General features: G+C 31.3%; 7 protein-coding genes across 11 annotated transcripts in view; all 7 read left to right on the top strand.

Annotated features, from left to right (window-relative positions):
• LOC100789971 (anaphase-promoting complex subunit 8) overlaps positions 1-3,471 on the top strand; it is a 4,074-nt gene extending 603 nt beyond the window's left edge. For both annotated transcript variants that reach the window (XM_003517409.5, XM_014776940.3), the window contains exons 2-4: positions 1-81; positions 1,949-3,199; positions 3,288-3,471. The exon at positions 1-81 is cut by the window's left edge. In XM_003517409.5, coding sequence (XP_003517457.1) covers positions 1-81; positions 1,949-3,199; positions 3,288-3,380 — 1,425 coding nt within the window. In that variant the 3' untranslated portion in view covers positions 3,381-3,471. The remainder of the gene's footprint in view (positions 82-1,948; positions 3,200-3,287) is intronic.
• Positions 3,472-5,439: 1,968 nt separating this feature from the next.
• Positions 5,440-8,251, top strand: LOC100305897 (uncharacterized). The gene is made up of 2 exons (NM_001251470.2): positions 5,440-5,635; positions 7,669-8,251. The coding sequence occupies exons 1-2, from the start codon at positions 5,453-5,455 to the stop codon at positions 7,852-7,854; spliced, it is 369 nt and encodes a 122-aa protein (NP_001238399.1). The 5' UTR covers positions 5,440-5,452; the 3' UTR covers positions 7,855-8,251.
• Positions 8,252-12,567: 4,316 nt separating this feature from the next.
• On the top strand, positions 12,568-13,298 carry LOC100811020 (ethylene-responsive transcription factor ERF027). Its single transcript, XM_006573696.4, has one exon. It carries the CDS (start codon positions 12,615-12,617, stop codon positions 13,164-13,166), a length of 552 nt encoding a protein of 183 aa, XP_006573759.1. The 5' UTR covers positions 12,568-12,614; the 3' UTR covers positions 13,167-13,298.
• Positions 13,299-23,797: 10,499 nt separating this feature from the next.
• Positions 23,798-24,769, top strand: LOC100789097 (dehydration-responsive element-binding protein 1E). The gene has a single exon (XM_003517407.5). The coding sequence runs from the start codon at positions 23,874-23,876 to the stop codon at positions 24,552-24,554; it is 681 nt and encodes a 226-aa protein (XP_003517455.1). The 5' UTR covers positions 23,798-23,873; the 3' UTR covers positions 24,555-24,769.
• A 5,283-nt stretch (positions 24,770-30,052) lies between these two features.
• On the top strand, positions 30,053-32,418 carry LOC102659854 (uncharacterized). Its single transcript, XM_006573695.3, has 3 exons — positions 30,053-30,773; positions 31,387-31,525; positions 31,763-32,418. Exons 1-3 carry the CDS (start codon positions 30,378-30,380, stop codon positions 32,311-32,313), a joined length of 1,086 nt encoding a protein of 361 aa, XP_006573758.1. The 5' UTR covers positions 30,053-30,377; the 3' UTR covers positions 32,314-32,418.
• A 2,091-nt stretch (positions 32,419-34,509) lies between these two features.
• On the top strand, positions 34,510-40,920 carry LOC100788565 (pleckstrin homology-like domain-containing protein). Of its 2 annotated transcripts, none has more exons than XM_006572798.4 (9): positions 34,510-34,773; positions 35,617-35,721; positions 35,973-36,060; positions 36,664-36,898; positions 37,878-37,973; positions 39,183-39,280; positions 39,441-39,566; positions 39,719-39,808; positions 40,562-40,920. In XM_006572798.4, the coding sequence occupies exons 2-9, from the start codon at positions 35,663-35,665 to the stop codon at positions 40,688-40,690; spliced, it is 921 nt and encodes a 306-aa protein (XP_006572861.1). In that variant the 5' UTR covers positions 34,510-34,773; positions 35,617-35,662; the 3' UTR covers positions 40,691-40,920. The 2 variants fall into 2 exon arrangements, with proteins under 2 accessions (XP_006572861.1, NP_001242223.2); NM_001255294.3 differs by having other exon boundaries at positions 34,639-34,773; positions 35,570-35,721.
• Positions 40,921-56,032: 15,112 nt separating this feature from the next.
• Positions 56,033-70,078, top strand: LOC100810483 (DNA-directed RNA polymerase IV subunit 1). 3 transcript variants are annotated; one of them, XM_014776929.3, is made up of 17 exons: positions 56,033-56,288; positions 56,711-56,813; positions 57,801-57,929; positions 58,200-58,320; positions 58,423-58,541; positions 58,907-58,960; positions 59,061-59,249; positions 59,558-59,713; positions 59,830-59,925; positions 60,018-62,302; positions 63,592-63,761; positions 64,202-64,461; positions 64,560-64,733; positions 64,839-64,976; positions 66,430-66,662; positions 68,314-68,425; positions 69,297-70,078. In XM_014776929.3, the coding sequence occupies exons 3-17, from the start codon at positions 57,843-57,845 to the stop codon at positions 69,465-69,467; spliced, it is 4,365 nt and encodes a 1,454-aa protein (XP_014632415.1). In that variant the 5' UTR covers positions 56,033-56,288; positions 56,711-56,813; positions 57,801-57,842; the 3' UTR covers positions 69,468-70,078. The 3 variants fall into 3 exon arrangements, with proteins under 3 accessions (XP_014632415.1, XP_006573755.1, XP_040873086.1); XM_006573692.4 differs by having other exon boundaries at positions 66,421-66,662; XM_041017152.1 differs by lacking the exons at positions 56,033-56,288; positions 56,711-56,813; positions 58,423-58,541 and having other exon boundaries at positions 66,421-66,662.
• Positions 70,079-71,633: the final 1,555 nt, after the last annotated feature.

The raw sequence follows: 71,633 nt of genomic DNA, 5'->3' as shown, positions 1-71,633 counted from the left end.
GAGTATAAGAGAGCTGCTCGTGTTCTTCGTGATCAGAACGGAAGGAAATCGGTGTTCCTGCGCTGCTATGCTCTCTATCTGGTCAGTTTTGTGTTCCCTCTTTTGCTCTTGATTGAATGTGTCTTTTCATCAATGGCATTTTACGTGTTTGTGTGATAGTGAAGCTTGGACTTTTTGAGTTTTGGTGCATTCTGGTGTTGAATCTTCTTTTCCCCATGATTCGTATGTATCATACTATCATTGAAGAGAATTTGATGATTGTTTATTCACGTGTGTATATGCCTTTGGCTAACAAATCTTCTTTGATGATTTTAATTCGGTTATTTCACATTTGTGGAGACAGGATTTAGGTGAAGTTAGTGGAAGTATAGAAACATGACATAAACATGTCTTACAGTTCAGTTTCATGGCAAAATCTATTTCGGTTGGAGATGTGGGTTATCTTCTAAATGGATTGCAATTAATAGGTGGTAATACACTCTATGCTGCTATAGACCATTGATTACTTTGTTCTTAGGAAAAGTTCCTTAACATATTATGTTTTACATTTTTTTTTCTTCTTTTTCTAAGCAAAGAGGATACTATGAAGCCTATACTTGATGCAACACTGGCATGATACGACATAGATACAGAGGTAATAGAAATTCTTAAAATTTCAAAATATGATATGCCATAGATATATCAATATAAATCTTCAAAAAAGTAAATGCACAATATTTATAGAGACATTTATCATTCCTCATTAATACATAATTATATCAGTAGATGGTGATCACGATTTACAAAAATGATACTTGCGATAATAACACAGACCATTATTACATATGTATACATTGCTCATATCAGAATATGTTCTTTTATGATCATGTTTCAAAATTACATGTTTTTCCCTGACCTGTCTCGGAATTTCAGAAAAAGCATAATTGGTCCTACTACTCAAAACAAGTTTTCACTCTATGTAATTGCCTACTATTTACTTTAGCCTCAAGGATATAGTGGAAAACATAGAGCCACATGTAGTTTTAGCTCTATTCAAAATATTGGAGCCTTATCCCAAACATATCAGTGAATAAAATTGGAAAAAAAAATGGAGTATTCTCCTCCTATATATATCTAAAACTACCATACACGTATCAGTATTAGATACAAGTATGTCACCACTTCTTTGCCATTTTTGGAGTATTTGAGCATCATTGGTGGTGGGTTACATCACTTTTCATTCTTGGTGTCTAGTGCTGTCAAGGGATGTTTAGCTTTATTATATGTTCTGTTTTTCTTAATCTGGACCTGTACTCCCCACATGACCATTATGGTAAATGATTGTGCAACTTCATGGTGTACGGTTTGGCTCAAAATAAAGTCTTTAGATCCCATGGTATGTAAAAAGTCTAACTATACTCAATTGACTTCGTTTTGGCCACTCATTTACATTCAGTGAACTATGTTATCGCGACATTTTATGCATGATTCTTTGCAAAAGGGTATGTTTCCTTCTATAAGAATAAGCTTGACAACATTGAATATATTTGCGGAAGCTGCAGTAGGTGTCAGGCCATAAACAGTACAAAACCATTGGGTGAATGGTTAATGTGATAATTGATCCCATGTTGTACATCATCTGGGATTCAACTTTCCATCCAATGATATGTGCAGGATTTTTATAAAATGAACTTTTTTATATATTTTTGTTCCAGAAACAATTTTTTTTTATATTTTTCTATCATTTTGACTCCACTCATGTAACATACACTTTTCTAAGAGAAAATTTCCATCGACTACTTTAGTTAATCCATACCCTTATATCTATCCATAGATAGAGAGAGATTGTTGATCATAGTATGTGCAGCTGCATCATTTGTTTACTTTTCCTTAGTGAAATCAAAATAAAAGCAATACAGTGTACATTGTTCCATGTTAATATTTTCCCATAATTTTTTACTTTTTACAGGCTGGTGAAAAGCGGAAAGAGGAAGAGATGATAGAACTTGAGGGGCCTCTGGGTAAGAGTGATGCTGTCAATCATGAATTGGTTTCTTTGGAGAGAGAGTTGTCAACACTTCGCAAGAATGGCAAAGTTGATGCTTTTGGTTTGTACTTATATGGTCTTGTGCTCAAACAGAAAGGCAGTGAGAATCTTGCACGTACAGTTCTTGTAGAATCTGTGAATAGCTACCCTTGGAACTGGAATGCCTGGACTGAGTTGCAATCCTTATGCAAAACAGTGGATATATTGAATAGTCTTAATCTCAATAGCCATTGGATGAAGGACTTTTTCCTTGCCAGTGTTTACCAAGAACTAAGGATGCACAATGACTCTCTGTCAAAATATGAATACCTACTAGGAACCTTTAGTAATAGTAATTATATACAGGCACAAATTGCAAAAGCCCAGTACAGTTTGAGGGAATTTGACCAAGTTGAAGCAATATTTGAAGAACTGCTGAGTAATGATCCTTACAGGGTGGAAGACATGGACATGTACTCCAATGTGCTTTATGCTAAGGAATGCTTTTCTGCTTTGAGTTATCTTGCCCATAGAGTATTCATGACTGATAAATACAGACCTGAATCTTGTTGTATTGTTGGGAATTACTACAGTTTAAAGGGACAGCATGAGAAGTCAGTTGTGTATTTTAGGAGAGCCCTTAAATTGAACAAAAACTTTTTATTGGCTTGGACGCTTATGGGGCATGAGTTTGTAGAGATGAAAAACACTCCTGCTGCTGTGGATGCCTATCGTCGGGCAGTAGATATAGACCCACGTGATTATCATGCTTGGTATGGACTAGGACAGGCTTATGAGATGATGGGCATGCCTTTCTATGTGCTTAATTACTTCAAAAAATCTGTATTTTTGCAGCCAAATGATTCTCGTTTGTGGATTGCAATGGCTCAGTGTTATGAAACTGATCAACTTCGCATGCTTGATGAAGCAATAAAGTGTTACAGAAGGGCAGCAAACTGTAATGACAGGGAAGCAATTGCTCTGCACAACTTGGCAAAACTTCACTCGGAGCTAGGGTGCCCTGAAGAGGCTGCATTTTACTACAAAAAGGACCTAGAGAGGATGGAATCTGAAGAGAGGGAAGGACCTAAAATGGTTGAGGCTTTACTCTATCTTGCAAAATATTACAGAGCACAGAAAAGCTTTGAAGAAGCTGAAATTTACTGTACACGTCTTCTGGATTATACTGGCCCGGTGAGTCTAAATATCCAACTCAACTTTCAATTTGAAACAGGTTAGTTAGTGTTGTCTAATCATTTAATGGTTTAAATCATTCTTCCAGGAGAGAGAAACAGCAAAGAGTATACTTAGAGGAATGCAGTCAACACAGTCTAATTTTCCTTCCATGGACGTTGAGCATTTTCCTCCCTCTTGATGAAGTACTGATGTTTTATGCTGCATTTATGAGTTTTTGTATAGATGCATCAAAACGGATGGAAAACAAGGAAATTGCACTTTGATCTTAATCCACTTGTTGTATTTTATTTTGACTTGTTTAATTTTTTGGTATACACAGCACTTCCCTCGTATCAGTGAACTGGTGGGTATCGACACAAATGACGAGTATTTGTAATTATTTATCGGTATTTATGAATTTAAAAATCATTCAAAATAATTAACATCATATAATATTATATAGGAATATATTACTTTGTTTGTTTACCAAAGATATCTTTATGAAATAATAAACAATAAGTAGTTGTCACGTCTCAATGATATGTTACAAAATGACATGTATATAATAATAAATATAAATAAAATATTTTCAAATAAGTTACTATTGTTAGGGTGAGTATTATGATGAACACATTTACTCGTTAGTTATTCCATCTCCAGTTTCATCACCGGTAATTTGTGTGTATTTTCGCTCACGCTCATCAAATGAAATGTAAGCCAAGGGACAACAAATAAGAAATAAATAAACTGCAGTATTAGATATTAAACGTTCTGCATTTATAATTCATACCTTAACCAAATAAATCAACTAAAGTGGATCAATTTTTTCTCTTCTAAATTTTATTGAAATAAAAGAATAAGTTTTCGTTATCAGTGTTTTCAGATTTTAACTTGAACTATATGTTAGTTTCACAGTTTCAGTTTCTTGAATAAGTTTTCGTTATCAGTGTAGGGATATAGTAGTTTCACCAATTTTTTGATGTTAGTAACATAAATTTCTTGAGGAGACAACGACGAAGACGATGATGAGGATGATGATCCATTGGTTAGTGGGTCAATAAAAAAATATATCAAGTCGAAAAATTCTTAACAATTGAAGAAAAGAATTAAAACGTAATAAATAAGAATTGGTTATTCAAATAGTAAAATATAAAAAAGGACTTCATTTACATTACAAAAACACTAACAAGATATTTTCTAACATGCTTTTTAAGACACGTATTTTATTATTGCTTAAATTTATTTGAAATTACAAAATTATATGATTTTCACTTCTTTTTAAACAAGTCTTATTTATATCAGCATTCTTGGTTTGTACGATAATTGTTATAAAACTATTTCATAAGAGATTGAGTTCTAATCCAGTACAACGTTCAACATAGAAAATGTCTTATTCAACTTTGTAACTTTTTTAAAAATTAATTAATAATTAATGATGTATTAGGAGTGTAATAGAGAACCTTGATGCTCGGGGTGTATTATTCTTCCAAAACATGTTTAATTTCGTAATTTTTTAACTAGACGTGGAGTGCGTTTGTGAAAAATTATGCCCTAATCTTCTTTTATGCTAGCAAAATAAAAAAAATAGATTACTAATATGGTTGAACTAGTATGTATTAATATAGTTAAGGTAGCGTTTAATTTATATGCACTGTGAAATATTTTGCTATAGGCATTGAGTTAGAATTTCCTATATTACTAAATTATATTAATGAGTAGAATGATATGATAATAAAGTGAATTCTTATTTGATGCTTTTGTAAGAGTAAAGTTTTACCTTAATTATACATATAAATGATATTATGTAAAATAAACAGGAAAATAACAAAACAAAATAAATGTGCTACTTAAACATTAAATACACATATACCAAAAAATATTTTTATAATTATTATAAAATAGTCCCCAAAATATTAGTTAGGATTGGGTCTAATACTGAAAAAAGAGATTAATCCGTCGTAACGTAATAAATCAATATACAAATTCTTGAAAGAAGTATTAATATTTGATGTCAATAATTTTTCATGTATCCTTCGCTACCTATGGTACATGACAATAAATCAATGTTTTGAACAAGACAATTTAGTTTTTCGATGTATTTGACTTAAGATTTGAAGAGATTAAGTTGAGTTAGTAATGATTTTTTGGGAATTAAATTAATAACTTTTTGAAGACTAAAATAGGGAAAATGACTGAAAGAATAAAGTGTTTTTTTTTTGTATGTATATATATAATAAAAAAGTTGGGTTGGGGGAAGTGTGAAGGGCGGAGATGGTGATGGCGTGGAAATGGATCGTGCGAAGGACCCGCGAATCAAAGCCCTTCTTCCTTGCATTCGCCACCATATGCGGCGTCGTTCCGGGCGTCATAGGCTATGGCGTCATGCAACTCACTAACACCCGCAACGAGAAGCTCGAGTCACATCTTCGCACAAATGCCCGTCCCGAATCATTGGTATGCCAATCCTTTCCCCTTTCAATTTTTAACCATACTATTAAGCATAAAGTTTAAAACTATCGGGATTAAGATTACTATGTTTGTTTAAATTTAGTGTATATTTTCGCGGCTGCTGGTTGATACTGTTGTAGCGGTTTTGGCTGGGGTTAAGCCATTTGTGCTGCTATATGTATGTCATTAACCTACATGAGACATGTGGATCACAATTCGTAACTCGTGGAATAGAAGGGACGAGAGTGGGAGCAATGCGAAATTACCTGAGAAATGAATAAGGGATGCAGATTGCATTTACGTAAGGGGGTTATTGCAAAGAAAAGGCAGTTAGTGGGAGAGGGATTCTGTTTTACATTTTCTTTATTTCTTCTTTTTCTAAGCAAAGAGGTTTACTGTAAAGCCTGGATACTTGATACAACATAGATATAGGGATACAAGAAACTCTTAAAAAATGAAGATATGATACAGCATAGATACACTATTATAAATTTTGATAAGTGCACAATATTTATAAACTACAAAGAGACATTGATAGTTTATCTATGCAACACATAATCGTATCATTGAATGGTGATCACTTACAAAAATCATACTGGTGCTCATGACAAAGACCTTTGTTACACATCATTCCATTGCCCATATCAGAATATGTTCTTTTCTCATGTGTAAGCCTTTCATCAACATGTGCCAGAATGTAAAAATAAGCATCATTGGTCCTACTCAATGATTTTTGGCTCTATGTACTTAATTGCCTACTATTTACTATATCAGAATATGTTCTTTTCCTATGAACATGTTTCAAAATTACATGTTTTTCCCCAACCTGTGTCAAAATGTCACAAAAAAACATCATTGGTCCTACTCAAAGCAAGTTTTGGTTCTATGTAATTGTCTACTGTTTACAATAGCCTTAAGGATATAGGGGAAAACATAGAGCCACATGTAGTTTTAGTCCTATATAAAATATTGGGGCCTTATCCCAAACATATCAGTCATTAAAATTGGAGGAGTATTCTCCATGGATACATATCTAAATATCATGTGTATCAATATCAGATACAATTATACAAATACAACACCTGGGTGCTTCATTGGTGGGCTGCCTCAATATCTGTTCCCGGTGTCTAGTGTCTTCAGGTGGTGTTTACCTTCATTCTGTCTTGTTTGTTTCTTAATCTGGACCTGTACCCCTTGTAACCATTGCGATAAACAATTCTGCACCTTCATGGTGTACTCTTTAGCTCAAAATCAAGTCTTCATATTCCGTGGCATGTCAAAGTCCAATAAATTCTCAATTGACTTCATTTTGACTACTCTTCTACTCCATAGTACATAGAATGAGCTATTATAATGGTATTTTTATGCATGATTTCCATGCAAAAGGGAATGCTTCCTTCAACATCAAAAATATTTGTGGAGCCTGCAGCACGTGTGAGGCAATAAAGAATACAGAACCATTGGGTGAATGGTTAATGTAACCCACATTGTACATCATTTGGGATTCAACTTTCCATCCAATTATTTGTGTAGGATTTTCTTAAATTGAGACATTTTTATGTTTTATGTTTTTGAGGGCGAGCCCTGGTGCAGCGGTAAAGTTGTGCCTTGGTGACTTGTTGGTCATGGGTTCGAATCCGGAAACAGCCTCTTTGCATATGCAAGGGTAAGACTGCGTACAACATCCCTCCCCTATACCTTCGCATTGCGAAGAGCCTCTGGGCAATGGGGTACGAGACATTTTTATGTTTTTGTTCCAAAAACAAAATCTTTTGGTTTTCTATGACTGTGACTCCACTCCTCAATGTTTTTATTTTCTTCAGTTTCTGTATTTCATATTGATATTTCAGCATGATCATTGTAAGCCTACATCTATAACAACCAGATTGGTCTTGGATTGGAATCCAAGAGCAGTTTATTTTAGAAGTTAAATAACTTTTTAAGTTGAATTTAACAGTCAAGTTTGCACTTGTTTCTTTGAGATATTTCTTTTCTTTGGTAAAAATTCTAACAGTCTATTTGCTTTAATTATGTATCAGATGATGGGGCAAGTCAATAAAGAGAGGCTGGCAGAGTACCTAGGAGAGCTACAGCGGAAGGAGGATACCAATGATCGCTATGTTGCTGCTCTAAGAGGAGAGACTTTAACCAGAAAACCTTATGTGAGAATCCAACCGATTCCAGAGCACATTGACACCAAGGCAAACAAGGAGCAGAAAAATTGAATAAGTTGCAGATCTCCGGTTATTGTGAATATATGTTTCTCTAAGTCCACTATGAACTTGCTGGATGCGTTTAATCCTGTTTTACTGCTGGATGCGTTTATTTAAGCATTAAACTCTTTTTGGTTAGGAGGAAACTGATGTCCATGATTCTGTCCAGACAAGACTACACTAGTTATACTCTTATTATTTGATTTATCCAAATTCTTCATAGACATCTAGTATTTGTCCTAAACATTTTGTCTATCCTTTTCTCTTTTGGAATATAAACATTTTCCAGACATTGGTATGCTTTTACCCTAAACTATTTGTCGTGTAATATGGAATTATGAGAGTATAACTGTTGCACTTACAACAACCTGAGATAAAACAGTCCATTCACATTTCACCTTTTGCATATAATATAATTTCACCTTTTGCCATTTGTCTATTTGGTAGAGCTTACCATATGTCTACTTCTAAAATCTATGCCATTTTCATTGTTTAGGCAAATTGCACAAATATACTGCATTAGTAACAGATGTAATGTCAGATTCTTTAGTGTCAGTTTGTTTTTTGGCTTTTATTGTGCTGTTTTCCCCCTTAACTTGATCACTACGTAAATTTCAGACACCGTCTGCATATGCAAGGGACAAAATGGTTTCTCAAATTGATATGACCCCCCCTCCCCACACCCAAAAAGAAAATGAATAATTGAAACTTAATAATGGTCGTTCCATGAACATATTTCCCAAGCCCAAAAAGTTTTAAACGTAGACACAATAAAGTGAGGAAGGATTAGTAGTACTCATGAAGCAAACGATAGAAGAGTTTTACCTGAACTGGGAGTGACTAGTTGTTTGAAATTGAGTAGTCTTACAAAAACTAAGTTACTTTTCTCAAATGTAACACTACTATATCTTAAGTGTTTTTTTCTTCTCCATTTTTTCTGTTTGGTCCAAGTACATGTTAGAGGTTTACTTAGGAACTTAGGACAGTAAAATGAGTCATATTACCACTGACTTCAGCTCTAGATATAGCATACCCAAGATCGTTATCGGCATTGTCCTAATCTAGGCTTATCTTTTCAATTTTTTGGTTTAATTATATTTTGGTCCTATTAAGTTAATTGTTTATAATTAATTCTCACAAATTTTCAAATATTCAAATTAAGTCTCATTACAAATGTCTCTCTGCATATTGAGTTTGGTGTTATTATAACAAAATAATATAAGTTCTCGCTTGATTTACAAATCATCTATTAAGTTTGTTCGTAGACAACAAGTCAATTAAGTTGCTCACTTATTAGCGAAAATTTTTAAATTTTATGTTTGTCCACATTTATTTGAGTATCCTCGTGATTGTATTCATGCTAAAATGTTTAAATTTTATGTTAGTCCACATTTATTTGAGTATCCTCGTGATTGTATTCATGATTCTATTATGAATGAAATGTGATAAGGATTTTGCATTAAAAAAAAAAGATGTGGCAAATCTGCAAGAATTTTATTATATTTTGGATCTCGTTATACAAAATGCATTATACAACAAACATTGATTTTTTTCTTACAAATATAAATTAGTGTTAGAATTTACAGGAAAAACAAATATTTTCTACACATTTTCTTTTAACATTAAGAAACTAATCATATTTTTGTAATAGTAATAGTAAAATCTGCAGAAAATTCCAACAGAAAAACCCACGAGAAAAAGACAAAATTTGTATAAGTATAGAATAGAAGCATAGTTAAATTGTAGAATCGAAGAAATATAAAACTAATTATTTATTATTAATGCTATGATTTTCCTTGGCACTAGACAACAGTCGAGTTTGAAAATATACTAAAGTATCACATTCAGTTGTAAATGAAACAAACGACAATTGGACCCAGATTACCAAAAAATTAATGTTAGAATAGTCAATAAAACGCAGCAGACAAGAGTTCCGGTGGCTTGTAAGCTGTAACAGTATGAAGGCAAATATTTGGCAAAGTTCTACAGTAGCTAAAAGTTGCGAAATTGTATTGGAACGAGAAAATTTATATTTATACAAATTTCATTTATAAGCAAAGTTATAAAAAAAAGATAAACAAAATATGCGACAAAATAATTAATAAAAAATATTATTCATGTAGTAAAAAAAATAAAGATATTATTTATTTAGTCTTGGATCGGAGATAACAAGATTTTTCAACCCACTGAATCATAGATTAATAAATAGACTAAAAAAGTTTACATACGGTAGAATTAAACACAAGTAATATAAAAAAATATTATGTAAATAATATAACTCTTACTCTTAAAACTTTTTCCCTACGCTTAATTTTATTTAAATATATAACAAAATTATTATAGTTAGTAATTATATATATATATATATATAAATATATATTAAGTTTCACTTCTCAAAGTGTTAAATTAAAAAAAACATTGAATAAATTAATTTTTTTAAAATTTAAAATATTTAATATTTTATTAAATAAATTTATTTTAATGTATATTATAATTTTTAAAATATAAATAATATTAAATACAATATATTATATAATTGTAAATATTTGGTTTATCTAAAAAATTGATATATAGAAAGTCATTTATACACATACTCTATTTAAGCATACCAGTACTGGTCCGTCCCTCTCTTTACTGCATTTCTGAACAAAAAGAGAAAAGTTGTTCACCTAAAATCCGCTATTTGTTATAGGCTATTGTCCCCTATAGCTATATACTATAAATGTGGGGAAGAATGGTGTACAGAAATCCATATATTGCAAACATTCGCTTTGACTTATATATATATATATATATATATATTCCCATATTATATCACTTTTCATATTAGGGGATTCTACAAGCATTATTTTTAAATATAATGTATACCTTATTATGGGTTTATATAAGTAGAGTAAAAAGAAAAGGATAGAAGCAATTTATTAGGAGGCGTGTGCTTTGAAGTATGTAAAAGATTCCCAAAACTGTGAACTTAAGAATATCATATTCTTGTGTTTGATACAAGTTTTTTAGAAGAAAAATATATTCAATACTTGATTATCATGAATACAAAATCTTCATATTTACTTTCTAGATTAACGGCTTCTTCCACTACATTATTTCACATTCTTTTTCCATGTTCATTTTTTAATTAAATAAAACTTATTTACTTTTTTTGCAATTACTAATGTCAACCAAACATATCTTGGGAATGCCATTTCTGAAAATGCAATGATATATCTTGAAATAAACGATTCCTTACTTTACTAGTCATGGTTTAATAGAAGGGAAATTATTACGTGATCTATAATTACTGTAATTATAACTAATTTTTATATGTTATATAATTAATTATTTTTCACAAATTGGAAAATTTAAATACGGTCACATATATAGATATTGATTGGAACCATTAATTATTTTGGTTTGGGATTACTTAATAAATTTTAATACACATTTGAGAATAATGGGCAAATACATCTCGTCATTTTAATAAAATTACAAGTATTTATTTTAAAATTTTATATTTTAAACTTCTTAATTTTATATGTTTGAATCCATTAACCTATTCTCATGTAATAATATAACAAGTATTTATCTTATAAAATTATATTTTAAACTTTCTATATTTATTTGTTACAGTTATATACCAAAAAAAGAACATGAGTGCCTGAATTTGTTACACTTCCTAAAATTATATTTTTGCTCACTCCATGGTGCAAGTGCTTTGGTCTCCTCCCCATCTGTTGGGCACCATCAAGTGCAATATTGATGGTTCGACAAGAGGGTCTCCAAGGGATTTTTAGGGACTACACTGATAAGGTCTTGGGCTGTTTTGCTTGCTCCATTGGCGTCCAAACAATGTTGTTCGCGGAGCTTTTTGCTGTTATTCGGGCATTGGAAATTGTAAAAGAAAAAGGTTGGCATAAAGTCTGGTTGGAACGTGATTCTGAGTTGGTTATCAAGACCTTCAAAGACCATTTTGTTGTTCCCTGGTGTCTGCGGATGAATTGCCTATTTTTATTTTTATTTTGTTAAGATATATCTTTGTTTTCATTCCTCACATCTACAGGGAAGGAAACATTTGTGCCGATAGACTTACTAACTTTAGAGCTTCTTCTACAACTACGTTTTTTTGGTGGGACTCTATTCCTTATTTTGCTAGAGCCAAGTACCTTATTGGGAATAGGATTACTCTCCCCTAGCTCTTCTGTTGGGAGTTTTTTGCATATATCTTTTGTAATTCCTCATTTTTATTAATGAAATCTTTGGTGTCTTGGTGCTGTCTAGTTCTTTGCTGGGATGCACCACACCGATCGTTTATAAAAAAAAATTTTTAAAAAAAAGAGCATGAGTGAAAAAGAGAGATACGAAGAAAATAAGGTAAAAAATGGAATGGAGAGAAAAATAAATGTAAAAGTATAACTATATGTTTTCAATCTCTTCAAAATCAAGAGGAAAAATGACTTTTATAGTTAGAAAGTTAAATTATTTTAATCTTTACATATTTCACTTTTTAATAAGAATTATTCAAATCATTTTACACATATATTAATTAATTTATATTTGACTTTTTTTCCTACTATTTTCTTTCTTTCATTACATGTAGTAAAACATACTTATAAATTAACACTTTTTAAAATGTGAATGGATGATTTTCCAAACCTTATATATAGATAGTCCCACAAATCTCAAAGTTGCAAGAAGTCCCATTCCATATTCCTTTTCTGAGGTGCATCCATTGGAGCAAGTCCTCATTTGGCACGTGCGAGCCTCACTTAAATAGCATTAGCATGGCCCCCTCATCATCACCATCTTCCAAGAGGCACCCACTGTTCCACGGAATCCGTTGCCGCGGAAGGAAATGGGTCTCCGAAATCCGCGAGCCACGCAAGGCCTCTCGCATATGGCTTGGCACCTTCCCCACGCCGGAGATGGCCGCCGCTGCCTACGACGTGGCCGCGTTGGCCTTAAAAGGCGACGGCGCTGTTCTCAACCTCCCTCACTCGGTTTCAAAGTATCAAATGCCTTTAACCAACTCTCCTGCGGATATTCGCAGTGCTGCCTCCGCTGCAGCCGCAATGATAAAGGCCGAAACTGAAACTGAAGCTACCCACAACCACAACATGAATATTGCATCAATAACTGATAATGAAGCTACCTACACTGCTTCAACTTCGTGGTTTGAAACTGATTTCATCGACGAGGAAGTCATATTTGGTATGCCAAGTTTGCTGGTGGACATGGCCGGGGGAATGCTTCTGTCGCCGCCCAGAATGAGCCCGCCACCGTCCGATAACTCGCTGGAGAAGCAAAATGGTGAAACTTTGTGGAGCTATTTTTGACATTGGCGTGTCTCACATCATATCCCACACCCTTAATTAAGGACTTTAATAAGCTTAATTATGTAAATTGAGAACAACTGAACAAGAGCATTGGATGGTGTTACTTTTTTCTGAGTTCTGATATCATATCATAATATCCTCTGTTCAACTGTTCTATGTAGTACGTACTATACTTGTATCCGTATTTGATATTTCTACGTGTGATATATCTATGTGTTACTCATTGTCAATCTCTCCCGAAAATCTAATTAATTATTCTTGGTGGAGTTGTCAGTTGTCACTCGTGACCGCATATTTATGACTTTATCTATACATAACACTCTAATGTTAGTGAATTTTTAAGTGTTCTTTATTTTAATTTATTTTATATTTTTTTAGAAATAATAATATTTTTTAAACAAGATATAATTTAAGTGGCTTTTTTATATTTTTTTTCTTTCTATAAATTATTAATATTATATACCATTTAAAAAGTTATATATATATAATTGCATTAAGTAAGTTGTAAGTAAATGCTTTTATTAGATTTCTTTTTGCCTTAATTTGATTTGCAAATAGACCAAGCTATAAATACTAGTATATAACTCTTCTAAAAAATACTAGTATATAATTATTACAACTGACTAAAATTTAATTTTCTTTTTTATATTTTGTTTGTTAGCCCTTTTGATCTTTGTTGTATTTTTGAACTCAAGTGTATAAGTCCAGACAAGCCCACGCGTGTAAGTCTTCCCAAATATTGGTAACCAAAATTCACGAGGATGGCAAATGGCAAAATTGCCAGCCTCCTACTTTATAACACGATGCTTCTTCGTAGAGTTTTCCTGCTAGAATGTTCGTATTAGAATTGTTCTCTCTCTTTTTCAGCTGTTCAAAATGCTTTGAGGAACTAATTAATTAGTTACCAAAAACAAAAGAAATGAGGGGCACACAGAAGGGAAAGAGGACAATTCAGCAAGCGCAATGCAACAGCAAACACCGACTTTGGAACTTAGTTAATCACCAGTTTAGAAAAGAGGGAATATTCACATGGAATTTTTTCTGGTCTACACGAGCCTAATTAATTTCTATAGTATATTTACAAATACTCAAACGTTCAAATCAGTGTCTAGGAAAAAATTTAACAGAAACCCCAAATTCCTATGCACAGCATCTAGAAAAATAATACAAAATATAAATATGATAAAATTTATAATGGATACAAAGAGAAACATAAAAAAAAAATTAATAAAATATCTAAAATAAAGAAGTGTTTATATATATATATATATATATATATATATATATATATATATATATATATATAATAGGCAAGGTGGTGAATTACACCTCTGAGGGTGAATCTCGTGATTTCATAATACCTGTTTTTTCATGTTTAAAGGATTTTTTAGTTTTAGCTCTAGCGCTAGTACTTCGCGACTGCATATAGGATCACAATTCAGAACTTTTTTCATGTTAGGTCTAAGGACAAACTTTTGAACTTATTTGTATTGGACTAGCATTTATAGTATTAACTTCATTATTAACTATGAGCCTGAATTTTCCGAAGAGGGTCCATAACAGAACTTTTAAGATTATAATTAGAACAAAATCCTCGATGGACCCAAAGGTTATCAAGAGAAAGGGATAATATATATTTGAATTTTTTTATTGTATCGTTCTTGTGCTATTTTTTATAATAATAAGAATAAAATATATATTTCCGCATTTGTTATATCTTTTTCCCCAAAATTTGTTTTTAAAAAGTGTAATAGTTATTAATTGTAAGGTGAAAATATAAAAATAGTTTAAGAAAATTGGGTGATAAACGGTAAATAAAAATAATTTATTCAACAGACAACACGTTTAATTATGAATTTGTTTAACAGTTTCATATAATTTATAAAATAATTGATTCTGTAAGTTTTTTTTATAAAGCTAATTAAGATATCGCATTCCCAAGTCTTATACAATTAGCCAGAACTTACATGTTTCACTTAGGAGAGTTTGTTCTAAGCTAGGGGTTGAACAAATTTTCAGAAATCTGAAGTTGGGAATATGAGCTTGATTCAAGTTTTCTAAAAATTTTCGGAAGTGGTACGGTTAATTCTTCGAAATGTAAAACACCCATAATTATCTTAGTTACTTCTTATTTCCATTGAGAAGGGGAAATATTAGATTTTCATGGGAATATAAATTATTTTTTACAAATAACTACAAATTCCTTTATTCTTCCAAATTTCCTTTTTTTACTTTTATTTTAAAATTAAATAAATTTTTTAAGTCATGGAAATATAAAATGTATTAAATATTTTTTATATAATGAAAACAGGAGTTATAAAAAAAATATAGCACAAGAGGATGTAAGACATTATTTTTTACGTCACACTATAGCTAAAGGTGATAAACAAAATTATTAAAAAAAGTTAAATAAAAGCAACGATGTCGGAAGTTAACAAAATCTATATTAGGATTAATTAAAACATTTAAAATATTATCAATTAATTTATAAATTGTGTACATCTTGAAGAGAATATTTTTAATAGCAATTAGTTGATGTCACAAAAATACGTAGATAAGCCTATATATACGTCATGAGAAAGAACTTCTTCTTTAACTCCTCTCTTTTACCTACTAACCCTTGGACTCTTGGATGGAGCAATAGGCTGCCAGATATAACTGAAATCAAGTGAAGATCCTACTCTTTCTTAGATAGGCAAGTAACTTAATATTCAATTACTATAATGGATATTGGGTTTATTGGACCCTACTCTCCGTCAGTATACTTGTTTAGTGGATCTGACTCAATAAACATATAAAACACAAGGTGATTCTTAAAGTAAAAAATGGATCACTTAAATAAAAATTGGACAGGAAAAACTCTATTAAGTGATACATTTAACTCATATTTTAATAAAAACAAAAATACACTAATAATGAAAAAAAAAATCTAACAACTGACACTTACATGATCTTGAGTGTTCCTTTAACATCTAGGTGACTAGGTTAAGTGTATTTGATTGTTGGTCTTAGACTGAACAGTGATCAAATATTGGAGGACCAAAAATCGAAAGATTCATGCGGTCTGTGAGTCGGCCACATGAAGTAAAAAAAGATCGTGTACGAGAGATTTAATGTGGAAATGTTGTGTGCTGTTTAGTTATCACAAATCAGAGACAAATTATCAGCCATATACGTTGGTGGGGTTTTATCATTCATGTGTTAGTGTAGGCAATAAGGCAAATCTTAACGACATAATGAGAAAATGAATCTGAACAAATGACTGACATCTACCTCGATCCACGTCACCCACAATCGTCGAACATCACTTCGATGAGCTCTTTCAATTCTCACTTTATTTCTTATGTACAATTTGTTTTTGCTTATGTTTGTATCATCCTAGATATATTTCGGCGAAGCTAGTCACGTACTGTTTTATTTGTAAAAGGTGTGAAATTCTAGTTCGTTCATCATTGGCCAACACAAGCAATTATGTAAAATAGAAAACTTAAGAAAAGTTTATGTCGAAACACGAGCACAACCAATATCCCATAGCCGACTACCCAGATTTGATTTGTGTCTTCACTATCTCATGAGTTGCCCCGCACTTTACCCCCTTCGTTATCTTCTCAGAAGTTTTTTATGAAGCTGTAAGTTACGTTAATGACAAAGAAAAAACTTTGTTCAGGTATTTATCGTTATTGCATTAAAAATAATATATTTATATTTATATATTGTAAAAAAAATACTTAAATTTCTATGGGAAAATGAATAAATATTATATACATAATATAAAGACTTTTTACCTTATCATTCAAATACAAATTATTATATATGATAAATTTATTAGTTTTTAAATATCTAATTTTAAAACTATATAATTTTTTTAATTAATTAATAATGTAAAATAAAATTTCTAACATTGAGTAAATTACATTTCAGGAGCAAGGGTCGCGCCAATTATTTCTAATAGCAACAACCAACGGTCAAAAAAAAAAAAAGGTATGTTTTAAGAAAAATACAAGAACTAAAATTAAAGAGTAAGTAAATTGTTAGAACAAAAATTATATTAAACATCAACATAAGGTTGATCGTAAAGATATTTGAGCTTTAAGACATGTTCATCTTGCCGAGCCTCCGAAAGCAACTAATCTAAACTTTTCTTTGTAAACAAAATATGTATTAAATTGTTTAATGGAAGTGCAAGAGTAACTTAGGACAAACCTAAAAGCTAGGCATCTTTATCCTTAGAGTTGTTTATGGTTTGAGTATTTAGATAACTATAACTAATAAATAAGTCGATATTATAACTATAGTTTTATAAAAGTAGTTATAATTTGATATAATCAATTATTGTTTTTAAACATGCATATATAACCAATTATATTTAAAACTAATTACAAAGCCAATTATGAATAAATAAACACAAATATTTAAAATAATTATTTCTATAAAAACTAATTATAGTTTTATAACTAATTATTTTTAAATAAAAATAAATTATTTAAAATAACCATAACAATAAAACTGATTATAATTTATAACTACTTTTATATAACTAGTTACAGTTATTTTTTAAAACTAATGTTTTTAGTAGTCCTACTTGTCCTTTTGACACATGCCCTACTTGGAGCACACCTTTCTCAAATGTCCTTGGATACCAATTTCAATTTGATTTGAATTTTCATAATTCTTGTGTCTATATTTATGGAGGTTGGAAATGAAGAAATGATTTTGTTTAAGAATTGTCTACCTCCCACTCCCAATATGTCCAGAGATGTCAAAAGAAATGAGCTATTTACAAGCACTGGGTGAGCTTGAGTTATTGGTGGGTCCTTCCTTCTGGTAGGGGATCCCTTGCAAATAGTGGCCGTATTTTACAAAAAGCTACTTCCTGTCTCATCTTTTCTCTCCAACATCTTCCTTGGATTTGAATTTTTCTTTTCATGTATAATAATTACAGTAAAATTAGATCATATCTAATGTATATTACTAATTTCCACCACTAGACCAAACGGATCCTAGTGCTTCGTTCCTTGGATTTGAATTTGATCCTAGCCACTTGCACTAGAGAATTACTATTCTCATCCCCTATATTGTTATTCTCACCTCAACTTTTTAAAATAATATATATAGGGACAAAATTACCCCTCCTCCCTTTCCTTTTTTCCTTGTTTTCCACATTTGACTTTCAAATGCAACAGAATCATGATATCATTATGTTGATAATTATGTTTTATATTTGGCACGAACAAAAATGGAATCCCATTTCTGTCACAGCGTAAGAGTTATGGAAAGGATTAAAACCAATTTCGGTTGAAACCGCATTACGTGAAATGAAACTTTTTATTGGGCCTTTTCTCCTCTGGGCCATGTGCTTTTCTGCCTCGGCTCTCTGTTCTGTACCAAAGTCCCAAATAGAAGGGACTAACTAGTAACTACGCATGTTATAACTATTCGAATTGACTTGTAATCTACATTTCCTCTATTTCCTCTATATTTATGTTTTAATAGTTTTAAAAATTTCATTCAATCGAAGAATATGGAAAAATAATAAATGAATTTGTATTGAAAAATTAAAATTACTTACTACATAAAATAAGTTCATGTTTGCTCAGGATAGAATTTAGATAAACTTATAATAACTATAAAAAAAAAATATAATGCGTAGTTACTAGTTAGGCTACTCATGTAATTCGCGGATTGTGTATATTTAATAATAAGAAAAATTATTTGATAAGTACGTATTTAAAATATATTTCAATCAATGATGTTAAAAATGTTTATAATCAAAATAATTATAAAAAATATTTGATAAAAATTAGTGGAAAAAATACAATTCACTAATTCTACAAAATATAACAAAAAAGACATTTTTAAAATTTTTAATGACATTTTATGGGTTTGTGAGTGATCTTTCAAAGAGGATTAAGATAAAGTCTTTGCCTTTTTTTCTTTTCATTTGTGTTAAATCAACTCATTCATTTTCTCTTCATTTTATAGGAGGCAAAGATATAGATGAGCAATGAAGTAAACAAAAAATATAGGAAAAAGAGAAATAGATAAATCAAAATTAGTGAACATGAAGAGAATTTAGAGTTATTTGGTTTGAAAAAACAAACAAAAAGGAAATAAACATGAGATAATGTCGAATAGCATATATCGGCATAATTAATAAGGTTGGTGGATTTGTATATTTTAAGAAAAAATAAAGATAAAGTCAAAATAAAAGACACATGTATTATGGGTTCATCTAATGATAAAAATGAAGGTAGAACTAACAAAATAGATTGAGTCAGTCGTACCGGACTGAACTAGATTAAAAAAATGTTGATCCAAATAGAACTAAACCTATTTAAGTGAGTCTTCATCGGTCTAAACTAAACTCAAAGAATATACAATTGAATGAATTTAAACCTATTTCGGCTCGATATTTTTTTTTTTTTGAATTTGTAGAATTTGTATGAATTTGATGAGCCACTAGGCTTGACTAGGCTTCAACAAATGAAGCCCATCTAGAATATGACTTGACTCAGTCCATTTTTAATGTTTCACCTGACAGATATTTGAATCCTACACCTCTCTTTTTGTAACCTATACCTCTCATTATATTTCAAAATTACAATGGGAGGTGATAGATTCAACAGTGAGAATGCTGGAAACAAATGCCGACCTGATGGACCTGACTAACATGTCCATTTTGTCAACTCTAGATGCAGGTGAGTGTTAGCTGGTAACACAGAGTTGTTCAAAATTGCTTAAGGCATCATGCAAAATTGATTATAGGTAGAATTGTTATGCATTTCTTGGCTATTTCTTGCCATTTTTGCACATATAATTTTTTCACTCCTTTCTCTCCATTTCTTTGTCATCTCTTTCCCACTAAACACGTTTAGAAACAAAACTACAAACGCATGTTTAGAAACCAGTTCTCCCCAATCTAAATTGACGTTTCAGTTAATGAAGAGATACTCTTGTGTTTTTTTCCCTCAAAAAGTGTGAACATCCATTTTTCAAGCTCCAAATTAACGCAATCCAAACACATAGTCAACTTGGTTGCTCAAGCAAATTGACTTCCTTAGCAGGTATCAAGCATTTACCGAACGTATATTATTAGAACGGGACGAAATAAAACACGAGTTTTCTCACTCGAATTTCATGTTTCCAAAATACAATTCTAGAACTATTTCTACCTCCACTAACTCGCGAGTTTAAATCAATTTTGAGAAGCTCCAAACAAGAAAAATGATCATACCTGCAATTTTCCCAAACAACTTTGACCTTTAAGCATAACACCAATATTTATAAAACAAACTATCCTACTGAGAAAGAAAAGTGGAAAATCAGAACCCAGGATCTACATGAACTAATAATCAGTAGATGAAAAAGATAAGCACACTTGATGGTCTACAATCTAATTTATTGTCTTAGAATTTTACTAGGCTTCTTAAAAGAGAACTAAAATTCACAAGATTTGAATTAAACCCTCTAATTTCTTCACAATATAGATACGCCATTGAACACTTTCATGCATGACAGAAACCAAGGAAAACACAGAGTATAGCTTCAAAAGTGAATCGAAATGCAATAGACTTGTCTGCATTGTGCAGAAAAATTATTCTACTTCGATAGCACAGTGGTATTTTCATACAATTAACAGAATTCTGCATTTTTAATAGGTTCAAGACTTGCAAATTAGCTTTCAGTAGAAACAGATGACATTGGATTTCTAGTTGTATGGTTCAAGTTGATAATTGTTGTCACGAGGGGCATTATGCAGAAAACAGGTTTGGATTTGGGATAAAACTAGTACTGATTTACTAGGAAACTGAATCTGAAACTTATACCATCTGAAAGCTTTGTGTGTTAGCTTTTAGACAAACAACGCTCAAATCCGATCTGTGCAACTAGAGTTATGCATCAAACTGTGACTATTCCTAGGACAAGGCCAACATGTGATGAGACTTTAGTTCAAGAAAAAGGAATTTTCTTCACTTCACATAATCAAACCATAAACAAAAGTGTAAAACGACCATTTTTGTTATAAGGACAACGAAAGAGTGAAATTTAAAAGGAAATCCTTTACAACAAAGAGAACACTCAGCTTATATCAACTTAAAGCAAAGAAGGAAGATGACGCCACCAAACTATAAGTGATAACAGTGACATGTTCTGCATCATTGATAATTAAGTGAAGGATATTCACGTAGGAAATCTCAAGAAAATGAATTTCTTACATCTTATCAATCAAACCACGTTCAAGGTTCCACACCAGAGGCACGGGATTCAAGAATCAAATCACAAAATTAAGCATTATTTAAAGGGGTTGTAGCCTAGGCATTTTATCAGACACCTTATACGCAACCAGGGGTTCATTAAAATTGTTAGAATTATCTATGTTTTGCTATGCCAATTGGAAATGAGGAATGCTATCTGTTTACTTCTTTCACGTGAAAGTTTTAGAATTTGTCGCCTTATTGTCATCTTTTCATTTTCTCGTTAGTTACCTCTTTTTTTTTTAAAAAAAAATCATGTGTTTGTTTTTGTCCATCTAAGATTTATGGGCTTAAAATGTTAAACCCTATTTTTATGGGCCTCAGTATTTCATTGACTCTCATTTTTCTATTTATCTTTATTTAGTTTCTTTTTTAATTTCTCATAATGAATAAACTATCCGAATAAATTAGGTATTTTAACTTACCTCTCTTTACTTGTTCTTATTGAGGATGTGGATAATGACGAATTCTCATATTATCACGTTAAGAAAACAAAATGCGAATATTTTTTCTTATCGAAAATCCATAAAAACTAAATAATGCAATGTATTATTCGTAAAAATAAAATAAAATAATGCAATGTGTTTAATGCATGCCAAAAGTCTGATGCCATACAACGCGTCAAAATTTTGTTCGAACAAAAAAAAGTCCTTCTAAATTAAACGAATTAAAGAAAAAATATTAATTTAATTTGATATAAAATTGAAAATACTCTCTACATCGGTTCCTAATTTAATTGATCCAATAAAGTATTTCCTAAATCGGTTATAAATCCATTGTGGAGATCATTTATTTTAATATTACAAAATATCATTACTTCACACATTACGTCGATTTTCTAAGAAGAAATAAAAATTTCAGATGTTAAAAGCGTTTTTTTTATTTGTAAACAACTAAGAGAGGTGTACAACATTTAACACTAAATTGCCACAAAAAAAAACATTTAACACTAAATCGTGTCTTAACAAAATGACGTCTTATAGAAAATATTTATAAAAAATGAAAACATTAGTTAAAGAAATAATTCAAAACACAAAAACAGTTAGAGAAAATTTATATTGTGTTAAAAATAAAAATAAGTAGTGTTGAATAAAACACATTAAATACTCTGAATTAATACTTTTAAGAGATTCATTAAACAAAACCTTTTCAAAATAAGGAGAATGTTAGTAATTAGTAAATGTCATTGAGATACAAATTTAAAAATACAAAAAAAATAATGTATTTATCATATTTAAAATGTCAAATTATTTAACATTTTAAAAATAAATTATAAATATTAAATTTAGTATATTAACAAAATACTAAAAAATAAAGTAATTAGACTCAATATTAAACGCATGTCCTTCAAATACTTGTTAAAAATAAATCCTTTTAAAAATAATGGTTTTTTATATATTTAAAAATAGAATTATTCAATGCTATTTTTAAAAATATATATATATAATATAATATATTAAACGTTATGTACTAAATATTCTTAAAATACTTGTCCGAGAAACTCTTTGAATGTTTAAATATATTTAATAGTAAAATTGATTGAACACTCACTGTTAACAAGATAGTTAGAATCTTTGGATTAACTAAAATAACTGTAAACTCAACGTGGCTAAATAATTCCAGTCAGGAATACTAGAAAAATCTTCTAGAGTAGAGCAGTCCGTCAAACGGTGATAGTGACCTCAATATTCAATACTAAATCAATATTCAATACTAACTAAATATGGATAAAATCATACAAAAACACGTGTTAAATCTTTTGTCATTATCTTCAAAAAAATTAAATAAAATACCTTTTGTCATTACCATTATTTAATAGCTGGAGACTGGAGCCGTAGTGGGAGACACCCAGGGTCAAGTGTCAACAGCAGGCAACAGCCTGTTTCAACTTTTGCCATATCATCATTATCCATGAAAATCTAAACTGATAGATTAATCAATTAAAAAAACTTACATAAATAATTTTTTAAAGAGAACTGAATTGAAAAAAAAAAATCTTTTTTGATTGAATCTATTTTTTTATTTACTCTTTAAAATAAAATCCAATTAAATTACAGAGATATTAAATGAATATATAAAATATTAGTTAAAATTTAATTTAACACCATTCCCAAACTAATCCAAATAAAATTAAAATATAAAAAAGTTTTTTTTTTTATGAATTGAATGGAATAACAATTTTTACCTCAAAATCAATCTATTTCATTGGTCATTACCTAGTAGTTCAGTTGTAGATGTACTTTACAGTAGTGAAAAGCGTGGGCTTGGAGTTACAGTGGCCCACCCGAGTCGTGTGGTGTCCGAGACCGTGTCCGCATAGTAGCCTCGTACGTGGTCCAACCATCCTCAAAAAGCTATATATATGCCCCCCACACTCCTTCCTCAGCTAAAACCAGAAACTCCAAATACCTCACTCCACAGTTGAACAACAACACCAACACCAACTTCTGGAATGAACATTTTCAAATCCCCACTGGACCATGATTTGAACTGTGGTGGAATATTCCACGACTCAGCAGAAGCATCTTATTCGTCTGAAACAAGGAGCACCCCCTCAGACGAAGAAGTGATTCTAGCGTCAGCGCGGCCAAAGAAGCGAGCGGGAAGAAGAGTCTTCAAGGAGACAAGGCACCCCGTCTACCGAGGAGTGCGTCGCAGGAACAAGAACAAGTGGGTCTGCGAGATGCGAGTCCCCAACAACAACTCACGGATTTGGCTCGGGACATACCCAACGCCCGAAATGGCCGCACGTGCGCACGACGTTGCGGCGCTCGCGCTCAGGGGAAAGTCCGCGTGCCTCAACTTCGCGGACTCCAGGTGGCGGCTGACGGTGCCGGCGACCACCAACGCGGAGGAGATACGGCGAGCGGCGGGGGAGGCTGCTGAGGCATTTGCAGTTGCAGATGGGGACGACGTTAATATTGACCAACAGCAGAGTGTGATGGCCACGAATGATGATGAAGTTCAAGAGCCTCTCCAGCAGGAGGAGGTTCAAGACTTGCATGATTTGCTTTTGAGTATTGCGAATGAGCCTTTGATGTCTCCTCCACCCTGTGCAAGAGATGGTAGGGACTGGAATGACGTGGACATATTTGATGATGATGAAATCTCACTGTGGAACTTCTCAATTTGACGCGTACGTCATTAAGAGTATGACTGTATGCATGTTTGATGATAAGCGAAAACACCTTTTTGTGTGTATGCGATTTTCTATATTTTTAGGGACCTGTTGTGTGTAGATAAATTAAGTAGCACTCGATTGATTAAGTTGAGTGGAGTTAAACATATTGTAGTTGTATGTATGATTTGTTTCGTGATTAAATTTTAATGACAAGTACAGTTGGCAAATTCAACGGTTCCCATCCCATTAGTACCAAGAGGGCAGCACTACTACGCACTTGGATCCTCTGCTGCTATACTGCCTCTACAATTAAAAAAAAAAAAAAAAAACTTACAATTTGACCGGAAAGTTTCGTGATCCGTATAAGAAATATAATTAATTAGGAAAATGTTAAAAATTATACGTCTAATAAATAATGTGATGAAAACAAAAATTAGTAATCAATTATAACATATCTTGTGTGTATACTTTCTCCTCTTTAACCTCACACTCAATGTTTTCTATTTTTAAGTTTTATTTTTATTTTTATCGTGTTAATTGTTAATTTTATTGTAGTGGAAGATATTTAAATTTAGAATTTTTTTTTCTTATTTTTATCCTTTTGCTACAAGATTTGTTGTTGATTTTTTATGGTTTGATTTTTGGGTTAGGCTACAATAACAACGGCGGTCCTGAAGGTGACGGTGTTTTGCCCATACAAAAGTTGCAACAATAGGATTCACGGGACGGTTGTCAGAGAAGTTAAAAGGAAGGTAGAGGTTCTTCTATTTTGATTTAATTAAAACGGTTTTTTTTTGTCTGATTTTTTGTGGTTTGATTTTTGGGACAAGCTACAGTCACAACAATGATGCTGAAGGTGACGTTGCTTTGTCCATGTAAAGGTTGCAACAATAGGATTCACAGTGCGGTGTTGAAGAATAAAAATGTCATTTTTATCTATTTATTGATTTGACATTTATTTTTTATTTGTGTCTTTTTATTGTCGTGTGTTGAAATGGTGTGGCGTAGGAGTTAATGACGTTCGTCGCTGATCTTTCTCAGCCTCGATCGCCACATTTACCTGGCAAGATCAGGTTTTCATTTTTTATTCCAATATTACTTCTGGTTATTGTTATTGTTATTATTATTATTACTCAAGTCAAGTGACCATGACTATGCTAGGTTGTTGCCTACGATATTCTCGTGATTCAAATTTGTCTTTTGAATCAAGTTTTGTGATTTTAATTTTGCTGGTTAATTTAGAATACCTTGGTAGAGTTGTGTTTAACACAAATGGCGGGAACTGATTTAGACACAACTATCATTGATGGTCTGGGTGTTGCTAGATGGAGAGTTGGTGGAATAGAAGCAGAAGCTGCAATGCTTGGCCAGGTACAAAATCTGGATTTCATTTTTTATTCCAATATTACTTCAGGTTATTATTATTATTATTATTATTATTATTATTATTATTATTATTATTATTATTATTACTCAAGTCAAGTGATCATGACTATGTTAAGGTGTTGCCTACGATATTCTCGTGATTCAAATTTGTCTTCTAAATCAAGTCTTGTGATTTTAATTTTGCAAGTTAATTTAGAATACCTTGGTAGAGTTGTGTTCAACACAAATGGTGGGAACTGATTCAGACACAAGTATCATTGATGGCCTGGGTGTTGGTGGATGGGGAGTTGCTGGAATAGAAGCAAAAGTTACAATGCTTGGCCAAGTACAAAATCAGGTTTTCATTTTTTATTCCAATATTACTTTAGGTTATTATTATTATTATTACTTAAGTCAAGTGACCATGACTATGCTAAGGTGTTGCCTGCGATATTCCCGTGATTCAAATTTGTCTTTTGAATCAAATTTTGTGATTTTAATTTTGCAGGTTAATTTAGAATACCTTGGTAGAGTTGTGTTCAACACAAATGGCGGGAACTGATTCAGACACAACTATCATTGATGGCCTAGGTGTTGCTGGTTATAGGAGTTGATTATTAGCAGTGGGGCAAACTGACTATATGTGTTTTTCTTTTCTTTTTTTCTCCTGAATTTTGGATATGTTGTACATGGTCTAATACATATTTTGTTTTGGTCCTTGCTGATTAATTGGCTATAATATGTTCATGGTATTGGCAAGATGACCACATACTTCATGACTTTAACTACTGTAAATCTTGCAGAGCATACATTACATTGAGTGTGTGTGGGTAACTATAATGAGGTTTTCCCTTGGTAACATGACAGGGAATATTGACTTAACAAATTAATCTATGATGCATTGCAGATTCTTTCAGATTCTCAAAAGAGAACCCATTATGACATGTACCTGTTGTATCGAAAAAAACTACTTATGCAAATGCATTCTGGACAGGGTTCAAAATTGCAAATTTACAAATCACAGGCTATTGTGTTCAAGGAGATGGAAGTTGTTGAATGGTTAAAATGGTGCAGATTAACTATAAATAATATTTTGGCAGAAAATAAGATGGTAGTTGGAACCGGCTATTTTGATGTATTTGAGAGAGATTTTTATTCAGCTATTCATGCAACATACTATGGTCCTAAAATTCAGTCCATGGAGCTTCTTCCTGATGTAGTTTGAACAATCACTTTATTATAAATATTAAGTTTAACAATACATTGCAGTTAAAATATGCTTACTAGCACGTTTATCAAACAACTCGTGCATGTGCACGAGTTACAAACTAGTTTAGTTTAAAAGGGTGAAATAACACTAGAAGTAATTTTAGCTGAAAGGCAATGAAAGAGAATGTCCGACCGGTTGTGTTTGTTACCCATAAAATGTTACTGGAAGTTCTGAAAACCGTGGGATCCATTGAATTATACTTTCATCTCACTTATAACTTATTTTCTTTTCACTCTACCATATCAAACCGTCTTAAAATTCTTTTCCACTTTCAATACTCCTAAGTTTTTGTGAAGTTGGATAGAAGAATTTTTTTCCTCTGTGATACCTCACTCTTCCAATTATTCAAGGGCAGGGCACGGATAGGGAGGATGCATCACAACAGACAAGCAATTTCCTCATCGTTTTCTTAAGGGTATTGATGTGATCCTTACTAGGAGCGGATCGCTTGATACAGGTTATAGAGTTTTGGATGACACCACTTTCATAGAGGAAAAGTAAGTCAGGGTAGACGCCATAAAAATTACCTTGATACATCTGAGATTGGTTCAACAAGGAACTTAGAGAGAAACTCTCATCAAATTTTATCAAATGTCAAAAGCTCCTATATTGAAAACGAAATCCATACATATAGAGTATTTGAACGATAAGATAGATATAAATATGGACCTTTAAAATAGTTTGGGCCAAAATTACAATGAAAACAAATTATAAATAAAAAAATAGAATATATTTTACATGAGCCTTCAAATTAGTTTGTGCCTTCAGTAACAATTAATATTCTTAGTAATGTCTCCGTCTCTGGGCTTCCATCCTTCTTCACTTGAGCTTTGAGTAAGTATGACTACTACCATTTATTAGAGGGTATTCACTGATTGTTTGGTCCTACTATTAGTCATAGATTCCTAAATTTAGACAGTTTTAGAATTTTCATGAAGTACTAATTAAAAAAATAATCAATCCAACATATTAATCCACTCCAAGACCTCCAGGACACCTGGGAAGAAGCCAAATAATTTTTTTGGCTTGAACGTTCGAGCAAGAATCAAATTACTCAAGAGAGAATTTCAATGAACTAGGAAAGACGACATAAAGATGGAAGGATACGTTTCTAAAATGAAAGACATCACTGACAATTTTAAATTAGCAAGAAGTCCACTCTCCAATCTTGATCTAACTTCTCAAGTCTTTTAGACTTGATAATGAATATAATCGATCCTATAGTGGTTAATTATCTGATAGAGAATCTAACCTGGGTAGAAATGCAAGCTACCTTGTTGACATTTGAAAACAAGTTGGGACAGCACAACAAGATCAACAATCTCAGTCTCTAACAACCCTCTACAAATATAATATAGAAAGTTAGCAAAGGTGTCAACTTTGAAGAAAATCATAGTGCCTGGAGGGATTAAAAATGGATGAGGACAAACTAGTTGACGTGCACAATTAAAAAAAAAACTAGGTGTGATTATCTCATTAAATTCTTTGACAAAGTAACAATTATTAGGATACCAATATTATTGTTACGTTAGTCATTAACATTGTTATTTAACCATAAGAATTAAAAAGTGGTAACAAAAAAAATCAATGACTTTAACCAGTCAAAATCCATATAAGAACTAAAAACATAAATTTGGAAAATTTTAGGAACCAAAAAATAATAAATCCTTAAAATAAATTAATCTCAACTTATGCACCCGATTGCTACATATATTATCCATGTTTGTACCATTTATTGTCACATAGACAAATAACATGTTGCGTACGTTCTATTATTATTAACTTAATTTTATGTAAGTTTTTTAGGTGTAAAACTAAAGTGAAAAACAAATTATAATTTTAATGTCCCTTTTTAAATTATAATATTTTTAGGGACCTAGTGAAAGTAAATTACACTTTCAAGATCAAAATCACTATTTACTCCCATAATCCCACACCATGGTCACTCGCAGCAAAAAGTGAAATTCACATCCTTAAATATCTTTTTACAAGTTTTTAGTCTTTATTTTATGTAAGTTTTATGTCTTTTTAAACTGCTTAGCATTGTCAAAATTAAAACAATTATATATTTTTTATTTATTTACAAAATAGACTAAATGCAGACAAAACAAAAATAGTCCAATCCAATCCATTTAAAATATAGATGAATGCATATTGCAGACCATATATAAACATTATGAGCTGCCCAAGAACTGACTCTGTATACAAGCATGTACAAAAATATTTAAACTTAAATATAAATAATGCAAATAGAATCAACGTAAATAAAAGTTGTCTACTATTAATTCGAATTTATATACGAAATCTTGATATTCGTACCGCCATTGACCAGTTATCACCTTGGAAAGAAAAACAATTAATAAGTCGCAGGTGCATGTCAACCAGAGAAAATAGACAAGAACATGTGCCAAGATCGTGGTGGGGGTGTAGCATTCATCAGTCTGATTCCAAAGGTTCAACTATATACTGGTCTCGTAGTCGATCTTAACCCCCAATCAATTTTTTAATTTTTTGGTTGCAACCCCATGAATTTTTTTTACTGAATAACCCCATCAATTTTAGGTCCACGATAATTATCATACACAAGACACATGTGTGGATTAATTATAATAAAATTAGTTTCAAAATATAATAAATTATCAATATGATAAAGCGACAACAAGAAATAACATGATTAGTTTTGTAATTCTGAATGATACTAGTCTTTCTTCTTTAAGTTTTCTTATCATGAGAGAAAGAGATTTTATTTTTTATGGATTAATCATTCATTACATTTCCTGGTCTGTATACACAGCAAATTGTCACTTTCCGTTCCCTGTATGTTTGAATAAACATCACGATGTGTTGTTAATTATGACACTCTCTCACCTCTCCGGCATCATGCATGTGTGTGGCTCTATTTGCAACCGATGCAAAAGGTACTACTACTGTTACGTACAGCAATGAAGCTACCTCGCAACTGGTAAACTTTATTCAGAAGAAGAAAAGGGGCATCCGGATCTGATATTTCAGAACACGAATTTATGGCTCCCTCTGTTTCTTCCTACCTTTTTAACCCACACACACATTTTGGCATTTATTAATTGCTTTTTACTCTGATATATCATTCAATTTCAAACCAATAAATAAGGCCTATATGATTCCTCCTCCCTCGTATTTGTGTTTTCAAAACGAAGCAAACTTATCGCGAAGAAGCAAGAATGGCTTCTGGTTCCGGTAAACCCCGCACTTATCAAATGGTGGTAGCCAAAGCCAATCATCGTAAAACTCGCACTCTTTTATTGCTCAAGGATTATCTGAGGGACGACCTAAGTTCGTGTTCATCCAGCGGTTTCAGATCACTCCCACGTCGACAATGCTGCCTGCAACAACTGCAACCTCGCGCTTCTGCTAAATCGGTTCTGCAGAAAGCTTTAGAGGCACTGTTCAACGCCATCAAATCCCGAAACAAAGGCGGTGTTGGTGTTCTTTCTAGAAGCTTCTTCTGGAAAAAAGCATCCAAGAGAGAGTCCATTTCCACTTGTTCGTTAACCGACGTTGAGATGGAAGGATCAGTAACGACAACCAACACCTGCTCCGTCACGAATTCCGCCAGGGTAAGTGCCTGCATGCATTTCAATTATCACTGCTTTAGTTCTTTTTTTTTTATTTGAAAATTTTAAATTTGGAATTCCTTGTCAAATATGAATTAGTGGAAGAGACAAACCAAACTAACATCAAACAAGCATGAACAGAGGAAAAAGAAATGCTAGCTAATTAGGAAGATGAGGTGTTGGTTGGTTGGGGAATTTGGAATTGTTAGAGAGATAGCTAGCTGGCATAAATTATGCTTATTAACTACACTGGTGTCTAATGTTAAACAAAAAAAAAACAAACAAACGGTTCTGTCAATGTTCATAAAATCATGCCATATTGTGATTTGGCTATGTTACGTTTTTGTGTCGTCACAAGATGACTTTTTTCAAGGACACAAGTCCTTTGGTTATGTTACGTTTTCCGTGAAATTTATTGTAAATTCAAAAATTAATTGGTCAATTTTTATCACTCATTTGACTTATTTAGCTTTCCAAACGTGTCACTATAAAAGAATCGAGTTATTGATACTCGAACAGAGGATGAAAATTAAGCGAAAATACCAATAACTGCATATTTGCATTTAGCCCTTTCATTCATTTAGTAGTATTTTTTAAGGAACCTTATGGATTACAGGTTGACTCTCGTGGAAAAAAGGATTGGACGAAGGTGAAGGAACAATTTAGTCCTGTATCGGTGTTAGACTGTCCATTATTTGATGATGATGAAGAGTCTACATCTCCTTTCAGTTCCCCATCGCGTTCCACCCTGGAAGGTCATTTCCCACTTCTTTTCTCCAATCTTTCGTTGATGCAAATATATTTTAAGAAACGTTGTTGGTAACATATTATTTGTTATTAATTAAAATTAAATTTTGTAGGAATATAAATGAGACTCGATATATAGAAAATGAGGCTAATTTTTTTATAAAGTATTAAAAAGAATGTGGCAAAAAAATGTATTCGTGGCCTCTTTTATTTTGTCTGACAGAAGCAAGCATGACTAATTACAGGAGCCAAACATATCCAGCAGCGTCGACATTTTAATCGCGTTGACTTAGAGAAAAAGATGTCATGGTCAGAACTACAGGAAGATGAATCAATATACAACTATCCCACAAAACCTTGTCCAGTGTTAGTATCAATTACGAGTACACAAAACGAAAATAATAATCTGTTACATGACAGCGTAGAAAAGAATGCGCTCGACCTTCTCACTCGTGTTAAAAATTCAATTTCATCTGTCTGTTTGAGAATTGAGATGGAGAAGTTGTTGTTTGATTTCTTCAAGCAGAGTATTTGGGAGAATACTGATATTAAAAATTCCATGAAGTGCCATCTTTGCAACGTGGCAGAGGATTGGATACGCGGGCAATCTCATGTACAAGATTTGAGTTTGCAAACACGAAAGGGAAGGGAGATATACGTTAAGGAGATGGACAAGTGTGGGAGTTGGAGAACTTTTGAAGAAGAAATACAAGGCTTGGCTATGGAACTCGAAGTTGAGTTCTCCACTAGGTTGGTCAACGAGCTCGTGGTTGACCTAACCATGTGCTTTTTTTAAATTGTGTACGTTGCAAGTAATATGTTTTCCCTGAATTTGCATATATTCGTTGAACTTGAACACGTTTACTAGTTTCTTAGCACTAGGAGAAGCTAAATTGCCTAATTTATGTTTGCTCTCTACAGCTAGAAATTATTAGGTAATGAATCATGTCCATGGTCCCGATTAATGTTCATATAATATGCAATTAGGTATTATTTTTTATGAATTTAAAAAATTTGAATGCATACTAGCTACATAGAAATTGAGACAGAAATTATTTTAAATTAATTTGTGATTTTGAGTTTAAATCTTGCATTTAATATTTAATAAATTACTTAAATCAAATATATTTAATATATTCTATTTTTCTAATCACAGCTTCATTAAACAATTGACAATTAATGTATATAATTAATTTCAATAAAAAAAAGACATATAGTATTTTTTTTTTACTGCAACAAGCCTATATCATCTCATTTAATAAGCATAACATCAATAGAAAATCAAAACATTGTGGATTAACATAGAATCTAGATGTCATTGCAAGGTGTGAGAGCTAGCTCACTTGTCTACGAATAAAACTTACACTGGACTACCAAGTGAACGAAGGTTATTATTACATATAGTATCTTAAAAAAACTATTTGCAATAAATTGTTTGAATAATTGTGTGATGTGTCTAGAGAGAGAATTATACCGGTATAATTTTGATAATTATTACACTATTTTTATAATTTGATATGAAATATAATTTTTATTGATTTAATCATTAAATTATATCTACATATTAGCAAGATTGTATGTGTCAAATTTTATCAAAATTAAACAACAATAAGAAAGTAATCAAATGATTCATATTTTAGTATATTTTAAAATATTTATATTACGTCGATTTTAATCTATATGAATGAGATAACAAATGATTTTGAGTTAATATGAAATTTTTCATATTTAATTTATGTGAAATGAACTTTCAATACAACGGTAAATTTTAAGAAAATAATATTCAATTAAAAGTTATAGAATGATGTAAAATATTTAAAGTTACACTGCTGAAATTATATATATATTCTCGTCTTTACCATTTATTTTATTGACATTTAATGGTTGTAATGAATTATTAATCTCAACTAATGGTGAAAAAACCACCTAAATTATGATATTACTAAATAAAAAAGCATGTTTAAAGTCTCACATAATATGTAGTCGTAAACAAAAGAAAACATATTGAATTAAAGATATATAATGTCGAGATAAATTGTATAAGTAAGAATAATTCTCTTCTCAATAAGCTAGTGTTGTAGGATTAAATTAGGTCCAAATTCATTTTTTGACATGATATCAAAGTCTACCCCCATCAAAGATCTTCTATATTTGTCACACTAAACAATAGTCTTGAGCCCAATAGAGAATGTTAAAAAAACATGATTAACCTTAGATAAAGAAGCCTGTTAAAAGTCCCACATTAATAACAAATAATATCAATATAGAATATATAAATAAAAAATAATTCTTACTGTTGGATTTATATATTTAAGTTAACGTATAACTCACTTTCTAACCCGTTACATATGTTACTGTATTAGTTTAATTTAATGTAACATAGCTTAATATTTTTTTTTACCAATATATATTCAAGAAGAATTAATTATGAATGAAAGATTTTAGGACAGACTAAGCTGCTAAAATGACACAACAACGAAAAATTATTGTAAATCAAATGTGAAAAAGTTATCATAAATCATGAAATAATTATTATAATTATTTTTATTTTAGATAAACGGTATTGATTGTATATATTACAATATTTAATACATAATAATAGTTATATTTAGCATCTTATTTATATTTTTATTTATGTTGATAATAATTAACATGATTAACATATATCAAATTTAAACTAAATGTATTTTTAAAATTTTAATTTTCTTAGCATAAAAATTAAGTTCCTTAGAGTAAAATAATTCTTAAATTTTTTTAAAAAAATTTCAAACTAAAAACTGCATCGATTTAAACTCATGTTGTAACAATTGGTTGAAACAATTTGAGTTTAAATTGACGGAAGTTTTAGTTTGAGGCAAAGGACAGTTCATTTCATATTGGGCTTAAACAAGGCCTAGCATGTGGCCGTCACTCGTGTCAGGACAGCACGTGCTCCATGTGAAGTTTCCGGTGTAAATGAAAAACCCTAATCAAGTCCATCAAACGGTCCCAATTGAAATCTTCCCCATTCGATCCAACGGCAACATTTAATTTTGAGAAAATAGTTGGATTTTTGTATTTATTTTATTAGTTTCTGAAAGTGCCCTTTTCAGAAAAAGGAGGCTTTCCATCGGATTCCAGTGTCGATTTTCTGCTTCTGCATCTGCATAACCCGTTAATAATTGCTGCAAAACCCTAATTCCCCAAATCGTTGATGAAAGGTTCGAAGCGTTTGGCCGCGTCGGAACCCAACCAGATCGATACCAACGAAACGGGGGTACGTGTGACTGTAAACCAATTGCTTTTGTCGTTTTGGACCTTCCACTTTAATTCTTTTTTTATCTATGTACTCTACCTTCAACTTTTTTTCCCCAATTTTGAATAGAATAAAATTCGTGAGCTCGTTCTGAACTATGAGAATCATATATATATATATATATATATATATATATATATATATATATATATATATATATATATTATTTTTTTTTTCATTTTTGTGCTGTAAATTTATCTGGCGTTGAATTTCCGCAAAATGGGTTCCGAAGAGATGCTTGTGATTAGCATTCCAAGAGTGTCTGCTTATTGTGTAATTCAGTAATCGTTGGCAATTGATTGAAGAGTAATAAAGCTTGGAAGTGGAGAATAGTAGATGGCCGCTTAGAAAACTCGTTATTTCAAATGTGCTTGCGATTACTAACCATCTTTGACAATCAGCCTCTGAAGTTTTTAGTTTCAGTATTATGAGAGAGTGGTGGGAATTAAGACTGGGTCGTTTCTGTTTAATATTTTGCACTTTTGTTGCTGGTTTTATACTCTTATTTAAGTTTTATGCCTGTCTTACTTCAATGTGAATTTTGGTCTGCAAGTGTTCTACTTTTTTCTGAGTGATGCATGTTACTGTAACGTAAACACCCCCACCCTAAAGAAAAAGCAATTTCTGAAGGTTGAGTTTGGAGGCCAAACAGAAATTTGCAACGTCAGACGATGAGATTTGACAATTCTTTTAAGTATTTTGTATGAGAAAAAATGTCTGTCCTTATTGTTCCTCCCTTGTCATCATGATGATGCAGTTCCGGAATAAAAGAATAATGGAAGGATCCCTCTTTGATGTCCATAGGGCCGAACCATCCCAACAACCAATTGTGGCAGCACCACCATTGGATATGAAACGGGCGGAGTCATCACAGCAGCATGTGAGAGCTTTAAATACCCAGTTTGCAAGGTTCATCTTTTATTCTATGTCAACAGTTTTTCTTTTACTTGATTTCCACCTTTCAATTTTTCTGTCAATGAGATTTGATCTCTTGTTCTGGACTTTTGGTTTGGCTTATTTGTTAGTCGTCATTAATCGTTATACAGCACCTTGTCTTGATATAATAAAATCTAGGTTTATGGATTTTGCATTTCTATTGTTATAAATGACATGTTGGCTCTTGCATAACCTCTCCTTGTTATGCTGTGTGTTTCTCCCAGTTGGGTTCAAACACAACTAAAGAATCATCCTGATGAGCTTTGGGAAGATGGTGTCAGAGATTACTTAGATCATGCTTCAAGCATTATGGTAATTCCTTACATGGTTTAATTCACTAAAATCATATATCACTTGTATTTGTAATTTACTATCTGTAGTTCTGAAGCCAATTAATGTGTTATTGAAGGTACCATTTTATAGGTAGCTGATCCCATATCTAGTAGTACTATTACTTCTGTGGCTGTGCATGCTGCAGTGAAATAGATGCATGCACACTCACAGTCACAGACATGCCTACATATATGAAAACACTGAAGTTTTACTTGAGAAGTAACTGTCCATGATGATAATAATAACATTTCTGTTTGTTCTACCAAGAGTTGGAGTCTGTGTTGTGAGTAAGGACAAGTATAAATGCTTTCTTGTTTTGGACTTCCTATCTATAATATAAACCCTTTAACCTGTTACCTGCTTTTCTTTTTATTGTTGGGATAGTGGCTAAGGCTGTACTGGAGCATCTTTGCCTGTTAATTCCCTTGGCTTTTTCCTCCTCTAATACTTTGAGCTAGTTTTAGCATGAATGCTCATTTTTTCTTAGGAATTATACTGCTGCTTAAGCACTCCAAGTAATGGTGCAAATCATGCATTTATTAAGTTGGAAAAAATTGACCTTGTAAAGTTGTATTATTTCAGGAAAAGTTTAGTGATGTTGTCAACTGGCTCAAAGCAAATGCCACTAAGGCAGAAAATTCGGCTGCTGATGCTAGTGCTGCTTTTTCTGGGAAAAAGCTCTTGCCTGAAGTAATAATCAATGAAAATAAATCTTCTGGAGAAAAAACTGGGTCTACTCCTGTTAGTACTGCTACAAATTTTACTAGTTCTTGGAGCCCTGGATTATTTTCAAACAGTCAAGGCATTTTTGGAATTGGTAGGTCTCTTCTCATTTTTTAAAAAATATACCCAATAAATTTTCTTCTCATAATTCAAAGTAACTCTAGAATGAGGTCACATTGGTCGTAAATTGGACTGATTGCATTTGGTGCTTCATTGTGTGCCACTCGAGGGGAATCTATGGCAATATTTGGTAACAGTTTTCCCTGCCAAAAAATAATTGTTTTTTTGTTCAAAAGCTATCTCAGGAATCAAGTAAAAAGAAAGTGACTATTTCTCAAAAATAAGCTGAACTAAAAACTCACCAAGTCTGTGAATATTACTCTTATTTACTCATAAAATAAAGCAGAATATTTTGATCATATATATATATATATATATATATATATATATATATATATATATATATATATCAAATTGAGAACTCTTGTTATTGTCATGAATAAAAATGATAAATATAGACCAATTGATCATATTTGAATAGTCAAGATTAAAACATAAAGGCACATGTTCTTTTTACATGGTCATGTGACCATTAACTAACTTTTAATCTTGGCTATATATGTTGTGTGATTGTATGCCTGAAATTTATAGTTTTCACATTCTTAAAATAGAATTGTTCTCACCAAATATATCCATATCCATACATATACATATATGTGTGTGTATAAAATATTTTTTGGTCTCTCAAAATATCTTGAAATTCAGTTTTAGTCCCTATAAAAATTTGATAGATTCTTAGTCCTGCCATTTCTTAAGCAAAGCCAATTCTCTATGCCCTCTACAGGTGCTCACATAATTTCTTCGACTTCATATTGCATTTGCTTATGAATTTGTAAAATAAAAAACCTTTGACAATTAAAAATGAAGGTTAGCAAAGTTAATGTTACATATTAATATTTAATTATTTTACTTGCTATTTATTTTATCCATTTCAATGCTATACCTTGAACTTAGGCAGTAAATTAATATCACTTTTGGGATTGGCTGCTAATTTTCCATCTTTCCATTTTTAGGAAATCAAAGTTCGGCTATCTCTAATCAGAGTTTGTCTCCCTCTAATCAAAGTTTGGCTCCCTTTAACAACAATGCTTCAGATGATGTAGATGGTGGTGAGGATTCAATGCTACACCCTTCATCTTTGCCTTTATTTCTTTTAGCAATTATACATTGTATCGTGATTATTGTGACCTTTTCTAATGACATCTTTTATTGTCCGAGTTATTCTTGTTTATTTATATGTTTATAAATGAAGGTTGTTTCCTTTTCTTGGTGGTAGACGATGTTGATAACTGAATGACTGGCTATAGATAAATGCTATTGTATGGATGTATGTTAACCTTTTTTTCCTCAATATGCAATGCTTTTGATGAAAGATACCCTATGCTGAAAGAACATAACTAAATATAAAGCTTTTGTGAGACAAAAATATAATTTTTTCCCCATTGAATAGTGAAAGAAACTCTTATTAAACAGGAAAAGGAGTGATACAACAATTGAGTTATTTATCCCTATAAACTGGACTGAGTACTTCAGATACTGGTCTTTTCATTGTTACCTGTTGTCTTACCAAATTTGAATAATCTTATTTCTTTCATTCCTTTTTTTATTAAAATAAAAATCTCTTTAAAATACTGCTGGAACAGCAATAAAGGGTGTCTGTTCTTCTCCTTTGACTACTTTATTTCTTACTTCACTCGGGGTAAAAGAGACATTTTTTTCCAAATATTCTTTATTGGAGAAAATGGTAACGTTAACTGGTGGGAGGGGGCGGGGTGCTCCCTGCTTTTGGGAATAACATGAATAAATGACATCTCTTCAAATTTTCAAACTACTTTCAGTAGCTAATGTTTTTGGTTGCTCATGCCAAGTTGATTGGTGAGTCTTAGATATTACTCATTATTACTTTTGACCTTGTATTGTGGCTCAGCATCATGGAAGCAATAAATAATCTTCCTTGTCATGTTTGTAAAGTACCTGTTTTTTTGAGTTTTCTAAAAGAAAAAGTGTTTCTAATTTAAAGGCATGTTCCAAAAAATTATATCAATTCATGAAGTTCTTCCAAAGAATGAAAAGAAATAACTTTTAAAAAAGATGTTGTATTGCTTTTTTCATAAGCTAATAAAATAGGTTATACAAAAGCTATATCACTAAATCACTTTTTGTAAGCTTAAACGAACTAGCCCAAAATAGCCAATTTTTTTGCCCATATTTGCACCACCTTAGTCATGTTTAATTATATTCATGACATTTATAAAATATAACTTCTCTCAGAAAGAAGTTAGGGGATGATGAATAAAATATTCTTGATTTGGTTTCAGAAAATGAGTTGGAGCAGCCTAGCAGCCCATCAGTTAAGAAGTCAGAAGAGAAAGGTGTAGTAGTTGTACATGAAGTAAAGTGCAAGCTTTATGTGAAGGTATTTTTTTTAATGGGGCAATTTTATATTGATATATGCCACTATAGAGTATAGATATGGGGCTGCATTTTTTTTATTTTTCTTCTCTTGTTTCAATTCAGCTTGATCTTGTTAAATTCATCTCAATGATTTTGTTTTCTGTTATCTTTGGTATGTCTAGTCAAGTGATCCAGGAGATAAAGATGCATGGAAAGATAAAGGAATGGGCCAACTGTCTATTAAATGCAAAGAGGGTGTCAGCAAGGCTACCAAAGAGTCCAAACCTACAATTGTTGTTCGAAATGAGGTTTGTTCATTTTACCTTTTTTCTTAGTGCTTAACTGCTTATATACTAATATCTATTTAGGGAATTGATATAAATGTAATCTATAGTCATAGTTATTTATTTGAGAACTTCACTTATTGTTTCAGTTTCTGTTTCTGTTACCTCCACTGCAGGTAGGAAAAGTTCTTCTCAACGCCCTGTTGTATCCAGGAATCAAAACAAATCTGCAGAAGAACTCTCTTGTTGCAATATTCCATACTTCGGTAAGGCACTGAAATATTGCAATTTAGCTAAATACCTTCGGATAGCTTGCATGCAGATAGTAAAAACAAGTTTAATATCACTATAATAGAAAAACCACTGTATAGGATAGCAATGCCTTGAATGTTTTGAGAATAGAAAGGAAAGTTGAAAAAATGTTTGACTAGCATGCTGTTTTTCTAGGATAATTACCAAAGTCAGGTTATGTGACAGCTGGACTACTAACTTCCACACTCTAAACTAACTTAACCAAGTACAATACTCACAAGGGGTGTTCTAGGCTTCTAGCCCATTGGCTAATCTGTTCCTAGGTTCAATATGCCTCCTAGTCAGTGAAATGGTTTTAATTCCGCCAGTAGCTGTATAGTCTGTATTTTCAATGTGGTTTGTACCGTGATGGAGCAATTAGTTTTGCTCTTGGTGCTTCTATAGCTTCTATTGTAATTATTTATCAATTTTATGGGGAGGAAAAATCAAGAGAGTATCTCTTCCTTAAATGTTAAAAAGTTCAGTTTCAGTAAAATTAAAAAAAAAAAAAAAACTGAAAGCAGTCCTTTTTTAATAAGCTAATATTAGCTTCTCGAAGTGTTTATTTTATTTGTCGAAAAGTTTGTACGCTTGTGCATAATTGTCTTAAGATGGTTGTTATTTGAATAGCTTCCCTTGATTAAGATTCTTGGGTCTTCACCTTCTCATTTATTTATTTATTTGAAAAAGCGTATGGAAATCGTTTGTGAAACTTGAGAATTTTGTAGGGTAATGCTGACGGAAGTGGTGGAGATAACGATAGTGTTGTTGCACGTACATTCTTGATCCGGATGAAAACAGAAGATGATCGAAATAAACTGGCTTCAACCATCAAAGAATATGCTCCAATGTCTTGAGAGTACAAGAGTCATGATTATTGTGCCACCTTGAGCCATTTAAAGTAATCGAATACGGGATCCACCTTCAATTTTTCCTTTCACCATTTTATTTTTTTATGATGTCATTTGTTAGATTCTGTGTTTCCAAACCTTGTGTTTGGAGGCTGTTGCTTATGTACCATATGAGAAGGTTGCATTTGGTCGGATAAAATGCCTTAGATTAATGCAATTGTAGTTTAAAGTTAAAAGTGATGCATTCATCACCTTGGACCTGCCGTACTATTTTTTAAAGCCAGCCAAACGGCAGAGAAACCGCATGTTTACAGAATTTGAAGACAAGGTGGAGGACTAGAACATGGTTGTTTCATATTTAGATAAAGTTGACATTTTCTTATATAAAATTTATAATTAAAATTAATTTAATTATACATCTTAATTACGTTGAGTAGAATACTTTCCCCCGTTTTCTCAACCCCTGTTAGCATTGAAGCAATAGTGAAACATACAATATACAGTAGAGGAATTTTGACCATTGTGGATCCCAAACGAAAATTAAACCTTATGTAATTCATTGTCAAGATTACAAAGTTATGTTACTTTTTAAGCTACGAGTGACATTGTGGCATTGTTAGAAGTTTGAGAATAAAAATCTAGAGCTAACGGAATGAACTTTGCTTTTCTCAAAGAATGATATACATGCCATACAAGTGCAAAAAAACGAAAAATAAAATTTTATTTGGTGGATCAAAATTTTAAAAGTTTAATTTTCATTTATTGTCAGTGTAAATTAATTAAAAATAATACTTTAGATATAATTTTTAAAGTCATCCCACAATTTATAATTAGATCATTATGTAAAAAAATCTTTACAATACAATTAAAACCAAACATTAATACAATTTTTTTAACCAATTTTTTTCATTACTTGTGGACCAAAACCTTAATACAATATCATAGGTATCATTGGACATTGATATTATTTTTTAATCAAAATTTGTATTATATCTTAATAGTTGTTGTCTTGGTGTTAATTTTAATTGAATAACAATACTGATAATATTTACAATATTATATCTAAATTTCATTCTATAAAAAGTAATGTATGAAAAATCAACGACATTTAATGAATGAGTTGTAATATGTCAGGAAAAATATATTTGTAATTTGTAATGATAAATAAATGGAGGAATTCATTAGGATCAGTTTAGTTGCCAAAGATTTAGGTAATTTATACAAGATGTTAGGTTTTAACTTGTGATTTTTGTGAAAAAAAAGATTTAAATATATTTTTGTTTACTAAAATTTGATTTTCCTAGTGTTCAAATTCGTCAAATATTTTTTTAGTCATGGATTAACTGATTTTTTATGGTTGAACTTTTATTGCACAAAGAACTAAAAAAATATTTTATAAATTTAAAAGATTAAAAAATATAAAATTAAATTTAAGAGACTAAAAAGGATAAACAATCAAATGAGAGTCTAAAAATAGGAACCGGATCCTCTTCTATTACAAGACCTGTCAAGTACTGGACAGAAAATGAACACCTTAAAACATGAAAAGAAAAGAGAATCACGTACTTTCGCCATCTGTACGTCACTGTGCCTGTTTGAATAGTCTATTACTCGCGTTGTATTGCGCAAATTGGATTTTGCACAGTACTTGCATGTATTTGGATACAAAATTCCATTGAATAAAATCAATTTTGTGGTAGGTAGAATTGATTTTAGACAAACTGATTTTTTTAACAAAAATGTTTTCAGTAGATTTGATTTTAGAAAAAATAGTTTTTTTTTAAAAAATTGGTTATTAAGTAAAATTATTTTGGATATAGGAATTATAAAGTATAGTACCTTATTTATATTCTAAAAACACATTTATTTTACTAGCTAAAAAATAATTATTTCCATAAAATTTTAAAATATTATACTTAAATATAAAAAATTTAAATCAATTGTATAAAAAGATTATACAAATAATTTATTGAAATAGAAATTAATTAATTTCATTGCATCTTTGGATTCACATTAGATTATCCAAAATCACACTCAATCAAATATTAGTTGCTTCTGCATCAATCTTATTCATTTGACATGAATTTTGGCAAACATGCTAATCTATTTTTTTTTTCTTTTTTGAAAAACCAAGAAGCAAGTTTTATTAATAATAAAGAAGAAAGACTCAAGCACAAGATGTGCCTTCAGTACATAGTACCATTTGCACAAAACATGTTCATGTAGACACTGAGTCAAACACAAGGTAAGTCATTTTTTGTGTTGTATAAAAAAAATGTACTAAATTTTACAATCAATTTATTTTTAAAATAAAAATAACTAAACATAAATTACTTTATTTTAAAATTAATTTTAACTAAAATTATCTTCATTTAAAATTAGTTTTGCAAACCACATGCCAAAACATACATTTAGGCATCTGTATCTAATTAGGTGTGGTAGCTAGTGTGAGGCTATGTCACGGGGGGACTATGGTATTTTGCGATAACATTCATTCAATGAAAGATTTTATTTTTTTATAATTAATATTGAGATAAAATAATAAAAGAAATAAGGGTATAAAACACCTGCAGAGAGATACACTTCCATGTGGATGTGCGGTTCAAAACAAGAGCTTTACGACAAAAAATTCAGTGCCATGCAGCCAAAGTGTACATAATGCCCGTCATTTCGTTCTCACCACAACTGTCGGAAGTCAGGGTCTGTTGAGTACTGTGTTGTCTTTTTTGGTACATTGAGTTAGTAATGTATATTGTATTGTATGGTTTACACAATCATCTAAAATAATATTCATACTTAAATTAGTTTTATATATAGTAGATTTGAAATTTTGAATAAACTTAGTCTGCTTAATTTACATATTAATGCTTGTTCGAATTGATTTATTTCAGAAAATAATCACAATTTAAAATATATCTTTTAAAAAGTATTAGTATTAAAAATGAATAAATATACATGATTTGATAGGAACAAAAAAAAATAAAAGTGGCAATTAAACATTTGAAATTTGTGAGTGTCTAAGAACTCTTAAAAAAATAGTTTTATTTTAATACAATAAAAAAACTTACACATCAATTGATAAAAATTATGTTGGGTATGTTTCTTAAAGCAATTGTTGTAAAAATCAACTAATTTGTTAAAATAATTTATGACTGGATAATATTTTTTTAAAAATTGTACAATGTATAGCTAATTGAAGATTTTTTGCTTAATGGTAAAGGAAGGAAAGGTGCAGAGGCTTGAATTATTGTAACTAATAAAAGATAAGTCTGAATTATCGAAATAACTTGTTTGATTGCAATGTTTAAGCAGTTTGCTTAATTTTACTATCTCTCCTAGTCTCTTTGGCTCCTCCTTGCAGTATCAAAACTTCATTTCAGCCATTGAATGTGTGAGGATCCCAACATCGACAAAAGAAGTCTAAAAGGATGAAAACTAGGTTGGAGCTAAAAATGAGAAATTAAATGCAGTGAAAAAAAAATGGAATTTGGGTGATTGTTGGGAGACGAGGGGACAAAAGACCAATGAAATGCAGATGAATGAATTTATACCGTCAAGTACATACTGTATTAGACAATATTCTTGGTCGTTACAAAGTGAGACTAGTGACAGGGATACAATGAAACATATAGCATTGATTATTGCTTGTTGAGAGACATTTGATTTAATAACAAAAATGAATACAATGCAGATAATACTTGTTATCCACTTTCGGTGGAAATGACACTAATAATTTGATGTCAAAAATTCCCTTCTTGCATGGAGATTTAGAAGACGATCTTGTATTACATGGAGATTTATTTCCCTGGGAGTTGGTATTATTAGTGTAATAAAGGTGTGTAAATTAAAGAAGACCTTGTATGCATGGGTTAAAACAGTCACCTCATGTTTATTTTGTCGAAAGATTTACTAAAATAATGGTGTCCTTGGGTTATAAGTTAAGTCGAGAAGATTGTACACTCTTTTTCAAACATTCACAATAAAGGTACTTATAGGTTAATTAATGTGTGTCGATGATATTATTATAATAATAGAGTATTCAATTGATAGGGATGAAAGGGACTTGGGAAAGAAAAATATTTTGTGGGGATTGAGGTAGTTCACTTAAAACAGGGCATTTTCACCTTTCAAGGAGAATATGCTATTGATCCTTTTAAAAAGGCAGGTCAAACTTGGGCGTAACCTTCCTCCAATTGTTCCATTTGAGCAACACCATAAAATGGGTTATGAAGTGGTAAGTTATAAGGTTGATTACTAGACCGAATGTTAATACTAGAGATTAGTGGTTGATTGACTTGGCACAAACCAAATCAAATTTAGCACATGTAGTGAATGTGCTAAGTCAATTCATGCATGATTCAAGAAAAAGATAGTGGCAAATCTTGGATCAAATTCTGGAGTATCACAAAGACACACCTGGAAAAGGATTTTTATTTAAAAGAGGTGGAAGTTTATCTACGAAATAGGCATATACTAATAGAGATTATATGGGTTCAGATAGAAGATTTAATCTAAGTTTGTTGTGTTTCTTGGTGAAAACCTTGTTATATAATTAAAGAAGTAGTAAAAAAATAAAGGATTAAATACAACTCTATTTTGCTAAATCTTCAATTGAAAAAATATAGTTGTTCGATCAGTGATAAGGTAGAATTTAAGGTTATGCCAAAAGGGATTAGAGTTGCCATTGATGAAAATTGTGCTATATTATTTGAAAAATGAATATGAAGTTTTGTGAAATTGTTTTGTGACAACAAATTGGTCATTAGTATCGTTCATACTCCAGTTTAACACGAGAACAAAACACGTTCAAATAAAACTGATATTTCATGTAAGAGATATTTATAATTTTCAGAAGTAATTCGTGAAATTATGCATATTTTATTAGTTATAACTAAAAAGTATAATTTGATTGGATTTGTTAGGAAGAAGATGCAGCAAGACATTTCTCTCACGTAAAGCTGCATGCATGGATAAGTTGAGTCATGCCTTGTATGGACCATGAGTTAGTTGGTTAGGTTGTTGGGTTGCAGTTACCAAATCGTTGCTAGAGTTTGTTAAACTCATTGTATAAAAGCTTGTCCCGGAACTGGAATAAAGAAAAAGAAATACATTTCGAAAATTATAGTTTAGTCAGGAGGTTCCTTTGCCTCGAATCAAGGAAAACGCGTCTCTCTCTGTTATTTTCACCTTCTTTCTCCTTCCTTCCCTAACCAGCGCATAACAGCATCCAATCTATTCTTTGAGATATTGAATTAATAACGATTGTATGATTGTCTACATACAAATGGTTTAACTGTAAGAGCTAATTAATTATGTAGTAGTGATAAATTTAGTAGCTTATTTACGAGTTGAGAATGACTAACATTTATTCATCAATTTATGGAGAAGTTTGTAAATATGTAAATAGATTTAGTTTAAGAAAATAATTTCTCTTTCTATACTTATTTCGGCAATATCTGTAAATATTAAAATATATTTTTATATGTTTTATTTTATTTATTAAAATTAGCCTATAACATTAAGGATTATATTTTTTGAATCATTGAATAATATTCAGAAAACTTTTTTATCATATCGCAAGTAACTTTTCCTCGTATTCCAATAAGCTTTTTTATTATTAGTTTATATTAAAAATATGTAATAATCATTTCATATTATTTTCAAATTTTGTTGTATTGTTTTATAATTATATGCTTATATATTATTCACAAGACTATATAATAGATATGAATTTACTTATTATTAATTAACTATAATTTAATCACGACTGGATCAAATAATTATAAATTACTGTTTTTTCCACTGTAATAATTGATCTAATTAATTTGAAAACACGAGTTGTTACTGTGGTAATTGATTCCAACGTAGAGTGGGAAATGCTGTAACAGTAAAAGTAAAAGTAAAACGTGTATGAATTGTTTGCAGCTATGCTGCCTCCTCTGTAGCAGTGATTTTAGTCTTAAGATTTAACTTAATGGTTATTAAAAATAGAAATATATTTATATTTAATTATGAAAGGTTAGCTGCTGTAGGGACAATAAGGGAGTGTAGAAGCGTAGAGAAAACCCTCTAGGTCTCAGAAATCGCAGGCGTTCTCAAGCTATTAATTGATCCAGCGGATAACTACCAGTATCACTGGTTTACTTCAAAGTACTCTATATATATTCGTATATATGCATGTCTGGAGCATCATTGTAGATTTGTAGTGTAATAGTTGCAGGCTATGCAGCTTTAAAATAGTCTACAACTATAATCATCAATCAACGAGACATGCAATATCATAAATTAGATTACAATAATGAAACGCCTGCCTTCTTAATTTGGCTTTTTGATAAAAATAGGTTAAAACAAAAAAATAAAAACTATATCCCAAAATAGAGTTTAAAAAAAAACATTTACGTGAAAGAAGTTATTTTTACCACGTAAGATCGGAAGGTGTTATCAAATATCCTGCTTTTGGTTTTTCTTTTAGCATGATGTGTGCTACCACTTTTGGAACATATTAATCTTTTCTGAACAGGTGGTGTCACTCTGATGGTACCTGCATGTTGCTTCCTGTGAAAATAGTGTTGCGCACTTGCGCTTGACAAGTTGCAGATGTGAAAAGTGTCAATCGCCGTCACCTATTACAAGACAAACGAACCCTATTGATCTTACATTGCAAAAATAACTCCTACCATGTAAATAGTTCTCTTCCTATAGACTTTGGTATACTTTTTTTTTTTAAACCCATTTTTGTAAAACAAATTCTCTTAATTTTAGATGTTGAATCGTCGGGTGTCGGTTGGAGTGTCATCCTTCTTCTTACTATTATTATAGGAAAAACAAAGAGACACTTTGTGCCTCTAGTGATTTTTTTAATATAACATAAAACAAAAGAGAGAGAGAAGGAAGTTAAATAAAAACGGTAGAAGTGTATAATTAAGAGGTAAAACTTTAGTTATGACACAAGGACATGCAATTAAAGGATAAAGACGTCTAAAAAAAGTGGATGCCCAAAAATTTTATTGTTGTTATTATGATTATTATGATGATGGAATGTTTTGAAGTCTTAGTTTGACCTAAGGTTCATCGTGGGTTGAGTACAAAATGTAGATTAAATATTTAACTCTTGAGTCGTCTTAGATTCTTTAATGTCCCTCGATCCTACTTCCTCCATTTGTTTTTTATAGCTAGTTTTTCCTCTGGCTTTTAGTTTAGGGCAATACCCCCCTCATTAAAAAAAAAAACCATAATACTTGTTTAATGCGCAAGTTACTTGTTAATATTTAACAAACTAAACTAATTACACGCTATGTATAAGATGATTAAATAATTAATACATCTCAATATTAAATTGTTGTGATAAAAATTCATTTAAAAAAATTGTTCAACATAAATATATTTTATCGAAGAGCAAATAAATTATTTACATTGAAATCATTTCAAACTAATTTTATCACTAAAAGAATAACACTTGCATAAAATATTATTTTAATACTTAAAAGTTGAATGTGTATCACAATAATATGATGATCTACCTAAATGATTCATCCGTTTCGAAATATTCTTACATCACAAAAAAATATTTTAGTTTAAAGATGACAATATTTATTTAGCATCGCCGTATTATACCCTTAAGTATAAATTAAAGGTGAACGATTCTCTGTATTCAATAAGTCAACAATCTTTGTATTCAGAAGTCATATCCTCCCTGCATTCCTCTGCAGCGGGTTTTTTTTCTCCGGTATACAAATTTTAATCATTAATAATATTTTATCTCTTTTTAAACTATCCTAACAGAATGATGGCCGGAGAGAAACTTAAGTGAAGAGGATCTAAGTTGGATTTTAAGTTATCCATTGCGCATTGGCATGATATTCAATAAATATCAATTATTAAACTATATTTTAAGTTGTCCATATAATATAGAGATAATGACAAAAATATATAAAGAGATGGAGACAGCTAGCGTAATTAAGAACTTATACAACAAATACAAATTATTAAATTATATTTAATAATTAAAATTAAGAAATAAATAGTCACTGACCATAAAATAATTTTTAATTTTGATCATTAATATACATTTATATCCATTATGTGATCCAATAAGTTTTCACTAAATACACTCTCCATAAAATTATTTGGCTTGGTAATTATTTGCATTTATTAACTTTTAATATTTTAATTGTCTAATAATTTGATATCATTTCAATCATGCATATTAAATTTTAGATAAATTAGTATGTAATATTATAGTCAATATCCACTTATATTTCTTTTAAAAAATCCAAGTGTTCTTCATAAAGTAATTAATATGTTTTCTTAATAAATTCTAATTATATTTTTACATTTTGGAGGGTAAGTAATTAAATTTCATTAATAATATCATTGCACGTGACATTGCTTTTTTTAATGGAAATATGCTCATAATATTTCTTTCATAACCAAATATTGGATACATGTAGGACTCAAATCAAAGACATGTAAACTAACATACAATCAAAATATTCTAGAGTAGTTTTGACTATGGTTAAACTAAGTAGAGTAGTTTTGAATTAATCTCCGTTTCTCTTGACATTGTTTAAGAAGCTCACCAAACTTATTATTTTGGAATTTTCCTTCTGCCTTATTATCCACCATATGCTTGCAATCGGATTTTATAACAATATCATGAATGTTTTTGGCTCCTAATCTAGTTAAGAGCAGTACGTGAGTATAAGGCTACTGCTTCTCACGTGACACTGTTTAAGGAACATAACAAAATTACATCTTTCATTATAGTAGTGCCAGTCATTTTCCTGTCGCAATTTGACACAGACAGCTTCATGGAAACTTGAACTGTACTCAGTTATTCGAGGGTGCCCCCTAATCAAAACTTGTCCATCTATGCGTTGCGTCCTTCAATCGAAGTGAAGGCCACTCTATTGCTGCACTCAAGTGTGTTTTTTTTCCCTTTAAAAAGACAAATAAAGTGGAAGGACATGCACGTTTTTATATAGACAAAGAGGCGCATAATGCAACACGCATAATATTATTTTATTAGGGTATTGAGCTCGAATGTTTTATGTTTGAAAAATGTTGGATGCACTACTCTCTATGTAATTTATAAGAATAAAAAACATTTTAACAAAAAGAGTGACAATACGTAGGTACTACTATCAGTGAGAACTGAGAATCAGTCTAACAAGATTGGATTTACTTTGCACCTGTGAACTCGGGAGTTGTGTAATTTGCCATGATAAGCGGATCTTGAAATTTTGGTCAAAGAGTAATAATATATTTTCTTTACGGGATTCCTTACGGGTAGTTTTCAACTTGTCATATAAAACATTAAATAAGAATATAAATATGATTGTATTTTTAAAAGAATTAAAAGTTTCCAATTAATTAGCTGAAGGAGGGACTGCTTCCCCTTTTCTGATCCGAAATATACATTTTTTTCACGTGATCGACACTTTGCGGTAGCTGTAATTGATTGTATAATTTGTATTGCCATATTTCATATCATGTCATGTGATTCCCTGTAACTCAATTAGTAATATAACTATTTTTGGTTACGTAATATAAATAAGGTTAAAATACTTTTTTTCCCTATAATTTTAAGATTAGTATTTTTAGTTCTTATATTTTAAAATTATAAAATTAAAAAAATTACTTTAAAATTATAAGAATTAAAAGATATAAATGATGAAATTATAAGAATCAAATGAGTAATTAAAATCATAAATAATAAGGTATGATTTTCAGATTTTATGTATGAAATCAAAGTTCACTATCATTAGAATATAATTTAAGTGGATAAAGTAATGCAGATATATTGAAACAAAAAGGAAAAGATAAAAACGATGATGCTAATAATATATAACCTTCCATCACTATTATGAATTCTTGAGGCTCCTTGTAAAAAAAATAAAAATAAATAATGAATGCTTGAGGCTATATTTATTGCCATTGCTATTTACATTTCAGCTTAAGATCGGAAAATATCTCAGACTCAACATTATTACTATTTTTTTTTTTTTGTTGAATAACATTATTACTGGTAAGAAAAATCATGTTCTCTAGCTGTCTTACGAAAAGAAAAAAAAAATATGTACACTGAAATCGACAGCGAGGCATCGGATATATATATATATATATATACTGTTTTTAAAAATAAAAAATAAATAATAATAATAATAATGTATATTTAATATTGATTTTTTTCTTACTTACCTAACCCCTTGAATCCAAATATTTAATATTAATTTCGTCTAAGTCTAACACTCTTACTTTTGACCCTTTTTCATCTTTTTTTTTCTTTTTTTTTTACTGCAAACTTTTCATTTTTTTCCTCAGATTTTCTCTTTCTTTTTTTCACTCTACCAAACACAAGCTAATATTTTTTAAAAAATTTGAGAGACTAAAAATAAACTTGGCTCGAATTTGAGAGATACAAAAATATAAACAAATATATATATCCCTAATAAAAAATAAATATACAAAAATAAGGGTAAAGTAATATAAAAAATTTCATAAAATTGTGTTCTGCTTGGAGCCAAGTTTCTCGCAAAACATGTTATTGGAGAGAGACCTGAGCTTTAATTTTTGACTAAGCTCTTGATTAAAGATTAATATATATCAATTACGAATTAAATATATGTTAGTCAAGGAGTCTATGTGACTTAGTTAATTGAGTAAGACGTATGAATTGTGATCAATTTTTTATATTGTCTTAGATTTCTTGTATATATATATATATATATCTAAAAATATTTGTTATCTCATTTATATAAATATTTTAAAATATATAAAAATATATATTATTTAATTACCTTTTTGTTGTTGTTCAATTTTGACATAAATAATTTTGATAATATGTAAATATAATTAAATAATTGAATTAATAAAAATAATATTTTATATCAAGTTATAAAAATAATGTAATAGTTGTGAAAATTATACTAGTATAATTTGATTTATTATATATATATATATATATATATATATATATATATTAAATATTAATTAGTATATACATGAGTCGTTTTAAACACATGCATGAATATCAGTGTCACCATGCAATGCACGAATGTCTTTTGAAGAAGAGAAGAAAATGGAAAGATGAAATGGGAGATAGAAAAGATAAATTAAAGACCACTTTCCTTCTCTGAATTGATAACTATTACTATGTAAGGAAAGATTATAATTTATGTGGAACTCGTGCTTTTTTTTTTTATTGCTTCTACTTTGATAAGAAAAAGGAGAGAAAAAAGGTGTATTGAAAAGATCAGAATAATTTTATTTATATATATTTTTTTATTAGGAATATAATGTCTTTTTATCTGTATACTTTTTTTTCACTTTTTACATAACCAACTAAGAAACAAGAAGACTAAATTATTTTGGTCCTTTATTTATTTAATTTGTTCATTTAGATTTTTTTATCATTAAAAAATTCATTTTGATGTCATAATTTTTAAAATCAATTGAATGTAGCGATTTCTGTCTAGTTGAAAGAAACGATGTTAGGTTTGAAAATTTTGGCAACTTTGAACTGCCATTAAAAATCAACCACTAGTTAGCGATGGTTTATATCCATTACTATTTATTATAATTTTACTAAACTTTAATGAAAAAGTGTAGTTTAATAAAAAGTATTTTTGACATTGTATCGGTCAAGATTATATATATAATTTCTTATTAAAAATACTTGTAATCTTGTAAGTATTTATTATAGAAATATTTTATTTGCGTCCAGAAATGTGAAAAATGTTTTCTTTCCATTTATTGACGAATTAAATTTTTCATAAATATTTCATAAATACTTTTATTCTCTTTCACTAAACATAGAAAATGTTTACTCTCGTGTCACTTTTTTTTATATAAATATTCAAATATTAAGAATAATGGTTAATGAATTGAAAGTAAAAAAATATATATTATTATAAATTTAATATCATTAATAAAATCTTGCCATTTTCTTTATAAAAATTCTATTTATTATTTTATTGACCATTACTTTGATAAAAGTGTAAAAAAATTACAATAATCGTTGCCCTAATAGTTAGAAACTAAAAATAAATATTTCCATCGTAATTATAATATTTATCAACATCAATATAATTTTTTGGGTAAATTTTAGTGTATATATATATATATATATATATATATATATATATATATATATATATATATTAAAAGGCCTTATAAGATTTCATGTTTATAAAATGGTTAATACACTTTTTTCCTTGTTTAGCACTGTCTTGGCCTTTTCCGTCAAGGGGATCACCAACTCGCGTCGTCATATTAAACTCTAGCTAGACAAACTAAGCATGAATAAAATGCATATTGCAATTACCCAGTATGATAGTATCCCTTTAGAATTTTGGAACTAAGAGGTTTCCTCCATAAATAAAAGATCTTCGTACTAATGAAAGGGCTATCTTTAAATACAAATGAGACATACAAAATCAACAATCTTAAGCATTTGCTAAACACCTTGTAATCTCAACTCAAGCTCTTTCTTCCTAGCAAAAATAGATAAATAAATGAATGGACACCTCCTTGTTGAAAATGGTAAAATCAAGCATTACATTTTGAATCTAAAAGGCTTTGCTTCTCTCGACACCATATAATTACTACAACGTAAAATAAACATCTTATGATTTAAGTGCTGACACACTAAGTGCACCACATTGGCTTATGAAAACATTAGCCTCTATTGCGAACTATTAACACCTTTGTCCAAGCATCATGATATCAAGTGATTTCCAACACAAGGTATTTTCCAGGTGATTCTGTTGCCCCAAAAGCCTATATCAACAAGATCACAAGCATTAAGGGCCGCGAGTTCGTCATTATCCTTTTGAGATGCTCTAAATGGTCCCATAACATGCACCTCTTGGTGTAATCACTTCCATGTTCATGGTTATTTTTATTCAAAAGCAACTTACTACCTGCACTTGCATGCCCGTGTTGTTTTCTCCCCAATGTGCAACCCTGCAACACTTGGGTTGTCAATTTCTTGCCCTTTAATTTGTGTTATTTGACACAATGGATATCACTCTTTTAGCTGAATGAGTATACATAGGGATATTAATATTTTTTTCACCCAATGTGGCTCCATAATAGTCCATTTCCCTATTTCTCATTTTGGCTCACTCTTTCATTTTTATGTGGGAATCAAATTTGGCCGTATTAACTACTTAGGGGATCCATCTTACTTCCTCCCTCTTTAATAACATTAAAAATTGGAATGTTTTCCCTGCATAGATTTTTTTTAATAACATGCCCCCTATGTTTATTGCCATGAATTTATCCTTTTTCCTTTAATTTTCTCGGTTTAAGAAGTTTCCTATTTTTAGTAACCACCTACCAGTCACCATAATTTTTTTCAATCCCATGGTTATTGCTTTGACTATCCCAAAAGCTTGAGAATTAAGGTTAGGTGATATGCGTTCCTCTTGCTTTCCCCGCTAGTGTTTCCGTGAACCTGCAACATCTCTGTTATTGTCGCATTTTGTTCACTTTGGCTCGATGGACAATATTGCACCACATGTCCATACATAACAAATGCAAGCCCCCGCATTATATGTTTTTCCAATAATTTCAAAACCATAAATATTTTCAATCCCACGATTATTGTCTTGACTATCCTAAAAATCTTAAGAATTAGGGTCAGATGATCCACGTTCCTCTTATCCTCCCCCACTGGTGTCACCATCAACTCGTGCCATCTTCATTGTCGATACATTTTGTTCGCCTTTTCTTAACAGACAATCTCTCACCACATGTGCATACATCTCACTTCTTTTACATATCAAGTACGAGCCTTCATATTTTACGTGGAACAAGTAATTTCAAAACCATAAATATTTTCAATCCCTCCTTTCTTATCTTTAAAATCTTGAGAAATAAGATTAGGCAATACACGTTCCTCTTGTTCCCATTATAGTCTGGTTCAAATTAATTTTAACACTTACCTCGACAAAATTTCCATAGGAGGCCTCGATAGTCCATATATATACTTTAATTGGTCTGCCCACCTTTGTTTTGAGTGCCAATAGGACATTCTCTTCATACAACTTCATTCTCAAATTAGGAAAAACGAATCTATATATACCATTGTGTTGTCAATACTAACTTAGGAGGAGACGAAATTTAGCACCCATGGTTGGATTGCAAGATAATGATCAAAGATCACATAGCCCCCCTTGCGATAACCTTTTCTTTATCCTCACATAAATCAAACTTTACCATATAAAATCCATGCCCGACATCCACTACATTCATTCCTCCAATAGGTTTTCACGTTGTTTTTAATCGATCATGCATTGTTCAAAGCTAAGATGCTTCCTCAACAATTTGATAATGATAACATCTTTGTAAGGCCGCCAAAGTTATTGAAGAATACCCTAATGTCAAACATTTTTTACTCCAAGTTGTCTCTATTCTCAAAAACCTATTTAAGATCTATAAAAAGCTAGGAAGGCAACCAAAGAAAAAAACATAAATATGATGGGTGATATAATCTATAAAAACTAAAAAGCTAGGAAGGCAACCAAAGAAAAAAACATAAATATGATGGGTGATATAATGTGATAAGAAGAAAAAAAAAATGAGTATTATTGAGATGTTTAAAAAAGTGAGATGTAAAAAAATCATTATTCTTTGCCTTAAAATAAGTGTAGGGATTGAAGAAGATTTAGAGTAATGATTTTAGAATTTACTCTCGGCTTCAATTGTCCAATCTTTTTAAGTTTTTATTTTTGTTGATTGGCTAAATAAAAGATAGTAATCAATCTTTAAATTTATGCAAAAAGAATGCTTCTCCTAATTTTAATAAATTATCTTTGAGAGGATAGATTTTTTCTCAAGACTTATTTTATTTATCATTAAAAAATTAACGAATTACAATGATATGATATTATGATATCTTAAATGACCATGACAGTTTACTTTTTTTTATACCTTAACGTTTGCTGCTAGAAATTACTAAGTCCAAAAGCACACTGACTAACCTAGAATGATTAAGATACTTTTTTTTACACCTAATAATAATAATAGATTTAAATATATTTTTCATATAACATATTTCTTTTTAGCTTATTACCTAAAGAATATTCATTTTTATTTTATTATATGATATTTTCAAAAAATTTCTTTTGTTATTTGAGTTAGTCTTGATTTATTAGTGATGGTGTGATAAAATTATCACTTAACATACTTAAACTAACTAAAAGTTTAAAAATATTAAGTAGTAAAATAAATAAAAAATTATATCCGAACAACATAGTTAAACCATTGGAGAGGAGGGCAAAGGCGTAAAAGCAAAGGGAAGGGTTATATATAACCTAGAGACAAGAGCCCAAAAGCACAGTGACTAACCTTTTATCGCGTCCTCGGTCTACACAAAGTGCCCCTTCTCAACTCGGCGTTTGTCTCGTGGTCGCGTGGAAAGTGATCAGCGGTGTTCCATTTCGCTATTCATTCGTCTTTACTTTACTGCGCTCTCTCTCTCTCCAATTCTCTCTTCGGTTTCGATTTTGGTCTTCGCAGAGCATTGCCGCGTAGCTCACACGCACCACCACCATTGTCTGCGTGCTGGTTTAGTCGATCATTCGTTCCTTTCACTCAAGTGAGTAATAACATCTCTCTCTCTCTCTCTCGTCGTCGCTTTTCAACGCTGAATATTTTCCCTGTTTCCTGATACTCGTTTAATCGCTCCATTCGCGAGTACGGTGTGCTTCGCGGCCAAGTGTGCATGATCTTTTTTTTGCTGCATGTTACATGATCGTGCTTTTAGAGGGTTCCCGAATGGATTTTTGGACAATGTGCCTACACTTTTCACTCGATACTATTAATTTCTCTGGTTTTGTTTTTTTGCTAATAAATCTCCTACACTTAATAATCATTGTTAGTCCTAATCAGTTGTGCGTTTGGTTGATGACTTCATCATACGATTCGATTACTATATCAGGTTTAATGTTTTAGGCTGAATGGCGTGTTCAATCTTCTTTCCATAGTATTGATATATTTTATTCTTCTTTTTTTTTTCAGGTTACCTTGAAATTCTGAGTGCGCGAATTTCTTCGCACACGTGTGGTGCTATTGGCGGCACAAACCGGGGAGCGCAGCTTATCACTGTGCCCAACCCTTTTTGGTATTGGTTTATATACTTTCGCTACGGTCTTTTTTGCACTGTATTTGTTTCCTTCGAACAATTATCGCCTCCCAAAGTTACTGCTTAAAATTCAATCAATTTGTTTTTTTTTTTCCTGTCTTTAACTCTGCTTATGGATATCTTAATACACTCCAGAGATTTCCTCTATTAAGGAAATTTGGTGTGTCCGACGGCGCAGATTTCTTAACATTGTGTTGTTAAATGGCGGCCATGCCATGGCCACAATGGCGGAAAGGCTTGCCTACTGCCATAGGCAACTTATGAAGGGAGGCCTGCAATGGCAGCAACATAGGCCGCAATGGCACGTTTATATTGTGGAATTTCTGCCTCCCGCCATCAACCAATGATAACACTCTATTTCTTAACATGAATATTTGTTTTTTGAAACCTTTCTATCAATAAGTTTGTTCATCTTTGATTTCTTGATATGTATCTGGTAGGCATTGGGTGCACAAGATATGTGTTTTTTCCTCACCTCCAAATTCACTACTGAAGAAATTTAGATACTTCTCGGTTTAGCATCCCAATGAGCTTATATTCCCCAAGTACAAGCCAACCCCAAAAATGAAGTTAACATGTTTAGTTTTCTACTAACCAAAGCAAATTATTACTTCACCCTTTCCAATTTTTTTCCTCTTTTTATGTATTTTTTGCTTACTTGACTTAATTTAAGGTATTTTGTTGAAAACTGAGAGTAGGAATGCTATGAAAAATGTTTTTATCTTTTTTCTTTTATAGAACATATCTTCCTGTACCTGTGTCTTTTGTCTTTAGATTTTTTTTTATTGTATTAATAGTATCAATACCAGTACTCAGCCATATTTTCATGCAACCTAGAATAAGCTAGCAAATATACAAGTTCATGTTTAGATAGTATGGCTATGCATAATTTTACTCACACAGCCAGTTGTTTGTTTTTTTAATCTCATTTTGTTTACACTCTACCAATGCTCTGTAAATGAACAGATTACTTGAAATTTTCTGCCGAGTGCAAGGTTACCAAGTTTCATGGATGATGACCTTTTACAGAGGAACAAAACACCATCTGTTGTCATAAAAGCGATAAAGTTCGATGTCTTAACTGAAGAAGATATAGTTAAGTATATTCTTGATCTTATATCTATTTCAGCTTTTTAATTATTCTGTGTGTATTAGTTCTCTGTTACTTTAGTTGTGGGATTGGATCAAATGGAATGCACTTACTGTGTAACACATTAACACAGAGTGGAGGGTGGTTCATCAATTTTGTTTACCTTTTGAAAGATAAATCTATTTTGTAGAATGGATTGTCTCTCATAATTCTCTTCTGATTGCCTTGTAATTTATTAGCCACATATTAAATGTCTATTATTTTTACATCTACAGGAGAATATCTCTGTTTTGGAGATAAATGCAGCCGGGCAGGTCACTGGGTCAAATTTGGGATTGCCAAATGCATCTGATGAGTGTGCCACATGTGGCACTAAAGACAAAAAGTTCTGTGAAGGTGTGAATTGACATATTATATGAATAATGTGTTTAGGGGTTTTGTTACATTAATTGTAAATTTATTGGAAAAGGTGCTGAAAACATCAATATTTAATTTCAGGTCATTTTGGAGTAATCAAATTTCCTACTCCCATACTCCATCCATATTTTATGTTAGAAATTGCGCACATCTTGAACAAGATTTGCCCTGTTTGTAAATCTATTCGTCACAAATCCAAGGTCATATATCTGTTACTTCTACCAAATACTGGAATACTTAGTGTAATTTTTGTTATAATAATGCGCATTTGGTTTTTTAGTCCATTGCTACTGTATTTTAAAATAAGTTAAACCAAATACATATTTAAATCATGTGGCAAATTTTTAGGTGTTTTAAAATCTTTCCCAAATATTCCCCACCTTTTTTAAGTTACATAGATTCTACAGTACAATCAGACATTATTTGAGAGGTTCCATGTGCTGTAGTACAATATCATTTATTTTCTTTGCCAGTTTCATTGTTGTAGTTTTATGAGTTGGCTTCTATGGATTTTATTATTACTTGTTATCTGCTTCTTATTTATAGTCCCATTGTCTTCTTACAGGGTGCTCGATTAATCTATGGAACCAAGCGGTCTAATGATTGCAATTATTGTTCTGTAAGTTTGTGTGGCTTCACCTTCATTGATTTGCTTCAAAGTAAATTTCCTTTTTTTATTACTGTTTTGCTTTGTATGACAACTTGTGCATCATATGTAGGTGTATCCATCAATGCAATTTAGAGTTTCCTCCAACGATCTCTTTAGAAGAACTGCAATTATTGTTGAAGTAAAGGCTTCAAAGAAAACTTTGGGAACAGAAATACCTGCTGATTTTTGGAATTTTATTCCTTGTGATGCTCAACAAGAAGAAAATTATGTAAATAGAAGGGTTTTATCACCTGTGCAGGTAGCACTACCCACATTTACATGCTTTTGCAGTCTGTATAATTTTCCTTCAGATACAATAAAGTTGCACTGTATCAAAATTAAAATATAGTCTGCTAGAAGGTTACTAGTAATAGACTAATAGTATGCCTCATGATCTTGTTATATCATGTTATATATGATTAAGACGAAAACATGTTCTGTTTTTCACTTTTCAGTTGACTGCTTTTTATGCTGTGGTATTCTAACTTTTGAGTCATTTCTATTATGTGGCCATGCTTTTTTGCTGGTGCTATAATGGTGTAAATTTTATATCTTTTTGATTTTCAGGTTAATTATTTGTTGAATGATGTTGATCCAGACTTTATTGAAAAATATATTCCAAGAAAGAATTTGCTGTGTCTTAATTGCTTCCCGGTGACTCCAAATTGTCATCGTGTGACAGAAGTCCCTTATGCAATTTCTAGTGGAAGCCGGTTGAGTTTTGTTAGTATATTTCTTTTCTGCCTTGTAGTTTTAAATACAATAATATTTATAAACTGTCACATGATGTCAATATACATTTTTTTAATATGGTACTTTATCTGGTTAAATATTTATAGGATGACAGGACTCGATCTTGTAAGAAATTGGTTGATTTCAGGGGTACAGCTAATGAATTAAGTTCTCGTGTTTTGGATTGCCTGAGGATCTCTAAGGCAAGATTCTCAGCTGTTGTTTTCCTGTTAGTTTTGTCACTTTGTCAAGGTTCTTGCCTTTTGCTTATGTTTTTTCTTTTGATGTAATGCAGCTAAATCCTGATAAAACCCCAAATAGTATTTTTGCTGATATCCAGCAAAGAAAGATTGGAGAAAATGCTTTCAATTCTTCTGGTTTAAGATGGATAAAAGATGTGGTTCTTGGAAAACGCAATGACAGTTCATTCCGTACTGTGGTTGTTGGTGATCCAGACCTTGAGCTTAGTGAAATTGGTATACCTTGTCATATTGCTGAAAGTTTGCAGGTTTCTGAGTATGTGAATAGGCAGAATAGGGAGAAGCTGCTTTATTGTTGTGAGCTACACTTGTTAGAGAAGGGGAAAATAAATGTCTGCAGAAAGGGTAGTATAGTTCATCTGTATAAAAAGGAAGATCTACAAATAGGTGACAAATTTTATAGGCCTCTTGCTGATGGGGATAAAGTGCTGATAAATAGGCCCCCTTCTATACATCAACATTCTATGATTTCTCTCACAGTTAGGGTCCTTCCAATATCTTCTGTAGTGTGTATTAACCCACTCTGTTGTTCCCCACTACGTGGGGATTTTGATGGTGATTGCCTTCACGGGTATATTCCACAATCGGTTACTGCAAGAATTGAGCTTAATGAGCTGGTTGCTTTAGATAGGCAATTGATTAATGGGCAAAGTGGTAGAAATCTTCTTTCACTTTCCCAAGATAGTTTGACTGCTGCATATTTGCTAATGGAAGATGGGGTCCTTTTGAATGTTTATCAAATGCAGCAGCTTCAAATGCTTTCTATTTCTAACAAAAGATTAATACCTCCTGCAGTTGTTAAAGCTCCCTCTAGTAATAGCTCACTTTGGAATGGGAAGCAATTATTCAGCATGCTTTTGCCGTATGATTTTGACTATTCTTTTCCTTCAGATGGTGTTGTTGTTAGTGATGGAGAGCTTGTATCTTCTTCTGAGGCTTCTGGTTGGTTACGCGATTCTGACTACAATGTTTTTCAGAGTCTTGTGGAACATTATCAAGGGAAGACTCTAAACTTTTTGTATGCAGCACAAAAAGTTCTGTGTGAGTGGCTGTCTATGACAGGTTTTAGTGTTTCACTCTCTGATTTGTACCTTTCTTCTGATTCGTATGCACGGGAAAACATGATAGAGGAAATCTTTTATGGCTTACAAGATGCAGAGCGGGCTTGTAATTTCAAGCAGCTATTGTTGGATTATTATTGTGATTTTCTGTCAGGAAGTCTTCAAGAGAGTGAAAATGCTATCACTGTTAATGCAGATCGTCTGAATTATGAAAGACAAATATCTGCTTCTCTCAGTCAAGCGTCAGTTGATGCTTTTAGGCAAGTTTTTCGCAATATTCAAAGTTTAGCTGATAAATATGCATGCAAGGGAAATTCTTTCCTTGCAATGTTTAAGGCTGGAAGCAAGGGTAATTTGCTGAAATTAGTTCAACATTCCATGTGCCTTGGCATGCAAAATTCTCTGGTCCGCTTGTCATACAGACTACCCCGTCATCTTTCATGTGCTGACTGGAATAGTCAAAAGTGGGTTGATTCAATCCAGATGTCTTCTGGTACCCTTGAATCTGTTCAGTCATACATTCCATATGCTGTAGTTGAAAGTTCTTTTTTAACTGGGTTGAATCCACTTGAATGTTTTGTTCATTCAGTGACAAATCGTGATAGCTCTTTCAGTGACCATGCGGACCTTCCTGGTACACTGACACGTAGACTTATGTTCTTCATGCGTGATTTGTATGATGCATATGATGGAACGGTGAGAAATTTATATGGTAATCAACTTATTCAGTTTTCTTATGATATTGAAGAGGACTCTTCATGCAATAAAGGTTTCCAGCAGTATGCTTTAGGTGGTGAATCAGTTGGGGCTATTTCTGCCTGTGCAATTTCTGAAGCTGCATACAGTGCTTTGGGTCAACCAGTTAGTCTACTCGAAACATCACCTTTGCTGAATTTGAAAAATGTTCTGGAGTGTGGTTCAAGGAAAAGAAATGGTGATCAGACTGTGTCTTTATTTTTGTCTGAAAAGCTTGGTAAACAGAGACATGGGTTTGAATATGCAGCTTTAGAAGTCAAGAATTATTTGGAAAGATTGTTGTTCTCAAACATTGTTTCTAAAGTGATGATAATATTCACCCCACATGACAGCAGGAGCCAAGAAAAATACAGTCCTTGGGTCTGCCACTTTCATTTAGACAAGGAAATTGTAACAAGAAGAAAATTGAAAGTGCATTCTATCATTGACTCTCTCTATCAGAGATATTACTCTCAGAGAAAAGACTCAAAAGTCTGTTTTACCAATTTGAAAATTTCAAGCAGGTAAGTTTCTTCTGCAAATGGTGCTTCAAACAATATATGTTGTTACTTGAGGAAATATTAATTGTCCATGAATGCTTTAAAAAGATTGATGCTAATGTCTCTGTTGGGAACTGGGAGTTTAGGGAAGTTATGACTGTTACATAACTTTCCTTAACTCTTAGTTCCCATCAGTCTCTATTCAGAGTTCTATTTTTAATTTGCTGTGCTAAAAGAGTAAAGGATATTTAATTATTAAATATTAATGCAGATAGGCAATAAACTACCTCTATGCATGCTGTTTCTGTATATTTATTATGTCATGATTCCAGAAGGTTTTTGTTGCTTCAATTATTGCCAAGTGGATAATTGGATATGCTTTTTGTACTTGTTTCTTTACTTTTGACAACAGCATTTATCACTTAGCTAATTTTCATGCAGTCCCTGATTCTTGCAATAATTTACCCACAATCCTTAAACAATTAGGATTTGTTACAGAGACAAGTACAAAAAGAGTAAAGGATAACAGAAAAAAGTTGAGAATAGAGATTGAAAATTAGAAAGAAGTTAGACAAATGAGATAATCTAAAACTATGATTCAGTACAATGCGAGTTTGTACTCCAAATTTCAATAACAAGACCATTACAGCAGAGTTTGCATGTCATAGACTATTTTTTTATTACTGGCAGTTTTGATCAAGAAAGAACAGCCTGATGGTGATTGATTAGACTATTGGGGAAAAACCAGTTATGACTATAATTTTTTTGAGGCTTGTAAGTAATGAAAAATAATGGTTTTCTACATTTCAAAAAAAGTTTGTGAACTTTCTGAAAGCGTAAATATATATAGCCTTAACACAATGGCCGGAGCTGTTATTTTTATAGTAGCTGATTATGATGAAATCTCTATTCCTTCCACATTAGTTGTTTCTGCCAGTTTGCAAATGTTGCAGTTGGATTACTCTCTTCTCAAGAAGAGGAATAGTATGTTACAACTGTATATAAGGAATACTATGTCTCCGTTTCACGTTGCAATACCTACTGAAATGTAAAGGATGCTAGATAGTAGTGTGATAGAGAGTTTAAATCTTTTACAAATATGTTAAAGGATTGGGTAACTTTGCTAAACTGATTTTTTTTTTTCACCTCTTTTTCTTTATTGCCGTGTTTTCTTTTCAAGTTGAAGAGGAGCCCTTATCCTACTAACCCTTCTTCTTCACCACTTGCATTTTCTTTGTAACTTTTTCTGCATCAGTTATCATTCTTGCTTGGAGCTTTGATGATCCCTACTAACTTGGACAATGAAATAGCAGGAAGTGTTCTGCTGATTCCATGGTTAAGGAAGGTGAAGACACTTCTATAGATAAAGAAGAGGGTGATGATTGCATCATGGTCACAATTGTTGAAAACTCTAAGAATCCTATACAACTGGATTCTGTTCGGGACTTGGTGATACCTTTTCTTCTAGGAACAGCAATACAAGGTTGGTAGTAATCTAATATGAATATCCAGTTGTTGTTTCAAGTGGTGATTAATATGTGAGCCTTTTAGAAATTACCTTGATGATCAGATACATGGCCGGGGCATTTCTTAAGCTGTTGTTGAAGTTCAGATTATGTTTTTGCTGCATATATGAAAGTTTAAGTTTTCTTTGCTGTCATGTCAACTTGTATGATTCCATCATTGTTACAAAAAAGTTTACACTTGATTTGGCTATTATAAATGTGAAAATTAAAAGTGTTATTTTTAATCATTTTCTTTCTTGGGAAACGGTGTTAAAAAGCAGAGTTGTAAGAGCAAGATATGTTTTAGCCTGATCAGATGGCCAAGTAATAATTTGTTTTTTCAAATACAAATATTGCTTGTTATGGTCAAATATTCTCATATTCAGTCATCATCATGAATTCTTGTATTGTTCTTTAGGATTTCTGGATGTCAAGAAGGTTGATATTCTCTGGAATAATCAGTCAAAAGTAACAAATTCTCGTAATGGTTTTTCTGGTGAACTGTACTTGAGGGTAACTTTGTCCAGCGAGGGTAGCAGAGGAAGATTTTGGGGTGTCCTCCTAAAGCTTTGTCACAAGATAATGCATATAATTGACTGGACACGAAGTCATACAGATAACATCAATCATTTCTCATCAGCATATGGAATTGATGCAGGGTGGCAATACTTTTTCAATGTGTGTATGATTAAAAACTTTCCCTCCTTTGTTTTAGGTTCTAAATGAAATATATGGCCACATAAACTTAATTTACTTGCATATGGTTTTATGTGTAGAGTTTGGCATGTGCAACATCTGATACCGGCAAGTCCATCCTTCCTAAGCATTTGTGTCTTGTTGCCAATAGTCTGTCATGTAGTGGAGAGTTTGTAGGATTAAATGCTAAAGGCATGGCACTACAAAGAAAACATGCGTCCGTTTCATCACCATTTGTGCAAGCATGCTTTGCGGTCAGTTCACATTATGATTCCAGTCAAATTTTTTATGATTTATCATGTATAAGATTTTGATCACCCATATATAATTCATGTTGAAATTATGTAATCTTATTGCAGAATCCAGGTAGTTGCTTTATAAAAGCTGCTAAGTCTGGAGCCACGGATAATCTCCAGGGCAGCCTGGATGGGTTGGCTTGGGGAAACTGTCTATCTATGGGGACAAGTGGAATGTTTGATGTCATATATTCAGAGAAGGTATTGGTTTTCTTATATATTAATATTAGTTTTCTTACTTCGATTCAGATTTTATGTATCATGAATATGATTCCACTAGTATTTTAGCCTATGTAATGCACATGATAAATATTTATTTTTTATATAAATGAAATTTATAATAAATAATATTTTTGAATGTATAAATTATATTATAATTAAATTTCATAATAAGTATTTTTTAATATATAGTTATATTTTGGATTTATGATAATTAGTTTATATTGTAATGCAAGGTTATACATGGTTATTTTTAACAATTGATACTACCTCCTTCCCATATCTTTTGATGTTTTTAGCTTTCAATTTTTTTCCCAAAACAAATTGATGTTTTAGAATTTCAAAGTCTAATTAATGTTTTTTTTCCTCAAATATACCCTTATTTAATACCCATTACTAGTGGTGTAGGTATCAAAGATTAAGGTATTAAATAAGGATATTTTAGTCTAAATACACCAATTTTTAGTTTCATTAAATGTTTCTTAATTTATGTGCAATAACATTAAACATCAAAAGATATGGAAAGGAGGTAGTAATTACTTTTGAAAAATTATTGAAATTTTTAGTAGAGATGAAAATGATAGATTGAAAGAGGTATATGGTTAAGAAAATTAAGTATTATTTAAAGACAAAAGGAGATTGGTTTGAGATAGTTGAGAAAGAATTTTTTTGAGTTAAATGAAATTAAATTTGAAATTAAAATTAAGAAGTATATTTGAAAATAATAAACAGTTAAAAAATAAAATTAAATGCTCAATATATGATATTAGGATAAGACACGTGGTTTAATGAGAGTCATAACAGCTCCTAACAACGCTTCCTAAGAACACTCGTTGAAAAATAGCTCGTAAAAACCCTCTCCTTCAAGATAAGGATTCAGATTTATAATATCGGAGTAGATTTTTAAAGAACCCAAGAATGTACAAGTGCATTGCAGTCCCCCAAAAGTGTCACTTTTTTAATAGAGAACTGATATGGTTGTGCATGTGTAAGATATGAAAAATTTCACTGAGGTATCAAAACTTTTGACCAACTTCTCACAAGAATGCAGCATCCTCCTTGTAATTATTATAGGCTTTCTTTTTTGACTTTTTTCCTGTTCAACTGTAGACCTTTGTAATACATTCTATAAACACTTTAAGCTGATTTTTAAGTCATGAGATTGTTAAAATGTATGACTTTTGTTTCTTCAGTTATCATTTTCCATTTTCAATTCATACATGCTAGTTTGCTGTTTCCCAGTAAATTTACCATGGTTGCCATTTCTCTGATAACAAAATAAGTGCATAAAAGCTGAGATTCTCAGTTTGTGCCTAGTAAGGATAGACTAAGAAGAGTTCTATGGTTGTTAATCGTTATTGAGAAAAACTAGTATGGTACATGTAATACTGTCATTTGCAAATTGTCTAACATTTGCTTTTATCAGGGACATCAGGTAGCTAAGTCTGTAGATGTGTATGAGCTGCTAGAAGCCAGTTTTGACAAGCCGAACAATAAAATTGGTACTCATTTGCACAAATATTCATCTGACAAATGCGGTTCTGAGTTTAGGCATAAAAATGGTTATGCCTTGAAAGAGGGAAAACAGTGGAAAACCATTTTAAGAAATTTTGTGACAGTAAATGATATTCAGAAGCTGACTTTTGCATCGAGGTGCATATTGAACAAGTAAGATAATCCACTTTTAGCCTTTTCTAACCTCTGTCGTGGTTTGTGTTTTTAATGGTATTTAGCAATGTATATTCTATGTATGACACCTACATTACCATATATAGCATGAGCTAATATTATATAGTACAGTTGGAAGGTTGTATTTATTATTATGCCATGGTAGTTTCTTGCAGTTAGGTGCTTCCACGAAACTACTTTCTGCTTTGTAATCATTATACAGTTGGAAGGTTGTATGTTATTTGCCTTGGTAGTTTCTTGCATTTAGTTGCTTCCACAAAAGTACCTTCTGCTTTGTAATCATTATTATCTTTTCTTCTGTCTTTTTATTTTATTTTTATAGAAAAGTTTTTCATTGAGTAATGAGTTCATGCTGCTTTGCCTTCTAGGGCAATGCGCCTGTTGTTTGGATGGAAATATTTCATTAGACTTATTAGAGATATAAAAGTAAAACTATCCTTGAGACTCAGCCTAGCTTGAACTTTTAGAAAATTGGTTCTTAACTCATTTTATATGTAGCTATTTCTCTCTGTTTTGTATTAAGTATGACCAACTACAAAATTCCCTGTTGAATAAAACAATCCTTGAGGCTCAACCTAGCTTGAACTTTTAGAAAATTGGTTCTTAACTCATTTTGTATGTAGCCATTTCACTCTGTTGTGTATTAAGTATAGACCAACTACAAAATTTTCTGACATATTGCTATCAATTTATCTCAGTTATTTTCAGAAGTAAATAACATAAACAAATTAGTAACATGAATAATTTAATGAGGGAGTGCCGAGTAATAGATGATTGGGAGATGAAGAGAAAAACTTTAACAAACAACAACAAAGCCTTAACCCACTTAAGATAATTCAAATGGTTATAATTTGTTTGTAGTACAGTAGATTCAAACATATAATTGAACGTGATCTAATTTGTTGAGGTTTATTTTATTTTATTTTCTACATAACAAGTATTCATTGATAGATTATCATCATCATTATTGTTCCTGCCTTTGGGGAAACTGCCAAGGCAGTTCCATGTTTGTTTATTTATTCTGTTCCTCAAGGCTGTCTTGTTTAGGTTCTTCTCAACTTTGGGGCAGGGTAGGCATTTTTTTTTTACATAATGGATTTTTCAAGGAAGTTTAGAGCTTGTTTACTTTGAGAAAGTGTTTTTTTTTTTTCATTCAGTTTTCAATTTTAATTACACAAATGACACCTTTTTTTCATTTGTTTTTTGTTTTCAAATATTTGTGTAGAAAACAATGAAAACCATAGAAAGTTATTTTCACTGTTTTCCATACAAACATTTGAAAACAGAAAACAAAATGAAAACAAAGTGACAATTTTGTATATTTAAAAGGGAAAATAAAAACAAAAAACATTTTCTCAAACTTAAAAGAGCCTTGCTTTGACCTGTTTCCCGTTAAGTTACTTTTTTAGGTCCCTATTGTTTTATTGAGTTTTCATACAAGTCCTTGTATTTAATTTTTTTATTGGGTCTCCTAAAAATATTTAGATTTGTTCTCTATTATGTATGTTGTTGCAAAACTCAGGGTATATTTTTTTGGATATGGTTTTGTTTTGTTGTCTAGGATCACTTGCTTTCATTGAGGATCTATTATTTGCAGAATAATTGTGAATTTTGGCTGTTGTCAATATAGGTATTCAATTGATGAGCTGCTAAGTGAGAGTGACAGGTCAACAATGCTAAGGGTTTTGAATTTTCATCCTCATAAAAGTGAGAAGTTTGGCATTGGACCACAGGACATTAAGGTATGTGTGCTTGCATGAGGTGGTTTTGATGTGTGATCAAAATTTATTTTGTTTCTTCGTACAAATGTGCATTAAGGTATGTGTGCTTGTGTGAAGAAGGTTTGGATCTGCAGTCAAAATTTATTTTGTTTCTTCTTGGTTCTTTCTAATGTGCTTAAAGGTAATGTATATTAAATTGGAGTGCACTTTAAATTTCACAGTTGGGAAATTTTTCTATATTCTCTGAAGAAAATTATCTATATCCTCCACTTAAAATGCTCCTTTGAGAAAGGTACTTGTTTTTTTCTGTCTATGTTCATTATGAACATTTATACCTTATTGAGCTTGATGAATTCAGTGGAGCCATGAAGACAAGTATAAATTGGTCAAACATCCCTCCTTCACCTCCCAATGAAAAATACAATAAAAGATGCAGTCATAAGAATTGAGAGCATTGTTTGATTGTTATGAACTTAGCTTGCTTTATCAGAATGAAATCTTTCTTTACGTCTTGTTTTTGTAAATGAAAAGGATGGAGCTAATTATTTCACTTTTCTATATGGGAAATTTCATTCCATGGTTACAAACTAAATTTATAGGTGCAGTATAAATTTAGTTTGTATTATAATGTTTAAAATAGCAGCCATTTGGCTCCCACTATAGCATTATGCCGCTATTTGGAATTGATAATTATGATTCCATAGTAGCATTTAAGGGATAAATTCCTATCAATGATAACGATATAGCAGCTGAGAAGAAAGAGATGCTTGTGTCAATTTTGCTTCTTTTGCCATGGTCAAATCTTTTGCTAGTAAAAATGTATCGTGTAATGAAGTTTTCTTCTTGCTCCCGGTCCCGGTTGCCCATGCCTTTTTCCCTTTTCTATTCGCAGGTTGGATGGCATCCAAAATACAAGGATAGCCGGTGCTTCCATATAATAAGAACTGATGGGACGGTTGAAGATTTTTCATACCGCAAATGCATTCTTGGTGCTCTTGATATCGTTGATCCAAAAAAATCAAAGATCCAGGAGAAAAAATGGTCAGGACATGGTGACACGTAATATCTATGCATATCCAAGCATAATAAGTGACTGTCATTTGATCTGGTGACAGTCACAGACTCTATAAAATATGAAGTGATGTTTTCGCCGAAGAAATCGTTGTAAAAATACAGTGGGAAGGGTAATAGTAGTGCCACAACTCTACAATCACAAAAAGCAACGTTGTTTTTCTGCCTTTGTTGTATTATACTATCTCAAGGCTAGACTGGGTGATAGCTTATTCAAATGTCGCTCGATGGATTTAGCTCGTCTGATAGAGGTAGTGCAGCAAATCAAGAGTAAAGTCATAACTTTTGTGCAGCAGCACATTTTGAAAGAAAGGAGATAATTCATAGATGGGAGTATACAAGATGGAACAATGGTAGTATTTTTTTTTTCTTTTCAATCTGAACAATTTAAATTTTATTTTGTATAATAAAGATGGAGTGGGTTCTTACCCTTAGCTTCTTTTTGCTTCTTCCACTAATACTTTATTTGCCAACGATTACGTAAGGCAAAGAAAGATCTAGTGGAAGCAGCAACGAGAAGCTTGTAAAAACTTGTACCCCCAGACCATTTGTATTGATGAATATGTGGCAGTTAAATATAAGATATGCCTGATTCAAATGTCATGCTTATCTCTGCATATCTCTAACGCGCATATTGAATGCGAGTAGTTTCTTTCAAGCATGTATTTCACTAAAACATTATCGTTAGATTAAAAATCTACGTCATGCATATCATACTAAAAAAATTACATTAACTTTTTGTGTATGTTATGTGTAGGATGTTCTTCACTTCGAAATTGAAAATGCCATTATATTTACGCAAATTATGCTTATAACCTAAATATATATAGGTTATCCTTGACTACTTTTGTATTTCAATTATTAAATTATTAAAACTATTTTGATAAAAAAAAATGTTTCATGGTCGTTCTTCCTCCAATTCTCATTTCCATAAAAAATATGTCTGGTCTGTACTTAAAATAAAATAGATAGTCCATCCTAACGTTTTTTTCATCACTAATCTGACCTAACGTTTTTGTCATCAATGTAATTACACCATGGTCTTTCTCAACAAAGAAAAATAAAGGGTAAATTATATTTTTTATTTTCCTATAATCTATAATCTGCAAATTTGGTCTCATTTTTTTTTAATTTTAATCTCCAAGTTTTTTTAAAATTTATAATTTTGATTCATTTCTCAATTTAACATATACGACCCCCTTTGGCACTATATCACATTTAATCATAATTGTGTTGTTGGGATTAATCATCAAAATACTAATACATAATTAGTCAAACGTTAACTTTTACGATTAATATATGTTAAATTGAGATTGGACCAAAATTGTTGCGAAAAAAAAAATATAGAGACGAAAATTTCATATCATAAATTATAGGAGCCAAAATGCAATTTAGTGGAAAAGAAAATATGGTCTTTCTGCCTACAACATACAAACGAAACCAGTGGGAAAAAAAGTATGTAAGTATAATTACATATGTCATAATATTCATGATGTTGCACATGACTTTTAAAGTATAAACCTATCATCTAAAGATCCAAAATTAGAGTTATCATTATCACATAATCACTATTAAAATTTACTCATATTTACCTTATGCATCCATTTGATTCAGTATTATGAAATCAGGATGGCGCTGATCACCACAGTCCATATTACCACAAAGAGTATCTATGATGCATAGATTGTTTATTGAGTTAATTAATTTTTTTTGTTAGATCCTATACTCCACTTAAGAATTAGAATTTTTGATTATTTTTTTATCCAATGATAAACATTAAATGAGTTACTTATATATAGTTGAAAAAATATTTTTTATTATTTAAATTTGGTTAAGTAATTAACATTGTTTATATAAGCAACATATATCATTGACTCTAATGATAAATTTATTAAATAAGATCATTTAACTTTAAGCAACTCTTATAAGCAACAAGTCAACAACTTTAAAAATGACCCAAGGAATCTAAAGAAAAAGAAAAGGAAAACTAAAGTACAGATTATAACATTTTTTTTCAATTAAGAAATATATACAAATTTTCTCACTCGGATAGGTTGGTGCAATAAATTGGGCCAGACAAAAGAAATTGTAAGTACACGGCTAACTAAAGTTTAAGAGTCTTTTATTCACTTGTATTATGGTCAACTTTTTTACTTCT

Source organism: Glycine max, chromosome 1 (genome assembly GCF_000004515.6).
Source record: "Glycine max cultivar Williams 82 chromosome 1, Glycine_max_v4.0, whole genome shotgun sequence".
Classification (NCBI taxonomy): Eukaryota; Viridiplantae; Streptophyta; class Magnoliopsida; order Fabales; family Fabaceae; genus Glycine; species Glycine max.
The sequence above is the reverse complement of the archived record's forward strand: the minus strand, read 5'-3'. Positions and strand labels throughout refer to the sequence as shown.

What these genes read in the sequence shown, in the direction of transcription:
- LOC100305897 (NM_001251470.2), top strand. Translation starts at nt 5,453, where the DNA reads ATGGTGATGGCGTGGAAATGGATCGTGCGAAGGACCCGCGAATCAAAG. An exon ending in ATGCCCGTCCCGAATCATTG is followed by an intron (nt 5,636 to 7,668) that starts GTATGCCAATCC and finishes ATTATGTATCAG; the next exon opens with ATGATGGGGCAAGTCAATAA.
- LOC100811020 (XM_006573696.4), top strand. Translation starts at nt 12,615, where the DNA reads ATGGCCCCCTCATCATCACCATCTTCCAAGAGGCACCCACTGTTCCAC.
- LOC100789097 (XM_003517407.5), top strand. Translation starts at nt 23,874, where the DNA reads ATGAACATTTTCAAATCCCCACTGGACCATGATTTGAACTGTGGTGGA.
- LOC102659854 (XM_006573695.3), top strand. Translation starts at nt 30,378, where the DNA reads ATGGCTTCTGGTTCCGGTAAACCCCGCACTTATCAAATGGTGGTAGCC. An exon ending in CCGTCACGAATTCCGCCAGG is followed by an intron (nt 30,774 to 31,386) that starts GTAAGTGCCTGC and finishes TATGGATTACAG; the next exon opens with GTTGACTCTCGTGGAAAAAA. An exon ending in ATCGCGTTCCACCCTGGAAG is followed by an intron (nt 31,526 to 31,762) that starts GTCATTTCCCAC and finishes GACTAATTACAG; the next exon opens with GAGCCAAACATATCCAGCAG.
- LOC100788565 (NM_001255294.3), top strand. Translation starts at nt 34,711, where the DNA reads ATGAAAGGTTCGAAGCGTTTGGCCGCGTCGGAACCCAACCAGATCGAT. An exon ending in ATCATGCTTCAAGCATTATG is followed by an intron (nt 36,061 to 36,663) that starts GTAATTCCTTAC and finishes GTATTATTTCAG; the next exon opens with GAAAAGTTTAGTGATGTTGT. An exon ending in AGTGCAAGCTTTATGTGAAG is followed by an intron (nt 39,281 to 39,440) that starts GTATTTTTTTTA and finishes TGGTATGTCTAG; the next exon opens with TCAAGTGATCCAGGAGATAA.
- LOC100810483 (XM_006573692.4), top strand. Translation starts at nt 57,843, where the DNA reads ATGGATGATGACCTTTTACAGAGGAACAAAACACCATCTGTTGTCATA. An exon ending in TCTTAACTGAAGAAGATATA is followed by an intron (nt 57,930 to 58,199) that starts GTTAAGTATATT and finishes TTACATCTACAG; the next exon opens with GAGAATATCTCTGTTTTGGA. An exon ending in GGTGGCAATACTTTTTCAAT is followed by an intron (nt 64,462 to 64,559) that starts GTGTGTATGATT and finishes TTTTATGTGTAG; the next exon opens with AGTTTGGCATGTGCAACATC.